The following is a 72,089-nucleotide window of genomic DNA, read 5'->3' as shown; positions in this document are numbered from 1 at the left end:
TACATTCTGCACAGCATCCCAACTTTTTTGGAAATGGGGTTGTATTTTTTTATTCATTAAAGACCTTTATTTAAAGGTCCTGTAAGTAAGATTAAACAAGCAGAGATGATTTTGTCTCTAAAGCCTGTTATTACTGCTATTTTTACAAAATATTTTTTTATGTGTGTATGTCTAGACAATGTGCCTATTTATGTTAAAAAAAAAAATATATATATATATATATATATATATAATCTTTTCATATTCATACTTAACCGTGGATGTAGCAGTAGTTAGTGGAGAAATATTGCAGCTCTGTCACTTCATTGGGAAAACGTCAGAAGGTAATAACTGAGTTTAGACACATCTTGTGGTAATTGCAGTACTTACCCATCACTTAGGTTTAAAACAGGTTAAATAACCTTCACTCTAAACCAATGTTTCAGAGTCCTGGTCCTGCAGGACCACAGAACACGTTTTATTGCTTTCTCTGCTCCTCACCTATCTTATCCACTCATAGCTCATTAACAAGCCCTTTATGAGGCTAAAATGGGCATGTAAGAGCAAGGGGAACAGTAAAACGAGCAGGACAAAGCTATTCCAAGAGAAATGCTACTCTACGCTGAATGGTAAACAACCTAATTTAGCAAACAAGGTAACTTGGGTAAAATAAAGTTACATCATAATAGAGATTGCTATTTATTATTACATTTATGATATTTTATGATATGAGTTTGAGCAGTATAAACTATCAATCTACTCCTAAAAAGATACAGTAACAGCCTATATAGTAATATAATAATATCATGTTACTATTAGCAATGTATTTGTCATGACAGATGCCATAAAGTTTGATATAATGACAGCTTGTCACATTACTTAGAAAACATCATCACAGAAAACATTATCGTATCTGCTGTGACAGTTAACAGTTATGTTGACATCACACTGTTATATTTAGCTCATTATCGCTAAGATACTGGTTAGTACAGAGGCGGTGACATTCACTCAAAACTTACACATACAAAGATGGATTCCTCTACACATTAACTGCCACATGGATGAGTGATGAGTAAAACTAAACTGTAGACCTACAATATTATAAGCAGGGTTGTTTTAAACAGGTGTTCTAGTACAGATTAGAGATCTTATCTAATACTTCAACACAAAGCAAACAGGAAAATGGCAATGTTTTATGAAGTAAAATGATATGTGAACTGTCTATGCCTTATATCAATGTCAAAAGGTCAACCTGATAGATGTCTTATTTTGAGATCCCTCATCAACAGTAATAATAGATACTGGCCATTCTACTCTAACTCTAACTGTCTATCTGCTAAAATGCCTGTACTGGCTCATAAGGCTGTATATTAAAGCAAAAAGCCAGAATAGGCCATGCGTGGCTGTGATTTCATCACAGGGAGGGGTGTTCTTAGGCACGACACGAAGTGGAATCACAGTAATCTACTGCCTCAAGTGGCTTATTGCTTTTGTAAAACGACGGCCAACACAAAATATGATAAAGCACACAATTTTTCAAAACACTATGCAGGAATTTAAATACTGGATCCTTCACCCCAATGTTTTAACATATTATTTTAGCTAAAAAAAATTGAGATTCAGCCACATCCATACTTGACAAATGAGTTAGTGCACTATTTGGCTGTAGAGTCTAGATTTTCTAAACTGCCATAGCTAGCACACTATTTAGGGAGTACAGAGCCGTTTGGGATTCAGTCTGGGTTTGACGTGACTACTGACTGAAACACAGGCATTTGAGCCATTCAGGTGACATTCTTTAGAATTTTACGTTGCAGTTTTACAGTAATTATATCGTAAGTACTTTAATTCAAACCTGTTATATTAATGATGGAATTGTTCCTGCATTGTAATTTGTAGGTGCTCCCTCAGCTCCCAGCAGTTTCAACAGTCCACAGAAATCACTGTCCTACGGGTTTTAAAAGGCATTAACTTCACACATAAGATATGTGAGAACTGACTGTCTTAATTACATATAATAACCATTTATATATACTTAAATTTTGGCACCCATCATTCGAAAACTGCTGAAGAAAGAAATCGTTTAGATGAAACCAGCTTTATTTTGTTATTCTACTGTTCCATGTTATTCGTCTACGGTAATGTTAGCGCACTTCAGCACGTTAATTTAAGTTTAATGTGCAGCTGTTGATATTTTTGCAGATGAGAATACAGGAGCTTACAGCCACATTAGAACAGTCTACTTCTGTAGGATCTGCCGATGTAAAAAAAACAAAAAAAACAGGTCAAACGCCTGATTCAGTTATCTTTGGGAAAACCCTACATATCTTAGTCAATAACAATAAAATACTAACTAGAATGTCTATAGATTGGCCAAATAAGAGATTATGAACTAGTGCTTGTGAGGGGGATTCATCTTCAGATTTCTCTGCTTTGCAGCAGGACCCCCCCCCCCAACTCCCTACCCAAAACTCTTCAAAGCTACATGATTCATGTGACATTTATAATTCAGAGCAGCAAATTTGTGGCGAGTATGTGGTTTTACCCGTTACTTCTTACTTTATTTCCTTTTTTTATTAGTACAGCTTAAATGCAGATCCTCAGTGGGCTGTATGGACAGCCTTTTACATACTTTGTTGGTTGTTTTTCTTTTTCTCTTTCTCATTTCTTTTTTTCTTTTTTAGTGTGAGTGGATTTGAGTCACTGTAAGACCGCTTGCACTGGTCGTACAATAAATGGCACCATCCACTCCAATTACTGCTTCAAATTCCATCTGTTCCTCCAAATGCTGGGCCAACCCAACAAAACTCTCTGTAAAGTTTTATACACTGAAGAATGTTTGAAGTGGAATTTTGACCTAAAATTAGAGCTTGATATGTTTAATACATCTGAAGGGCAGCAGCAGGGAAATGGCCCAGTCACTGATCTGCCACCATGAGATGTGCTGGGGGTAAAGGAGTGAAACATCAGTAACTGGTGGTCCTCTGGCTGAAGATCTTGCAGCACACCCAAAGGTATAAATAAAGGGACAATGGTGGAGCAGCAGCAGGCAGAACGACCCAGCAGGAAGCAACATCCTCATTATGTTATGCAGTATTTTGTAGCGCAGTATCACATCCCATAGCCTTATTGGTTTGACAGAATTTACAGCTACATATCATTTTTATGTTTTCATTTATCAACCCCATATGGAAAAAAATACATGGGCATATATTTTTGTACATTTGAAATACATTGCAATCCATGCTGAAATACAATCCAAACACTAACATTTATTTCCACAAATTTTAGCAAAATTTTTTTCATCAAAAAATGCCATATTAACCAATTATATTTGAAAATAAACTTATTTTAAAATATACACCGATCAGGCATAATATTATGACCACCTCCTTGTTTCTATGCTCACTGTCCATTTTATCAGCTCCACTTACTATATAAGTGCACTTTGCAGTTCTACAGTTACAGACTGTAGTCCATCTGTTTCTCTGCATACTTTGTTAGCCCCCTTTTACCCTGTTCTTCAGTGGTCAGGACCCCCATGGACCCTCACAGAGCAGGTACTATTTGGGTGGTGGGTCCTTCTCAGCACTGCAGTAACACTGACGTGGTGGTGGTGTGTTAGTGTGTGTTGTGCTGGTACGAGTGGATCAGACACAGCAGTGCTGCTGGAGTTCTTAAACACCTCAGTGTCACTGCTGGACTGAGAATAGTCCATCACCAAAAATATCCAGCCAACAGCGTCCTGTGGGCAGCGTCCTGTGACCACTGATGAAGATCACTAGAGGATGATTAGCTCATATTATACAGCAAGAGATGAGCTATCGTCTCTGGCTTTACATCTACAGGGGGGACCAACAAGGCAGGTGCATCTAATAGAGTGGACAGTGGGTGGACACAGTGTTTAAAAACTACAGCAGCACTGCTGTGTCTGATCCACTCGTACCAGCACAACACACACTAACACACCACAAGTGTTACTGCAGTGCTGAGAAGGACCCACCACCCAAATAGTACCTGCTCTGTGAGGGTCTGATCAGTGTATGGGGAAATATTACACCTAGAAATGTACCATACAATAATAAATATATGTAAATGTATTTATTGAATACCTTTTGAAATGATTTTTTTTTCCATTTCAATATGTTTTCTTACTACAATACCCAGCATGCAATATGCAAATACCTCATACAGTCATTGGGAATCCCTGTAGTGTCACCCAATCCTGACTGCTAACTTAGCTGCTGATCTATACACCAATAAATACAACCAAGCTAGCATTAGTGTAACTCTAACCTTCATTACCAGGTTTTCAGCCAAAGAGAAGCCAAACTGAAACATTTCCAACAGCCCAGCCCAAAAATCCAACCCAGGTGTAGTTTTTCAAAAAAGTCCTTCCACCTTCAAGATACATCATCAGAAGGGTTTTTTAGTCATTTAATCAGAAGAATCTCTACCTAGACACTACTGTGACACTGCTCTAACTTGGGAGTATGCATGTTGCATTGGTAAATTTTTGGTTGTGTCCTTTCAACAACCTCACACAACCTGTCAGTTCTGAGTTATACTATTGTAGACCTACAGTTACATCAATTATAACAGCTACATGCTATCAAAATGCAGTTCTGTATACAAAGACAATTATGAGGCTGTGATTTTGAATAAGGAAAGCAATAGGCCTATCTTAAAGGAACAACATTCTTCTTGCACATCTGTAAGAAGAGACATAAACCTATAGTTCTCAGTAACTGAAGCAATAAATCTGACTGCAAACTGCACATGGCAATGTTAGAGCTTCCTCTGTAATAGAATGTTGTTGGGAATGGCTTCCTACACAGATTGCTTTGGATTTGCAGTGCCTGGAGGCCTGGATACAATCGGGTAATTCTGGTCTGATATGACTATTTGGCTTTGATTTGAGAAAAATCTTATTACTGCCTCAAACCCGAGAAGAAATACAGACACAGTAACCTCTCATCAGACAACCCATCATGAGAACTTAGAAATCAAGGATTAAATTTATCTGTTTGTTGCCTCTATCAGAAACTCACACAGCTCAGCTGTAACAAAGAACAAGACAGAAATAAATGTAGAATGAAGAATGCATGAGTTACTGAGCTTTGAGAGTGCAGTTGCACTGCTTTTGCAGATATTTGTTAAAAACTGACTTGTCGTAATTGTATCCACACAGCTGCACACTGTAAAATGGGTTGTCAGTTCAATCTAAAATAATTACTTCATATGGTAACAAGCAATTTAAATGTTTTTTATTCCACGCAAATAAAAGCACTGAATGAAACAATGCATAAAAAATCTAAATGTTACATGAACAAATGCAATATTGTACATTATTTTAAACCTAAAAAAATCAGCTTCAAGTCAATTTTGTAACAAGTTGGAAGCCGAAAGAGACGAGAAAGCAGGATGCAAATATGAATTAGCAGTTCAATTGTTGTCCATGGAGAAAGTAGCAAAGAAAAAAAAACAGAAGGAACAGTAAAGCAAAATGAGGAAAGTACTAAAGAAATGAAAAAAACCACCAAAAGCCAAGAGCAGAGAACAAAACACATAGGAATAATTACTCGAACCAAGAATCAGTAAAACACACCACAAACAGCGCCAAACAAGGAACAGACCAAACCAAAGGGAATAAATAGACAAAGAATGAACAAGAAACACTTGGGGCCAATGAGAGGGCGGCGCTACAGACAACAGACAGGTGGAACAGATGACCAGGGGACAGGACCAGCAAAGGAGACACAGACCGACACAACAACAAAAACACTGCATAAACAAAAGCACATGGAACAAGACACACGAGAGAAGGAAAACAAAGGCAGACACAGACAAAAACAAGGAAATCAAAGCAGGACAAGACAGGATGTTACAGCTTCTGCCTTGTTACACCCTTTACAGTCCACATAGCTTACACTGAATACCCAGTTTATGATGTACACCTACCTTCTATTTACACTGGTTGACCATTTTATTAAGTTCACCTAACAACAGGTGCTCTTTGTGGGCTTATAATTACTGACTGTGGTCCATGTGTTGCTGAACACTTTGTTGACCTCTGTTCCATCAAAGTATTACGTAGGGCCAAATATGAATGGGATGGTTGACCTTTCCGCACCCAGTACTGGTACCAACTTACATAGGAGTATGTGCTGCTATATCAGGTGCAGCAGTATTGCTGGGGTTGTGTAGGAAACATGGGTTCAGTAATGTTATTGATGCTAACTCAGATGTCATCTTGTGGTCTGATACTATGATATATTCGGAAGATACTGTGATATTGAATATTTAATATAGAATATCCAGCCAACAGTGCTGCTGTTGGTCTCGGACTCAAGCTGATCCGAAACGGCTCATTGATAAAAAGCCAGAGAAAGACTACAATAAACTGTACACCTGCAAGGTGCACCAATAAGGTGCAGTAATGTGTAAAAGTAAGAGACCACCCATCATTTATTTAATTTCTAGTCAAACAGCCGTTAAGTTATTTGTTTTCAGCAACAGGAAAACTTTTCACAGGAAATTTCACAGGAAATTGCACAGGACCCTCAACAACTAAAAATAATTCCAATTATTCAGTGTTTAGTGTGTCTGCATTATCCTTTATTACAGCTTGCATTCTTTCCAGGTAACTTGCTTTCAGTTCTTCAAAGAAATCTGCAGGGAACAGTAAGTGTAATTCATAGCAAATTAAGTCCTCCTAACTGAAAGGCCATTAGCATACTTGACTCTACTTACAATCACTGCACATTCAACTACCTTCACTTTTTTTTTAGGGTGGCTCTGAGATGAGCTTGCTTGAACACATTCCTCTTTTTAAGTAGCCCAGCAGAATAGTGTGCACATTCACAAAGGCCTTGACGAGCACCTTGGACAAGGCCCAAAGCCCATGTCCTGAAGGCCTCAGAGGCTTTGCAAACAGGTAAGTGCTTTCTGCATTGCATCCTTGTTTCGCGATCAAAAGCATTCACTATAAGCACGGCCTCATTTTGCATTCAGAACAAGCTGCTGCTTCTGACACTCGGAAAACCTGGTGAAGGTGATTCCAATAACACACTTGCTTCCTGAGAGTAAGCTTAAAAACACTCTATTAAAATTAGAGCTCAACTGGGATGCCTTTTATTTTACACAGATGTAATGACAAAGTACATCATTATTAATTTTGTAGGCAGGTGCTGTTTGCTTCACAGAATGGGGGGTACTACAGTATTAATGCTACATCATACATACAAACAGACCAGAAATAGCAGTGAAGTCTTACTTTTAAATTTGGATTATTGAATTATTTCCTTCATTCTTATCATCATCTTTACCTATAAAACATGTTTTTATGTTAAGCCACATAATGTCTTTGTCCATCATTGTGGAAATATTTACACTGACCATTGGCCTCAATATTCTGTCCATATCCACACTGAGAAGGAAATTTTTCAGTCAATATTTTAAGGCCAGAGGGGTCTTTTATTGCCATGCTCTCTGCATCACTGCCTTGGAGGTTTTACTTTTCCAAATAGGAGACTGTAGGGTGGTGTCCTTAAGGCAACATGACACCTATATAAACATGTCATTACAAATGACATACACTGGCCAAAAATATGTGGACACCCCTCCAAATGACTTCTTAATGCTAAAACATCTATAAAATGATTCATATAGCCATGCAATTTTCTTAGACAAATATTGGCATTAAAATAAGTCATTCTGAACAGCTCAGAGACTTTGAATTTAGCACTGATATAGGACGCCACTTCATCAGTGTATGAAAGTTCTGCCATGTTAGTTCTGCCCCGGTCAACTGTAAGTGCTATTATTGTGAAAAGGAAGCATCTAGGAGCAACAACAGCTCAGCCACGAACTGGTAGACTACACACAAACAGAGTTGCACCACTGAGCGCTTAAGAGAGTGTAGCGCATAAAGAATGCCCATAGTCTGTTGCTTCACTCACTACTGAGTTCGAAATTGCCTCTAGATGCAACACCAAAACAAGAACTGTGTGTCCAGAGCTTCATGAAATGGGTTTCCATGGCCAAGCAGCTGCACACAAGCCTGAGATTACTACATGCAATGCCAAGCATTAGCTGGAGTGGTGTAAAGCATGCTGCCTCTGGATTCTGGTGTGTCCTCTGGAGTGATGAATCACACTTCACTATCTGGCAGGCAGATGGATGAGTCCAGGTTTGGCGAATGCCAGGAGAAAATTACCTGCCTGACTGCATTGTGCCATCTGTAAAGTTTGGTGGAGGAGGGCTAATGCTATGGGGTTGTTTTTCAGGGGTTGGCCTAGACTTCTTAGTTCAGTGAAGGGAAATCTTAATGCTTCAGCATATCAAGACATGTAGGACAACTGTATGCCTCCAACTTTGTGGGAACAGTTTGAGGACGACCCTTTTCTGTTCCAGCATGACTGTGCCTCAGTGCACAAAGCAAGGTCCATAAAGGCATGGCTGGTTGAGTGAGTTTGGTGTGGAAGAGATTGACTGGCCTGCGCAGAGCCCTGACCTCAACCCCATCAAACTCCTTTGGGATAAACTAGAACAGAGATTGCGAGCCAGGCCCTCTCGCCCAACATCAGTGTCTGACCTCTCAAATGCTCTTCTGGATGAATTGGCAAAAATTCCCACAAAAACACTCCAAAATCTTGTAGAAAGTTTCCCAGAAGAGTGGAAGCTGATATAGCTGCAAACGGGGGGACCAACTTAATTATTAATTAATGATTTATGCCTATGGATTTAGAATGGGATGTCATAAATGCTCCTGTAGGAGTAATGTATAGGTGTCCCAATACCTTTGTCCACAAAGCGTATTACAAAGTTGGCAAATGAAACCTTTATGACAAATGACGCTTACTGGACAAAAAAAGTGTTAACAGATGAATATTTTTGCATGTCAAGGTCAGTTGTCATGAAGGGCTTAGGTGTTGTGTGATCTTATGGACACTGGCCTACAGTAAAGTGTTACTGGCATGCTGAAAGATTTGTGTCATAAGGATAGATGTTTGTCAGGAACAAACTTTTTGCAATGGGAAAACCTGCATCACTTCATTAGTATTTGGTCTGGTAATGCTTAAAAGCATGAGCTGCGTTTGAAGTGCTGGTCTTGTCCAACTCTGTTAAGATAATGGTGTATCTGGGACATTAGCTTTAAAAGTGCCTGACTTTAAAAGGCCCCTAATTACAAGAACTCTTCAGCCTGAGCAAACAGCTCAAATGTGTTGTGATCATAGTGCTGTTAGAATAATTAGCAGAAAAAGCCCATAAAGGCTAGACTCTTTAGCTGAAAATGTTCACTGTGAACTGTAAAATGGCATGTCTGCTGGTCACTTTGATGTACTTTAACTCAGCAGAGGAAATGTACAGTAATGCAAATGAATGGGTGGTCCTGCTCGCAGCTTAAAGTTCTCCAGTGAGAATCACAGAGCAGACACTAGCATAACTGTTTATACCTGACGCTGTTATAGAGCTAGCACAAGCTGTGCTAATTTGAGGACTTCAAAGGGACGAAGCAATGTCAAGATTTTTTTGAACTAAAGATGGTGAATACAAATCAGACCATGTTCGACATTATAGATCTAATGCACTGGCACTTTATTCTACCACATTTCTTTACACAAAGGAGTCAGAAAGCCCTGCTATATGACTGCCTCTAGTGATGTGGGCAGTTGGAGTTGTGCCTGTGGGTCAGTGTATTTCAGCTGAAAAAAGACTTGAGTGGGTGTGTTACAGACCAAGACAGTGAGTCGACAGGTCTATGTACAGCAATTTTAAGATAAACAAAGATAAACATGTTTTTTATTGCATTTTCATATCTTACTGTCTCTTCAGGACTGACATAAAGGTCAAAGTGCCAAACTCAAACAGCAACAGCAAAACTGAGACTTTAAGCTTTTTGTGAGTGCTCAAGACAATGCTGCATCTCTTTTGCACATTTCAGAATTATTACAGAATATATTAAATTAAATTAAGAATTATTTGCATATGCTGTATTAAGTGTGTGAATTACACTTGTTTTCAAGGATTTGTATTAATCTATGTTTTTTTTCAAACATTTCAACCAATAGACCCCTGTGGTATTTTTCGAGGTCATTGTTTCTTGATTCTGAGAGGGAATTAAAAGAAGAGAATTCCACTATTTTTTTAAAAAGTTCTGCATTATTTAATTATCGAGATACCAACAAAGTCTTTCAGAGTGGGTTGATGTGAAATGACTTTTTACATGCTGTCACAACGGTAAAACAATCTGAAAAACAAGTTCTTTGGGTATTATATTGCCTTACAACATACTGTATGTAATTATCTGCTGTGAATTGATTTAAAATAGTACATTTTAAGCCAAGGAGTATGTCAAAACTATAATTTCAGACAGCAGCTGGTGTATTTGTAACCATTTTATTAACAAGCTTTCTGTGAGGGAGCTTTTACAGGCATTAAATTCTTCAGATGTCTGGTTCCTATCACCACCACTGTGGCTCAGTAAGTTTCTCTAGAACAGAGCACTTTGAATTGCTTTGTTTTCATCTTAATAAATTAGTTATGCAGAAATCAATGGAATTAACCTTAAAGGGCTGATATGTAAAGTTGTAAAATGTATAATGCATTGTTATAATATAATAACTTGTTATGACTGGAAAACAATGTTTAGTACAAAATAATTTTTGTACATTTTTTGCATGATTATCATTATGATTATTATTATCATTATTATTATTATAGCAAAAAAGTATGTAGAATTTTGTTTTTGATTCTTCAGCTATGTTTGAGTTTAAACAAAGATGTTTTTTCCTTTCTTACAAAGAATATATGTCTGTGCACAGTGTGTTTGTAACATAAGGGACAATGCAGACAAACTACCTTTAAGCCAGGCCTGAATTAGCGCATGTTCAGGTTTTGGGGAATGTCCAAATATTCGTGAATTCTACAACTTTTACAATAAATATTTTATGCAGTCATCAAAGCTCTAAAATAGACAAGGTTATGTTTTGTTCTACCTTGGGGATGGATTTCTCACACACAAAAGCTTTTTGAAAATTTGTTCCTCTACTATTTCCAACTTTTCACTATCCAATAGGATTAACCAGACTGGTTTTGTTACTGTACCATTAGCACTGAAATATGTGATATATGTAAATGATATATGTAAATGACCTGTCCTGACTGGCTGCTCTGTGCTGTGTCTCAAGCAAATGTAGTCCAGGCTGAAACCCTCCTTATGACTTCAGCATAAATGGGAGAGGCTAAACTGCTGTAGGCAGATATATGTAATTATGTTAGTGTTGTGACATCACTACAACCGTTCATTTAAAACCTTTTTTTCAACATTGATTGCATATATGGACTATATGGACTGGGAAGTGGACAGTACGTTTTAAAACTTTAACAATGTGTGAATACTATGTTAAACACTTTTGTTTCAAAAAGGCAAGGTAAATGTGATTTTCCATGATATGCAATCATTAAGCATAAACATTTTAAAAAAAGATTATGGAAAACCCATTCCATCAGAAGTGTCTATACTTTTGACTGGTAAAGTACATTAAAAAGTGTGGCAACCCACTTTTTACCACTGTTAAGAAATCTCAGCTTTCAACATTTGAACCATCAGTTTAAAAAAAAATTCCAATATCAAATTCTCTCTCCTGATTTATTTGCTGTTAATAGTCCCCAATTTTAGACTAGAGTAGCTTAAACTCAGAGATGTGCATCCTGTGCTCTCGTGTCCTAATATTTGCTTAAGCTGATTCAGATGGGTTCCATAAGCACTTCCAAAGCCATAAATCCAGAAAGGCATCCTGTCTTTTCACTTCAATGCATGATTTATTCCTTCTGTTTGAAAGCCTGCTACAACAGAAGTTTCTGAACATCGCTCCTTCTAAAAGGCACATCACCTTCTCCTGGTAAGTTCAGAGCCAGTGCTGTGGTGCTATGATGACTGAATATGTACAGATCTACGAAAAGACAATTCATAAGTTGCTTGATTCCCTTCACTTAACCTGGGCTGGGTTTCCCGAAAGCATCTTAGCACAAAGATAATTCTTATATGGTAGAGTGAGCATCACACTGAACACTCTGTCTACAAGTTAATATGATCTTAACACTAAGACGCTTTTGGGAAACTGGGCCTGATAGCGTAACTTTCTGCTTCCCTGTGGGAGACCCTTTACCGCTGCACCACCTCTGTTGACTATGTGAGTTGAGTGAGTTCTTCAGATGTTATTGTTACCAGTGCTAGATTTTGTGCAGTACCTCCAAAGCATAGCAGAATTATGGCACTGAAGTGCTCAACAATTCAGGTAGTTTGAAAAAAAAGGTCCAGACCAGGCTTGCACTGACCTCACTCTCCTGGATATATTGCACTGTAGTTGAGCAGAAAACATCCACATTTACACTGTAAAAACTGCATGACTATTCCTGTAATCATGCCTCATTCAGATGTATACAGTCGCAAAAATAAAAGTTTAAAGCCCTTTTTCTTTAAAGCCCTCTTCACAGACACTATAAAATGCGTTTATTGTTTTAGAGGTTTCTCAGTGGAAATATGCATTTTTTCTATAAAGTTGATGGAATATTTCAGTGGAATTGTGTATGATTTACAAAACTGGAAGCAAACTGGATTTTCTTCAGTGAGCAAGCAAGTCAACATTTATAAAAGTGTTTTATTGTGTTTAAATGCTATTATTGTATAGTAGCAATTGTGCACAGATGTCGTTGTCAAGAGTTTTGAATTGGTTTCACAGCAGGGGGCTCTCACCCCTCCCCTTTTACCCCATATTGCTCGCTAGCAGCTCAACACAGACTCTAAATATTTTGCACAAAGAAAGGCAAACAGTGTCATAATATTTCACACATTAAGAGTCAACAGTGTCATAGTTAATCTGACAACACAGTTACAGTGGAAAATATTTTGATTAAATTAATGAAAAATATCAAGTCAATTCCCATTTTCCCAATAGACTGACCACAGGAGGTCTGCAGAAGGAGACTACAAAAACATACACTGAGAGGTCGTTTAAGGAACCAAAAGTGGCTCTCTGTGTCAATGCTCTAACCAAAGCTTAACTGAACTAACGCACTGAAATGCTTAAAATCTATAGAAAGATTCTTCAGGGAACTAAAAGTGGTTCCTCTATGGCATTGCACCTAAGAACCATTTTTTGTACCTTTATTTTCAAGAGCATGATGTGATTTTCTGTCAGTTAAACCTAAAGATGGTGCCCTGTTACAGCACATAGCACCAGTGGTACCCTCCTGAGATGGGCCTTTCTGAAATTTGAGGCTAAGTGGCCCTTACGTCCCTGAAGCATATCAGGAGAGATAATGCTAATGGGGTGAGTTTTGCTAGAGCACAGAGGAAAAGAGCAGACCTTTTTCAGGAGCCTCCAGCAACAATCTTCCTTTGAGCCTGTATGATCCATCACCTCACCCATGGGGGCACGCTCTAATCTGCGTCGCTGACACACTCGCAGTGGGAGGACATCCTGTTACGCTCACAGCCTCCCACCTTTGTAGGGTCACCTACAGGGCGACCCACCGTGGATTCTGCCCTGCCCCCCTCCTCCGCTGGGGCCTCCACCCACAGGGGGACCAAGCCAGCAGCAGGACAACGTCAGATGTATATTTAGCCAAACAATGAATATGAATGATGTCAGGCAGCAACAGAGAGGCAGTCACCTGCAAAAGCACTGGATGATAGAGACCTTTGCAGCTTTACAGCTTTTTGAATCAGAATTTGAAAGAAATGCTGTCATAACTTAGACATTTATTTTTCTATTTATTCATGTTGAGTAATTCCCAAAAATATTGACATTGAGGAGTAAATCTCACACACTGAGCATCAGATGTGAAAATGTTGCTCTGCTCCATCTGACAAGGCAGGAACTCTTTGAGGGGTGAATAAACAAAGCTAGCTTAAAGCCATTGCTACAAATAGCTATATTCCTAAACAAAGCAGCATATATATTTCAAAAACAATCAAATTTCTCAGATGAACATTTGATATGCTATCTTTTTACTATTTTCAATTAAAAATAGGGTTTTAATGATTTGCACATCACTGCATTCTGTTTTTATTTACATTTTGCAGTGTCCCAACTTTTTTGGAAACGGGGTTGCACATAAAAACTCAGAAGACACATGTAGGTTCACTTGTTGTTGTGAATTTTAAATAAAATGGTTATATTTCCTTTGTAGACTTGACCACTGTAAAGAAATCTTTGTTAATTTCCCACAATGCACCATTTCATATTAAATCACTCTGACTGACTTTGTTTACTTGTCAACAGAAGACACTGACGTGGTCAGTCACAAATTTGCCTAAATTTGAACAGTGAGAACTGGTGCAGAATCTTGAATGTTTCTTCAAATTTTTAGTTCTAAAAAATTCTTGTTCAGATTTTAAATGTGGTCTCAGACTTTTGGACCCTGACACTGTGGTCATCATTCAGGGTTAGCAGAAAGATCAAATTTCAATCAAATCAAAAGAAATAAAGCTGTAATGTGAGCATAGCCTTTGGTATTTTTAAACTAGGGTGTCCAGCTGTGGCCCTGGAGGGCCTTTGTCCTGTTTGGTAATTTGTCTTTTTAAACTATTTAACAGTTGTTTATTTGTCGGTTAACAGTTAATCACTTAATGATTTACATCCCTAGTCCCATTCATATTTATAAGTCTAGTAGGTGTGTTTGAGCAGGAAACTCACAAAGCAATTCTGGACTTCAGTACAGGAACTGGACACTCCTGCTTTAAAAGCTTTGATAGGTCACCTCTGTTGTAACTGCACATGATTCCTGCTTTCTGCTGACATTTTGTCCCCTCTGTAGGCACTTTCCATGATAGATATGTGCTGTTAGCTTGACTAAAGAGCATAATTGAGACTTCAGGCTTTTCTGGCATGCTTGAAGACAATCAATACTGCATCTCAGACACATTTTCTGTCCATCAATGGATAAAGGCCATCACTTGCAGATGGTACTGACAGAATACAATATAGCCCAGCTGACAATAGAGAGTCCATGCATGACAATGATTACTGAAATAGCTTTTGTCTAATCAAGTGTTTATGTTTATCGATTAAAAAGCATTGAATTAGCTTTGTTCTCAAAAACAATTAACGCTTTTATGGGGTAGTGAGGGAGCGAAAGCGCAGCCCTGACTGCATTGCAGGTTTGCCGGTGGATCAGACAGAGCTTGGCCATAAGTCCGAGAGAAAGAGACAGCTGGGAATGAGAGATATGCAGAAAAACACTTTTTTGGCATGACAGCTTCAAACCACTCTTCCTTAATCCAAGAGGTCCCTTCTTTGCCCTGCCACATACATATAGTGTTTAGCCACTTTAAATAGCCTGACATTGTCTCCTGTTTGAGATTTCCTATTTCTTGCTTATTTATTTATTTATTTTTTAGGGTCATTGAAATGTAGTGTTCCATTAATCAAATAGCATCTACTGAGGAATTTCATTTCCTCATTGTCATCCCTCTGTAAGCTAAGTACAACAACAAATGCCTTTAAACATCAACTGTAATACTTCTTAGTGAACATTCTTGGAACAAGGCTCTTTGAATTACGACAAAAAAGACACTCGTTTGCTGCTGAAATGACCGCAAATGCTGTCCGCCGAGTTCAAACGAAAAAAAGACCTATTTGTTTTTCCAGCACAGAGTGGAGCGACTGAGCTAATGAGACATACAGTATGGTTGACACTTCACAGATTGGCTTGCTCTCTCTTTTTGTTTTTTTCTTTTTTTAATTTGCTTTGCTGCAAAGCTGCCTGGTTTGCATTATGCATACCCATTTGATGCAGACTTTTCTCTTTGTAACATTTGGCTTGCCATTTTTGAACACTCCTCAAAGCCCAAAGCCAACTACTCCATATACATACAGTCAAAAAGTTTAACCATCCTAAGCCTTACCTATTCTGTTGGTTTTCTGAGTTAAATTAAGGTAGCACATCCTCTACAGAGAACACACTTAAATATAAGGTTCTTTCTGCAAATGTTAGTGTCCAATTCTATTAATTTAGTTTAACATGACGTATACAATGTGCTATAAATTTTAGAGCTGTGTTCTCTGTAAAGGATGTGTTTTCACTTAGGAAATCAACAAAACATCATTTGTCCAGGGGCGCCCAAACTTTTTCATACGACTGCATCTATATGTGACAATAAATTAATGTAGAGCTTGAATGCGGATGTAAATCTTTTACAGCCATTTTGAATGTTCACTCTTACAAATAAAGGGGCCAAAAGGGTACTGCTTTCGTTTCCCTAAAGAACCTGGATGGTTCCTTAAAAAAACATTTTTCTAGATGAGATGTGTGAGTATGGAGAACCTTTTAAAAGAACCTCCACATAATGTAAAGGCACTGTCCCAGTTATTTTAAAGGGCCCATATAATACATTTCTTATATTTTATCTTTTTTTTCTAAGATTGACCAAGTCACTGTTGTACCTTTGAGAAAACATTTACATTGTTTGTACCTTGATGAATGAAAAATGTACCTGCACAAAACCTTTACTTCTAACAGTGTAGGCTGAAACACTCCTTGTAACATTAGAGTGGGTGCATGTGGCTAAACAGGCAGATATTTGTAAATGTGATGGTTTTTGTGGCATTACAAAAATACTGAATTCAAAACTATTTTTGCCTTAATTTGTATGTCCAGTATGTCCAAATATGGACTGGGTAATGGATGGCATGTTTTAAAACTTCAAAAAACTTTCCAAAAAAGTGTGGAAAACTCAGTTTTTTAATTATATGGGCCCTTTAATTTTTTAAATTTAGGAACCTTTAGTTTTAAATGTGTTGCTGGGTATTTCCACACACTTCTCCAGCATAAGGCCTTTCCAGCTTTTTCCAGCAGGTTCATGATTGCCAAAGTCATTTTGGACTCCCATGGTAAGGTGAAGGAGCACAAGCAGCTTCACTTCCCTCATGAAATTGCCATTAGGAGCCTGATCGTGTCTCCAGACACACCCGAGAGTAGCATGCCTAGAAGACATTCATTTGCAGCCCTAATGTTCTGTGGCAAAAGGATTGAAGTCATTTCAGCACAAACAAATTGGATCTTGGGCTCATCAGAAGCTGGAGTCAAGCCTGCAGGTATCAGTGCCCTCCCCCACTGCAGAGGTATGGACACAAGCCTGGTGAGAGCAGACAGATGTAAAAATAAAAATGAAAGGAACAACTGAAGGTGAAATGAGGCTTTCCGTTTCAGACAGGACCCTCTGATTGATGGGAGTACAGCAGAGCTTGTTTGTCAAGCCTGAGGATGTAGACACACGGACACGTGCCGCACAAGGTGGCACTCCATCGCATGAAGTGTTCCTCGGCCAGGGCTGACGGACCAGGCGCTGACCACTGAATCAGAACAGGCAGGCTATTATGCGCTCGGCTAGATACACTTCCCCCCATTTTTGCTTTCATCCGTGCTTCCCCCTATCCTCTGGTCATCTTCAAAAATGATCCTGAGAGCTTTGACGTCCCAAGCTGTTTCAGGCTGTACTCTTTTGTGTCAGTTGTTGATCATTTTCCCTCTTTCTCTTCTAGCAGGGAAAGCAGGAACGGTGCACCAACAGACGGCCCACATGAAAAGAGATTTTAAAAGCCCAGTAAATCTGAGGCGCAGACGCTCCAGATCCTTTCTCTCCACCGTCGGCTGATCTGATTATGCCTCTTTTATAGTGCCTCTTCATATTAAAATCATGACCAATATGGGATCCTCCCATATTTTTTTCTCTAATACCAAGCTTTTGAAAGGATGTCCTGCTTAATATGTATACGGCATCATGCAGTTCCCAGTGTTTGGTACAAAACAGCATGGCATGAGTCACTGCACAGACCCAGTGAAGGAGCTGATTACACTACTCAGCGTCTTCTTTTATCAAACTACACAGAAACGCAGGAACATTAACCTACTCACTGATTACGCTGTGTAGGCCTCTGCTTTGCAGCTAAAGCACTCTAAATATACAGTGGAGAAAAGAAGCCACTAATTCAAGAAGCAGCTTGACTACCGTTAACACTGACTGTACGGCACTGCACCAAGTTTAGATCTTTACCCATCTTGTGATCCTGCTTTCGACAAAAAGTCACCACCTGCCTTCCCCTTTCAGCAGCTAAACCTACTGTATACTCCACAAAAATGTACAAAAATCTGCCTGATGTAACAAGGACAGCATCAAAAAAGGCATAACAAAAATTATCTTTAGCAGGGCAAGTAAATTATATAGAATATATGGAATCACCAATGATTTTTTCTCCTTACAATGACAGTAAGTCTAAATTTTGACTTGCTATATAACAACAGTTACTTATTTTCTCAAAACTTTGACTTTATATCTCAAACTCATCTCAATACTGTGCTGAAATAACATGTTTTTCTCAAAATTATGACTTATCTCAAAATAATTAAGAAAATATAATAAAAATTACCATAACTTACTTTCATGAAATTAGAAAAGTAATCATTTCAACATAGTAAGTGATTATTTTAAGTTCATCAATAAAATGAATCAATAAAAGTCTCTTTTTTTTAATGTACTAAGTCAAAATTTTGACATGCTGCTGCCAGAAACGAGCAGGAGAAAAAATAAATTTTAAAAAACTGTAAATCATTATAACTTGATAGGTAGACAGATAGATAGATAGATAGATAGATAGATAGATAGATAGATAGATAGATAGATAGATAGATAGATAGCCTCTCTTTTCAGAAAGGCACGTTTTCTAACCCTTTTGCACCCTCTGGAGCTCCGCCCACTGAGGGGAGTGGCCGTATTATGTTCAACCCACATGTATTAAACGTGGACATTACTTTTTTTATCAGAGTAGCCTAACGTAACATACTTTTAGGTAATAACAAATATTATTCTGTAAGTCTGCGATTTAACCGACATCATGACACACTTGCTGGATGCTGTCAGTGGCGCTAATTTCTTTCCCACCTGTTTTCCGGCACGCTGAACTTACACGCTGCCCCTCTTGCTCGAGGACTGGCTATATGAGGATCCCGCCTCCTGCCCTAGGACTGGCTAGTAGTTCCTACACACATGCATGCAGGCGGACTGTTTGTGAGCATTAGCCAATCCTAATACAGGGGGCGTAGCTTTCCGGAATACAGGTGGGGAAAAACGCGGAGCTCGACTTTCGCCTGAATCGGGAAAGCTGACCAGCAGCGAGAAAGCCAGGCTAAGAAAGTTACTGAAAATGGCTCACATGTGAAGAGGAGGGCAGCTCCACAGCCCGCGGACTGGATCGCTTCAGTTGTGCTACTCTTCAGCTCTTCTGTATTATTATTTTTCTGTACCTGCGCCTTTTCCCTCAGACTGAAAACTAGCCCAAAGTGCGTGGAGAAGGACGAGCTGTCACAGAGCTCCGAGCGCGCAGGTCCAGTTTGGCAGCCTTATCTGACTGTGGGCTTTTAAATCAACTCCTGAATATGGGTGAAATCCGTAACAGACAGCAGAGGCGCCTGTAACTCAGCACTGCAGAAAGCTGCATCCTCATTCATGCATTACGGGACTCGATGTCGTTCCTGACGTTTTACTGGGAAGGAGATGACTGTTTTCCACCAAGCAGCAATGGTCAGTGAATTTGGCGGATTCCTGCATCCCGTCAGTCAGGCACGCTGGGATTATCAGAGTCCAGAGGTAAGGTAAGGCACTCTCACTTCGGGCTTTTCTCTCTCGGCATCTGTTGGTTCAGAGTGGCTCCAGTCTGTAGTGTAATCACTGCTTTGGTTTGCGTGCCGAAATGTATACAGTGAAAGAAGCTGGTGCTTAGTGTGTGTTGGCAAGCGTGGGCTATAAATACACTGAAAACAATGTGGGCAGCAAGATAACGGATATATGAAGACGTTTGGTTTAAATGTCAATTGTGTATTGTATACCCTATATTCTATATCCCTATATGTAGTGCATATAGAGTCTCACTATACTCTTACACTGTATTGGTATATACAATATACAACTAATATATATATATATATATATATATATATATATATATATATATATTTGGTGTATACAGTAAAGTATAGAATCCATATATAGGGTATATTCTGTATGCACAGTACATGTAGAACATGACATGGAGTATACAGTATATAGGGTACAATCTATACAATATATGATATATAGCATACTATATATCTTACTCTGTAAGATATACATGATATTCTGTATATGTAGGGTATTTAGTATACAGCATACAGCCAATATACTGTATGTAACTCCCCTGAACCCTAGACAGTAATCCACACCACACCCACGCTGTAGCCTTTCTAAATTTATTTACAGTGGCAAAACTCTGAAAGCCCACAGGATTATTCACAAAGATCCTCCTTGCAAGCCGGTTTGTGTTGTGAAAGGCTATAGGTCAAGTGAGTGAGGTCTTTCAGGAATTGCAGTAAGGAGTCAAACAGTCTGTCACATTATTTGTGTGGGCTTGCTTGCTGTGCTTGGTGAAAACCTGCTCTTAACATATTCACAAGATATTAATGTTCCTTTATAGGCTGCAGGCACACAATTACAAATATATGTTTTTCAATCCAATGCGAACCGTAGGTGCATTTGAAATGAATTTACAATTTGTTCTGTAGGACATGAAGATCAGGACAGTCTGCTCTGTGTGTGTCAGTCTAGAGAGAGAGAGGAGAGAGAGAGAGAGAAGATATTCTACCTTATTTCCTGTTATCCAGTGATAACATCATCAAAAAGTTGGCAGAAGCAAAACTTTCTCTCAAACATCTCTCTGGTCTTTACCATCAACCTGAGGATTTGAGATGCATCTTAAGGTCAGGCTACATGACCAGAGGTTAGGATTATACCCCTCAGTGAATATATAAGCACCAAGAACCCTGGAGTCCATACTGATCAAAGAACCTAAACATTTTGTTGATGTTTTTGCCTCATATCCCCCACCAACTCCAGCCTGTGGGATTTGCTCTCAGGGTGATAGAAGAACGCTCCATAAAAGATTTCCATTAGCCTTTTTCCTCTAGACATTAAGCCTGTTAGGACAATTCAAGCTTTCTCCCATTAGAATTCTGCAGGGCATTGCCTCGTAAGGCTTAACTGACTAAGACAAAGCCGAGGGAATTTGGTTGCCCCTCAGCGCCGCTAACGAAGTGCCATAATCAATGAGCAATGAAAGCATGTCTTGCCACTCTCCTGCTCGAGCGTCTCTCGCAGTGGAAGAGATAGAGGAGGGCTATCGACAGGCTCTTTCTAAATTATTCAGCAACTGAAGCTGAGATTTCCCACGTAACTGTTTTCAACATCAAAAACGTCTCTAGATGCAATGCTGCCATGATGGGAAGATGCTGTATGATAAGACAGATTGGTTGAAAAGTTTAAAACCTATGGTGGATCTTGCTGAGCTGCTCAGAATCACGCAAAGGTAGAGTAGAAGAGGCAGAATATTACTGTCTTCATATGTCCTCATGTGTTATTGTGTCATCTGTCTTTTTGAAATGCTGCAACAAGAATAAGAATAAAAAAGACAGTCAATGATTATGTCCTATACTTTTGGCTTGAGGACTCAAGAACAGATTAAGAATGTAAGAGTTTGAACATGGACTCATTATATCTGCAAATAATCATTACGCTAAAACCCTTGCCCCTTTCTCTGAAAATCAACAGTGCACTTTCTGGGGGCTCTAAATGCTTAAAATGCCACTGTGCAAAACCTGTGTAAAACGTAAAACTACCCCTGAAGGGCAGGCACAGTTCTGTTGCATTCATAAATCGCATAGTGCTGCTGTTTCTCACACATAGTTTTTTTTTTCTATATCACTTGCAGTTTACATCATAACACAGTGCCAGCCGATCTGTCCTGCTTCCAAATCCAAAGTACTGTAAGCTTAAATTTCACAACTTGTAAGACTCTCTTATTTGTTATTTACTATGCAATAAAGAGGTGTCAAAATGAAACGTCTACATTATAAAAGTAATGTACTTTGATACTAATATCAAGATGACTCACTTTGAGGTCTACTTATCACATTTGTGTGGATTCATGTACCAAAAACAGTCGTAATTCATTTGCTCATGACCATATCCAACCTCTCTTTAGACCTTAGAATTAAAAAAGGCTGTATTTGTTACTGTGCATTTAAGACTGGTGTATGCAAATGATCTCTGTTCTGATTGGCCGGCCTATATTGTGCCTCATTCAAAAAGCAGACTGGACTGAAAAACACCTTGGGTGGTCGGGCCAACCTGCTATAGGTTGAATAGACGGCTATATGACAATCAAAAATGTGAAATCAAATCACATTTATTGTAACATCACATTAACACAGGTGCGAAGGGGAGTGAAAATCCTAGGTGTCTAGCCCCCTAGTAGTACTTAAATACAAAAAATATATATATATATATAAAATATATATTTAATAATATATTATATATATATATATATATATATATAAATTGGTTTTCCATGATGTAGGCCCTTTAAGTTAGTGTTAAGTTAGCTTGGCCAAAGCTTTGCTGGCTAGCTTACTATTTCAACATTAAAAAGAATTAAACAGTAAAATAATGGTTGAAAATAATGAAATTTTTATTTCAGTGATTTTTTGTCATGAGTTCAGAACAGCATGCTAAATGCTACAACATTGTTTTGTGTCAGTGGTGTTACAGCTTTACTGATGTTGCTCAGCATAACAGACACTTTACTCTTGAATTATGTATCAACATACATACATACTCTGTTTGCCTAGAATGACCCATATACATTCATGAGATCCTGCACAGAGCAAGTGAACAGAGTGCGAGAGTGTAGTGTAAGCTTGTGAAAATAGAGCTGCTACGTGTAGCTAAAAATCTCTGGTGACTACAATGCTGTGAGGGTATTTCAAACTCTCTATGATAACAATACCATGTGTGTCGAATATGGTGGAATACCTTATTACTGCATATCAGCACATGCCTACCATGTGATTTACACATGAATAATGGCCTTCAGTGCATCGAAGTCTGTTTACGCCAGCAGTGCTAAAGAAGAGTGGCAGTTAAGACACATTTACATTCTGCTGCATCCTTAGCTGCATGTCTATGATGATGTTTGTATTTGACCTGTTTTTTTCTTTCTTTTTCCTTTTTTTTTGTCCTGGGGTCAAGAGCCAGGGTTTGATTGACAGCATACTGACGCAGTGAAATTGTGCGAGTGACTCAAGGCCAGTACAGTGGTTTATCAAATCAGCCTGGCCTTCAACAGAAATTGCATTATATGAAGCTAACTTTGATATAAATAACTTGATGTGATACATCAGCACACTTATACTGTAGGCATGTACAGTAGCTCTGTATGCAAAAACATGCACAGGCACAAGACAATCATTTAATCAACATTTTTATCGTAGCCTTGATGTAATTTGGCTGCCATTTATTTGATAAGCTTTTCATATTCACCCCCAAACAAACATGTAATCACTGTTCTAAAAGGAAAAAAAAACAATAATGGCTCTAAAATACCACTTTCAAATGTCAGTAATTTGGTATTTCAAAGCAATTTCAAGGACCTACTATTGTGCAATAGTCAGTAGCAGTTGGCTTCAAACCTCTATACACATCAGAGTGAGTATAATATCTCAGCAGGGACAGTTTCCTCATTCAGCAGCTACACCCTTTCTTCATTTCGTACATGCATGGCAATATTTCAAAATATATGCCATTATTCACAAAACATGGCATTATTCAATGTAAGGCAAATAAGCCACTGATCTAACTGCATCAGGCTTTGCGAAAGCACAAAAAGACTGAGTTAATCTCAAAGAGAATTTAGAGAAAGAGTTGGCAACATAGCCAATATATATAACATCACATTACTTAGTTTTCATTGTACATGATATGTATCACGATGTTGACCTTTTCTGAAGTTTGTGAATTAGATGTATAGAAAAAAATGCACCAGCAAAACAGTAGTGCTACATATGACAAAAGGCATGATATCGGCATCATCGCAGTATCACAGACAATTGCTTAAAGCTGCGCTGAGTAAGGTTGTGTATTTGGAGACCTTTCTGGTGGAAATATATAACTGTACAAAATGTGCAGAAGAATATTTTGTAATGGCGGATGAATGAGATATTTGCAAGCATTTTAAGAACTCAAAACTTGGTGAAGGATGTGTCTTCAAAGATGTAAGTGAATTCATCCCCTTGGAATTATAAGGTTCTGTCTGCATTCCGAGCTGTTTTGTGATACTAAGCTTCAAAGATTTTCCATTCCAAATAGCAAAACTGATATGTGGAAACAAGACTGTGTCATACATGAAAATGACAGACACCCTAAATTTATTCTAAATGTACAATAGCAAAATCTTTGCAAATTTGTAAATTCGTTTTTTTGGAAGTGAATAAATGCAGGTAGAACTTTCTAATCTTAAGAACTCACTTTCTGCTTGGAATTATAATGTTCTATCTGGCAAAACATAATAGAAGCAACGTTTTTAAGCAACACAAATAATTTACTCATAATTTATTTTGAAACAAAAACAGAGTGTTTATGTTATCAGAAAGTTGAATTTAATGCTTTCTCTGACATTTTTGTAACATTTTTTTCTTGTTCAAAAAAGCATTGCAGATCAAGTATAAAGGTCAGTGCTAAATATGTTGTCCAGTGCAGAGGTCAGTTTTAGGTAGTAACGATTAGTTTAAGTTCCCTTTAGTTTAGATAGCAACCAGCTACTCTAATGACCTGTCCTAGTAGGACAAGTAAGTGTAGCAGGTCAGTATAAATGCAGTAGGAGGTTTTGTTTTACATCAGAAATGTTGACTCAAATGCACCAAAATGTCTAATTTTGGGAGAAAGAAGAAAAAGAAAAGACGGATGCATGAATGAAATGAATATTTGTGTTGTAATTAAGACCCCATTAATTCAAACATATATTATTTAATTACCTTTAAATCTTAATATTTATAAAATTTAAGACAATAAGACTTTTGTAAAGAAGAAAAGCAGAGTTTCAGCAACATGTTTCCATGTTTAACAAAGTTTTATAAACTTTTTTCCCACAGTCACTCAGCAGTGAGGTGACAAATAGTGTTCACAAATAAAACCGTATAGAAAAAAGTTAGAGTTTGAGTTTGAAGATAGAACCTTATTATCCCAAGGGGATGAACTATCTACTATTGTCATCATATCGTTATCAATCAGTGTGATGTTTATTTCTGTTAAATCAATCAATCAGTCAATCAGTAGTAGAAGGAACAGTCAAATCAAAAAATTGTTAAAACATATATAAAATATAATAAACAATATAATGGGCTGCCATTCAATCAGCTACTTGTTACTATGCAGATGCTATACACAGGTTGTTTTTGTTTATAGGCTCACTATGAATGGCCTGTATTTAAGACAAATTCAGTTGTTCAGATTTTCACTGATAATCATGATACATTTAGAGTAGCATATTATGACATAATCACAATAACAATAACACTATCATATTGCCCACCCCTTGTTCAGAGTGGTCCATGCTTTACCTTCTGGCGATGGTCTGTGTTTGTAATCTTTTTGGAAACCAGGCCATGGTTGGTATGTTGATGGTATGCCTGCTACACTCTCAATCTCCAGATGGTTCCGCCCCTTCAGCTATACCATCTGGATGTAACCAACACCCTTTTTGCATCCGTGCACTTTCAAGTCTTGGAAAAAAGCCTGTTGAGGCTTGACTGCCACTGCTGACTGAGTACCAGCATTCTATATGGGACATGCATTTTTCACTAATATTACAGATTTGTGCGAAATGTCAAACAACACTCTGGGACAACCGCTAGCTATCCTTGACATATTTTCATCATCTGGAGTTAAAGCTTTGCTCAAACCCTACTACAGCATGAAACAGTTGTATAAGAACAAACACAAATGCACCTTTATGTTTGCTTTTCAGTAGATGTAGATGCAGCTGAAGCCCTTACAGTGAGTTAACTCTGGGGGGAAAAATGCACCACAGATATGTTGCTTTTCTTAGTTTCAGTCGTACTCGTGCTCAGGCTCATGTGCGTCTTTGTGACAAGCAAGGTTTTGTTAAAAAGAGCAAGCTTCAAGCTGCCAATGACGCATGGATCTGTGCAGTCTTTATGGTGCAGATTACTAACGGAATGTGTTGAAAATGGAAATGAGGTCTGCTGTGACCTGCATAATACAGGGAATGTTGGCACAACACAAATGTGACGTTTTTTTCCCAATGTGGCTTCATTTCCTAGTGAGATAGTTGCGCAGTATATGAAGTGACAGTGCCAAATGCAAACACGCTCAGCAGCAGCTAAAATATCCTAAAAATAACCGTAAGAGGACTAACAAGGCATATGATTAAATCCGACAATGCCAATTGAACATTTATTTTGCTCTTGTTCGGGCACACAAGGAGGTTAGGCAGCAAATCTTCAGAGAAACAAACAGCTTAGCAGTGCTCTGCAGCAATGCGGTAACAGATTTTGGCTTTGTGTTGACTCTTAAAAACAGGGGTTCTTCATGGGTTCTTTAGGAAAGGCAAGGGTTATATATAGAAGCATAACTGAGAACCATTAGAATGCTTAAAACGTTTTTTTACAGCTCTGAAATGGGTTGTGGCTTTAGGGATGCGCTGATACAGGAATTGTGGACCAAAGCATATATACGTAATATTTTCCATGTACATATCTGCAAAAGCTGATACATATAAAATAAAATAACACTTTATAAATAGCATAAATATAAAGTCTATTTGCCTGAAAACATGATCAAATCTGATCCACCAGGCCTATTTACTCTAAATACCATGCTAATATTACATGTAATGCCTGTAAATTAAATGATAAGTCTATACATGACCACCTAACTATTATAATGTATATACAAATATAAATACAATTTAATATTTATTAGATACATATTTAGTATCAATGAAATATCAGTCAAATCTAAACATCACTCTGGTGATTTTTTTTAACAATAATAAGAGTGAAATTTTCAAATCACAGAAGCTACAGTTTTAATTATAGGCCTGATTATCAACAACATGCTAAACTGTAAACTGCCTGTAGTTGAGTTTGACCAATCAGTTGACTGCAAATGTTTACATTATTACAAATGGAGTATGAATTGCATTTTTGTGCATTTGGCTGAGGCAAATAACTGCAAATGTAAAAAGTAGCAATGACATTTATTGAATGCATCATGGGTCTTACAAAAACAACAAAGAATGGCTGTCGCTAGAACACCATTAGAGGGCAGCAGTGAGTAATAACTGTCCATTTGATGTTTGTCATTAACATCTTTATAGGGCAGGAGTAAGTAATGTTTGTTTATTTGTGCTCCAGCTGTTTCCATCATTATTTGGGAGCTACTATCGACTAGTATCGACAGTTAGAATGTAAGATTTGCTAATCAGCCAGTTTGCCCACTTAGGCTTGTACATTAATAGCTGCATAAAATTAACAAAAAAATTCAGTTGTTAATTGCAATTATATATAAAGCAGTTGATTGTCAGCTGACATTTAATGATCGTGACAGGCCTACTATCAAAATCAAACAAACACACAACACGCCCACAACTAACTGATATTAACTGGTATCATTCCAGCCATAAGCCAGCGAAAGGATAATCTGGTCTTCTTGGCCCAAAAAACAGGTCTAGTGGTATAGAAAATAATCACAATGTCACCACAGCCACAATATGTAAAGAGAAAATATATATGAAGAGAAAAATTGCAATTAGATATTTTCTTCAGATCACTGAGCTCTAATACCAAAATAATTCCAATATCATTGTGCATCCCTATTAACTATACTACAGTTTACTCCACAAGGTTACATTGCTCAGTTATTATATTCACAATTGAATTATTATTATTATTATTATTATTATTATTATTATTATACAAAGACAAGGAAGAACTATTAGACATTTGACATTGTAAGTTTAGCAGAAGGCAACTTTAAAACAACTTAAAACCCTACTCACTCATCTTTATGCTGAGGTTAATGTCTTTTGCCTGCCAAGACAGTAGCAAACAAATGCACTGGGGACCACAAAGAAGATCAGCATTCACCACTAAATGGCAAATGTCCCATCTAAAAAAAAAAAAGCTTTTGTTTTATTCATGGGAAGGTGCTGGAACGACAGCCGGGTTGGAGGAGGGAACAAATGGAAGCGAATGATGGATCTGCAGCAGATGTTAAATAGAGAATTCAGGTCAATACTGTACAGGATTCGGTGCAGTGAAGAGAAAGAGGAGAACCGAGGAGGAGATCGTCAGTTCGATTCACAGAGCTATGAGTCATGTTCAGAGGAAGTCAGGAGGTGAGAGTTCAGCTCAAACCTCATCAATCTGCTTCGCAACTGCCTGTCTGGTGCTAAACCAAGCTTCGCATTATTCAGCTGGAGAGCAGCACGCCAGTATTGTGATATAGTCTGTGGACTGCAGCAATTCAAATACTTTGGATAAAATGCCATTTAAATCAGCATCTTATTACAGAGAAGCTACATTTCACAACCCTGTTATTTCAACCACTTTTGAATAATATAGTGAATCATCAGCTCAAATTACACCAGAGGCCATAAAAATAATCTGCTTTTTGTATGATTGTGCTGCTATTTTAATCACAGATTAATGAGGGCAAGGTAGGAGGGTGCCCACCAGCCACGGCAGATGCGTGCTGGTTTTGGCCTTTCCAATTCAGTAGAGCGACGCGGATTTAGGTTTAAAAATGCAAAAATCAGCGTCCATGAATTCAATTAAAGATCATCAGTAAGGAACGCTACAGCATCCCTAAAATCAGCATCCATGAGTTCAATTAAACATCAGTAAGAAGCTCAACAGCCTACTTAATGAATTTTGAGAATTAAAGGAATGATTCGGTTTTCACCCTTTTACACTTACCCCAGATGTATTTGATCAGCCAAGACATGCTATAGCCCAAATTCTGCATCTTTAGTTTTAGTGGTGGAGTTATTAGACTAATAGTAATAAACACTAGAAGTCAAGTCACTCGAATCATTTCTACAAACACATCCCCAAAACTTCTCTTAACCAGCTCAAACCACATCCAGCTCTTCATTAATGTCACACAGACTCGTGTTTTAGTACGAAATTTGACTTACTTTGAGTCATAAAAATGAAAAAAACTTCACTGTGTAGCTCAGTGGTCACCAACCCTGCTCCTGGAGATCTAATTCCCTGCAGAGTATAGTCCCACCCACAATCTGCCACTCCAACTCCAGTGAGTTAACTTCTTCAGAAGTCCTTGATTGGCTGAATCAGATTCAATAGTGTCAGGTTAAAGGGAGGGGCATCATGTTAGATGTAGGTTGGAACGAAAATAGATCTCCAGGACCAGGGCTGGTGACCAGTGGTGTAGCTGAACACTGGTGGCAGTCACTTTAGATAACAGGTGTTGTGCTGAATTCTGACACCACTGTAGAATCTGCTTCCTTGCAGAAGTCCTTGACTGGCCAAATCAGATGCAGTAGTGTCAGGTTAAAGGGAGGGGTTGAGAGAAGCCATGGAGATGTATTTACAGAAAAGCTTTGGGTGAATATTGACTTCTAGTGTTTGTTAGCAAAGTTAGCCTCAACCAAGCAACGTAGCTCCAGCACTAAACTAAAGAAGCAAAATTTAGACACCAAACATGTCTTGGCTGATCGACTACATCTGGGGTAAGTGGAGAATAGTGAATAAACTGTGCAAAGTTAAACAGGCCTTCAAGGTCCATCCTCAGGCTTCTGTTGGATGAAAATTTGCAAGGCTAACTCTGGAGTTTAATTAAAATGTCTGCATTTCACACAAATACTGATGGGGGTTATCAGGATTTTCTAGGGGCGACAGACCTAAGTTAATTGAAATCTTCAGGATAATCACAGTATACTTGACAGTTGAAGTGTGGTGCAGAGCCACTGGTGGAGGGATGTAGTGCTGCATGAATCAGTGTAGAACTGCAAATTGCTTTTTGTATTACCACCTTAAGGCCCTCACAAATAAATGATGCAATCTTTTTTCTTTGCTCAATATGCAATAATTATTTCTATAAAGTTTCTCATCCTCTAAGCAAAGCAGTGCACTATAGATAGCAGTATGTTAGTTGCATGGCTGCCTCTGCTCCCTCAGCTGTCCTGGCAGCCAAGTCTTATTAAACTTCTCGCTGCATGTGTTCAATAACCCATTTCTCCCTCTCTGCTCTCTCTCATCTCTGTCTTCCCTTTCTCTTCCTTCAGCTCACGGCCTGTTGAACACCATTAGCACTTGTCACATCAGTCCAGCCAAGGTCGTTGCTCCTGCCCTCTTCCCTGGACCTCCCACCCAGCTTTAAACAGCAGAAAGTCACTTCCTTTTTGACACCGTACAATGGAAAGCCTAAGTGAGCTGCAGAATCCTCTCTTGGACAAGAACAGCAAACATGTAGTCAAGGCAGACTACGGCTACAGGAGTGATTTCCCCAGTAACCAGTACCAGGAGAACATCATCAACTACTTTGTGACGAGTGGTGGAGGTGGGAGTGTGGGAGGGGTTGGGGGAGGCGGAGGCGAAGTTGGGGTCACGCCAGGAAACGGCAAGGCCAAAGCCCAGCTTCTGGATGCCACTTCACTGCACCTGGCAGTAGAGGCTTTCTACAAGCCCAACTTCATCCTCTACAAGGACGACGTCACCATCAAGGGCAAGGATTACAAAAGTGAGTGCTGCGAGACCACCTTCACAGAAAAGAAAGATAAAGAAGCAGCTGTGGATACTCCCAGTACTGAAGATCCACAGGCTAAGCTGCTGGATGAAAACGAGGTGAAGATCCAGACGGTGTCCTACGAGGTGGAGGAGGAAGAATATGTGGAGTATGAGGTGAGGCTGCGCTTAGGTGTACATATACATATCAGGTGTACAAATATAATTTGTGTTAGTTTTCTAAAATAAATAAAATCACCTACTCCACTCCAAGAATTAGTCACCAACCCTCCTCCTGGAAATTTACTTTCCTGCAGGTGGCATACATGCATGTATAATTACATACAAAGACAGGCACAGATAATCTATATAGAGGAAATTTATGTTTTAAATACATTTCACTCAATTAATATTGCTCTTTTAAACCCTATTTGACCTGGATTTGTTTTACCTGGGGAGGTACTTAACTTGAGTGATCCAGTATGAATCTGCTATGTTCAATGTTTTTAAAAGTTTGCCAAGTAACAATCATGGAGAGAATTACCTCTGTGAGTCAGAAAATTGGAGGGTAACACTTTATTTGGAGTAGTCCTTTGTAGATGATTGGTAACCTCTTAACAGATTATCAGTAACATATGAAGTAGCAGTAGTGAAGCATCTGAATACACTAAAGTAAATATCTTGTAGATGTTCTGTTGATACATTACTTACATTAAATGGATGTATTGTTAATATGTTACTTCCGTTACCCAATACCTAATCTTACCCAACCTTACCCATAACCTAACCCTAACCCTCGCCCTCATCCTAACCCTAAACTTAACCTTAACCCAAACCCTAACCCTGGCCCTCATCCTAACCCTAGTGTTAACCTCAAACCGAAACCTAATTCCAACTCTCATATGTTTTTGACATGTTACTGAGAGTCTGTTGAGTGTTTGTTTCATGTAAAAAGGACCACTCAAAATAAAGTATCACCAATTGGAGCACCTTCAGTAATAGCAGCGCTGTTTGAATCACCTTTACATTAATGTAATAGCAAATTCTGATCCTTTATCCTGTTAAAGTCAGCCAGTCAAATGGTAATTACATTACTAGACTTTCTCTGGTAAAACTAATCCAGCTCAAATAGGGGCTTTAGAGACATACAAGTAACACAAGTCATTTTTATGAAGTCAGTAACTGTAATGTGATTACAAGCATTTAAAATATAATGCATTACACTACTTTGTTAGTGGGAAAGGTATTCATATTACTGTAATATGTTACTTTGTACCATGTTACCCCCAACAGTGCATTCTGACCAACAGCATACTGACCCTCTTTATCCATCAATGGAAAGTGACCACCAATATTATTTGGGTGATGAACCATTCTGTACATTGCAGTGGGACTGACATGGTAGTGTTGTGCTGTTATGAGCATATTGGGAACAGTAGTGTTTCTGGGGTTTGCTTCAGTGTCACTGCTGGGCTAGTCTGAGTCCTGTGGTCAGAACTTCACCACTGATAAAGGGATATAAACCGAGTAACAGAAATAGTGCATATCTTTTCACCTGGACCTGGATGGGCTTGATTAATAAAAATGGTGAGCAGCTCTTCAGAGTTCCTGACAGCTGGCTTTAAATAGCTCTAGCTGAAGTCTCATGGGTAGCATTAGTTTTGACTTACTAGAGCCTACACTTTAATGAGTCTGCAAGGCTGCTCAAACGAACAGATGCTTTAGATGCAGGTTCATTCGAACACTTCATTTTCCTCGTGGAAATGTAACTGAACTAAAAACATTATGTTCACCAATTTGTGACAGATGTGTAAATTAATATTCAGCCTTTACTGTCTGTATTATTAACGACTCTCAAATTGATATGCAGTGGAATGTTTTAAAGATTGCTGGAGATCAGCTGAATATTTTAAGATGTTAAAACATTTACATACAGAAACAAAGTACAATGCCTTCGGTGAAAATGGAAAAAAGGGTTGCTCGCTAACCTAGTTCTCAGTATGAAATTACATAATTAACTTGATGAGATAACACAATCAACTCTAGTGTATGATCAGGTGATGACATGCTGGATCTCAGTAGATAAGAGGGTCTAATGAGGATGCTGGGTCTTTATTTATAGTTGAAGGTGCGAGACATCACTTGATGTGGTGTCAGCGTCTTTGTTCCAGGCAGACACAGTGTTAGTTCTTGAGGAGCTTTGCTTTTAGGTGGTGCAGCCTAAGCAGCATCTCACTGCATTCATCTCATCATTTTAAAGCCACTCACCCTGCGTGGGCCCTCCTGACCTCACCAGTGTGCACAGTATGCACTTCCCTCAAGATATATGCGAGGTTAGGAATACATGGCATACTGCAGCACTTTGTCTGGTCAAAGTTTTATGAAGCTCTGCCACATGAAATATCATAACCGCATTGCTGTGTAGATAGCAAAGAAAAGTAGAAATTGCTCATAATACAACTAAGCAAATCTGGTATACTCTACCCCAGGGAAATGCTGCTTCTAGGCCTCATGTTAGAGCATCCGGTCATTATGCAGCAGGTAATGGGATTTTCAAGCAGTGAAAAAATCAAATGTACACAATTTTCCCCCTTTCTCCAAATGTAGTCGATAAACCAAGACATATTCGTTTAGAGCTACAAGGCTAACATAGCTAAAAAGTATTAGAACCTAATGTATAACATTCATATCATCACTATTTCCCTCAAAAACAGTGAAGCAATCTCAAACAAACTTACTTATGTAGTTTTTAATATTGCATGACATACTGTTACCTACAGCAGTGGTTCTGAAACCGGTCCTCAGGGACCCCCAGAGAGTCCAGATTTTTGCTTCAACCCAGCTCACAACACATAGGGACAGAGCAAATGCGGACCATCTGGGGGTCCCTGAGGAATGGGTTGAGAACCACTAATACAGAAATTGACCAAAGTGTAGACACAATTCAGGCTGCTGCTACTGTTTTTAGCCACACGCTGCACTTTTGTTCAGTTTTATAGATAAGAGTATGTCATCAAAAATATCTTGAATGCTGCTTGACTGCTGATTGACTACATTTGTGGTAAGAAGAAAATGTGAAAACAGAAAGGTTTTCTTGCCCACACTATCACATTCAGTGATCTATGGGAATACTTTAGTAATATGAAATGATAATGCTCTACATTTTGTTCACTCTACACTTTGTTCATGGTTTAGGTTTGTGTTTATGTGAAGCAAACCATATGTTTAAAGCCAACCATAAAAACGACAAATCGTTTCTCAGCTATATTATCTATCTATCTATCTATCTATCTATCTACCTACCTACATACAGTACTTAATTTCCAGTCAAAATAGCCATTAATTAAGTGCAAGTTAATCATTATTCATTAGATATTTCTGAAAAGATTAGAAATAAAATTATCCTGAAAAACGTTTCCAAACCTGGAGCTTAAACTGTCCCATCAGATAAACAGTACTTAAAGCTCTTATCTTAGAGAGAGAGGCCAAAATTAAGCTCCACTCCTGCTTCATATCTGTAAAAAATCCACAGGTGTTTCTGTCCATCCTTCAGCTATAAGAAAACAACTAGTGCTATGAGTCTGAAATGAGATGTAGCTGTCAAGAAACTGTTACTGACAAAAAGAAATAGACAAAGAAGAAGAAGAAACTTTACAAATCAAACAAAGAAGCCGCTGATGTTCTCAGAATAATAGACTGACCACCCCATAGTCCAGAAGTCAACATTATGGAATTTGTCACTTGGATGGTGAAGCAGAAAATGCAACAACTTCTAAGACTGAACTTTGGAGGTGTGGAAAAATATCTTTGCAACTAATCTCCTGAAAAGAATGGATGCTATAAAAAGAGAAAGCGTGGAAAAATTAAATGCTGAAAGTGATTTAGTTGTTGAGGCCTCTCAACAATTTGCTGTCAAATGTGTTTTCTACTTGTTTTTCTGATAGTGAAAAAATAAATAACTTGCATGTAACTGCTATTTGGCTGGAAATGATGGGGGAAAAAGAAATGGATGGTCCTAGACTATTAGACAGTACTCTGTCTGTCTGTCTAGCTACATGTATTAGGCTTGTTATACATGTTTTTATGTAACGCCAGTGTTTTGATGTATAGCAGTATTGACTCAGAAGCCCACAGCAGGTGCGATTTCCTCTTCAGCTTGCTTTAGCCTTAAGAGCACTGCAGTACTCCTGCTGTGGTGATGATACAGCATGCTCTAAAGCGTTCTCACTGAAGCTTTTCTTCTCGCTCCCCAATGGTAATCCATATCCTCAGCGCAGGAGAAGTTATCCCATCTGTGAAGGTGCCATTTGTGTCTTCCCATTGCTCAGTTCACTGCACCCAGCTTGCACATGTCAGAGCTTGGTGAAAGCTCTTTTCCTGTTTTGTTTCTTTCTTTAGTCCGATAATTCCACTCCCTCTAATGGGAAAAAGACGCTAATGGTCCTTGTGCTTCCGTCCGTGGGGCTTTCGATGTCACCAAAGCCACTGTTTAGCTCTTTAAACCCCAATTTAAAGCTTTCTGCTCACTCCTAAGATCTCACCTTCTCCCAAGGAGAGCTGGCTGAAAAGGAATTATCCAGAAAGGGATGAAAAAGGGATTGGTGCTCTCTCTGATGTTTAAAATGAGTGGGTCTACTGGAGAAAAACCTGATTATGCCCTTTCATCTCCAACAGTTTATTAGCCTAATCTAAATTGTGCTGCTTTGAGAGACTCTCGTCAACGTACAATGGCTTTTACAGTCCTCAACGGGCCTCCTCTGAATGCTAAGAAGATGATAATGGTGATGATGATGGTGGTGATTATTGTTCTCATCACTCTGTCCTTACGTGGGAATGGATATTATTCTGGATGCCGCATTCTGTCTGTAACAATGTGAGAAACAAACAGTTTGGGGTTATTTTCTATAATCACACGGTGCTCAGACCTTCTGCCCGTAGTGGCTTTGATCTCCCAGATAATATGCTTTGAGATCTGAAATGGCAAACATATTCTGACGTGTGAAAGAAACATCGCTATCTCTAAAGGCAAGGAATTGCAATGGTTGTCCGTCACTTAAAAGGGATCATTTGAACTGGTTTTAGAGTGTTTATGATGTTTTTTTTGCTAGTCTTTATACTTTGGAAGTGCATTCAGAATTGTATTGAGAAAACTTGCTACTTTTTATTTAAACCAAACAAAAATCATGTTGAATTATGGATGTAGAAAATTAATATTTTATAATCTCTTTGCTATCACTCCCCTGTGCACTACTGCTGTACTTCTGCATGTGCAGTGCTGCTAGGATGATAGCCGGTGATAGCGGGCTTATTGCTAGGCTGCAGAAACTCAGCATTACATCCCTGGTCATGTTTCGATTTGCATATTTCAATAGTGCAAAATTCCATCTGTGTATTTGTGTAGTTTCTCCTCCTAGAATTCATTTTACATGTAATATTATAACTTATACACAAATAGATGACTAAACAGTTACACTTGCACATAAGAATATCATCATTACACTTGTTTGAAATCCATTTGTCCATATTATATCTAATTCACATTTACAATAGAACACAAATTGACTGGATTTGTAAGTTCTTATATGTGTCATACTTTTATTGCATTTTATTTTTCCTCCTTGAGCTTCATATACAATGTTTGTGTAGGTTTATGTACCCAAAACAGTCATAATCATTTCTACATGACAATTTCTCAACCTGTTTTTGTTACTGTACCTTTAAGATTGAAACTAGTGAGTTGCCATAGGGGAATTGGTTTCTACAACCCATGTTGGGAAATTTAAGGGGCCACTACTGAAAAAAAAACACAAAACCACAATAAATGTGGGAGGGATAATAATAATAATAATATTAATAATAATTGTAAAAGTAAAAGTACACAAATCCCTTGATTATTGTCACATTTGCCATTTAGTTACTATTTCACCCTCTCTAATTTTCTCTCACAACAGATTATTCTCCAGTCTGTTAGTTCTGTATAAGGATTTACTGCACTTCATGTGATCAAATCACAGCTGACATGTTATTCATGATAACATGCTTCAAATAATGTGAGACGTTTGAAGGCTCCCTGTAGCTGATCTACACTCTATATGCTGTGTAACTGAAAATATTCTGCCCTCATTAGAATAGGCTGGACAGCTGAGCAGACAGCTGACAGGCTAACAGGCCCTTTCATTAATATTCAGAGATGGGCCAGGCTTTAATTGATGTAAAACTGTACATACACATTTAAGAGTGTTCCAAGTTTCGAGTTAAAGCTACAGCTCAGAAGAAATACCATAAATATGTAAATATGCACCACTGCTAATTATATGCTGACAGACTAAACTGTAATATTTGTATTACTATAAATTAGCATAATGCTGGTGGTGGTATTCAAAAAAAGAAGGCTACTTGCAAAGGAAATTACAAAATGTCTGCATGAAGCACTGAAATGTAATGGCTTGCAGGCCCTGCCTGTGGACTAAAACTCTTTGTGTTTCGGTATTGACGTGAAACAGTGGGACAGCATTTATTGAATAGAGTTTTTTTCATTTTAAAATGAAAGTCATGCTAAATCAAAATCTTTCATCTTCACTTTAAAAGAAAGCAAAAAGATGCAAGTTTTATTTTCAGAAGAAGATTTGGGGCAGCCACCTCTGAATAGAATGTGCCCTATAAATGTGTGTGTGTGTATATATATATATATATATGCCCACACACACATTTATAGGGCACATTCTATTCAGAGGTGGCTGAGATTGCTCCTCAACACAAAAAAACAAATAATTAAAAAATTAATGCATGTAAATGATCTCATTTCTGATTGGCTTACTGTAGTGCACCTCATTTAAAAACAGTCCTTATAACTTGATGTGAATAGGAAGGTTGAAACTGCTCTATGCTGAACAGGTGGCTCATCACAAAGACACGACAACACAGAACAGTGGATTTAAAATGGCCTGTATTTACAGCTTAGTTTCCATACATGTATCTATAGTCTGGGCTGTAAATAATGTGTTATATAACAGTGTGAACAATGTTTATATATTATGGCAAACTGTTTTATTTCAAAAAGGAAAAAATCAGATGCAAAAGTTTTTCTGTGATGTGGGCCCTTTACACACTGATTACAGAAATAGTATTTTGAAGCCAACATTAATTAAGCCCCACAGTGAGCCGCTGGGTGTGGAAGGGAGAAGATCCCAACTTTCTGATCCTAAACAGGCAAGGCCGTGATGAATCCTGCAGTTCCTGGGTGCCAGTCTTGATGAAACGCGGCTATGCTTCAAAATATCAAGCGCTTAAACTGGATTTATATAAAGCTCTTGAAGGCCTCACGCAAGCAGGCTATCGACAGCAAGCCAGCCTCAGCATGCCAACAAAAACTCTCCTCTGAAAAAACCTTTTAAATATGGAAATACAAACCCATGAATCTAATTTAAGCAAGAGCTGTTCAGCTAATCTGACAAAAACACGCAAATGAGGCCACCATGTCTTCACATCAGCGTCTGTGAGGAAACTAAAGCGCTGGAGGTTGACCATGTTCTCGAAGCTTGCATGAAAATGAGGAAATTGAGTTGTCTTAGTGAAGATGTAAAAAACATCAGTAGTTTATTGATTGTCAATCCCTGAAAAAAAATCATTATCACTACGTGCAGATTTATGCTAATGCTCAAAATAAAGCACCAAGCAATCAGTTCTAAATGTTCACAGCCCTTGGAAATCCATCAACAGTGACCCTTTCTTAATCTCATTACTTGTGTACTGCATGCACAACTCTCAGGTGATCAAAGGCTGTTTACACTCGCTAAACAAATGAGGCTGTTCTGCATTCAGAGGGAAATTAATTTATTGTAATTTGATAGATATGTTAGGAACAATATAAACACTGGCCAAACAAATTAATCTCTGAATAAAAATGTGATCTTTTGTCAGATCACAAATATCAATTAAGGAAGTTCTGTGCATTAATTCAATTTGGCTAAACTTAAGACCGTGAAATAATAAGTCAAATAATTAGTATATTTAATTTGAGTGATGAAAGTATCTTGACTGCATATGCATTTGAGACTAGAGTGTCTATGTGATCTTTTTTCTTTCTTTTCTTCAATCAAATAAACCTTACAAAATAAAAAAAAATATATGAATAATAATAAAATATACAACAGATAAATTCTATTATGAAGAATCTGATGTAGTATGTAAACACTGTTTTGCAGTTTGCAATGTAAAATGTCCATATAGTTCATATACAGAAATTAAGCTTCAAAAACAGTCCATTTTAAATTCTTTGTTTTTGTGATGTCATAAAACCCAGTGGATTTACATATTTACGCCTATTTGGCTTACAGCAGCACACCCACTCATGAAGTTGTATTTCAGCCCAGATTGCTTTTGAATGAGGAACACTACAGAGCAGCCAATTAGAACAGCATTCATTTGCATATGTCAGTTTTAAAGGCACACTAACAAAAATAACCTTTTAAGAGGTTGGAAAATGATCATGTAAAAATGAATTATGACTGTTTTTCTTACATATACCACACACATTTCAGAAGTGGACCTCAGAGAAAAATTACAATACAAGAAAAATGTAGAATATAGGCGCTGGAAGGAAAAAACGGAATCAAATAGTGTGATAACCCCACTAATGGTGATGATTATGAGTAAAGTCATAAGTCTAAAAGCCTGCCTCTCTCTCTGTCTCTCTCTCTCTCTCTCTCTGTCTCTCTCTCTGGCTGCTTTAGTGGATGGGCGGTCCTCTTCCCTCACCAGAGGCTAACAGACTTGCGCTTTCATGCTTGGTGTCCTGATAATGCCCTCAGTGATTGAGACTCCCACCGTGGTCCTTGAGCACAGGTCCTGTCGTATGGGCGTGAGGTCTACAGTATAAATCAGACAGGCTTATTAACAGCTCAGCGAGTCTGTGTTTTTATACCCGTCTGGCATGCGCTGGGCGTTAATCAAGCCTCCTGAGGAATTACACCCTCCTGACCTGCTGCTGAGTGCTTGGTGTGGCATAACTTACCCCCTCCTCCCACACCTCCTCACAGAGAGGTCTCACTAACCAGGAGCCATGCTCATTAAAAATGTATGGGAAATGTTTCTCTACTTCCAGCCCGACGCTGACCTCTCAACGACATCACCGGTGCGGTTACCTGCCCCTTTGTAGGGATATAATTGGCTCTGAGAGCTTTTCACCTGGTGCCTCTTTAGTCACCCCATCCCGCGTCAGTCTCTGCTGACTGCGGTTCAAATCGCCTCATTCGCTTTCTGCCCAAAACATTCATTTCCATTTGTGTGGCCGTCCCCGCGGAATGCTTGCAGCCAGCTTGACGCACAGAGCCACCGCGGTGGCAAATAAATTCACATCGCTGCATTTGTGCAAAGCGGGTACCGCCATGGGAGTAAACTGTAGAGGTGGTGGCGCACCACATGAAAAAGCATCCCAAGACCAATACAAAGTCTGTTTCCGGTTTAGAGAGTTTTTTTTTTAAAGTTTCCACTCTGTCTCAAATACACTAATAACCATTCTGGTATTCAAAGACTGAAATTGATGTGTAGGGTATTGGTAGCGCTGCATTACAGAAAGCCAGGGAGAACATATACAAGTCGACACTGAAATGCTGATGTTTTAACAGGGCTATACAGTGCAACAGTTTTGCCCATGTTTGCATTTAGTCTATGCATTGTATTATAATTTAAATCAATTTAACACAATACTCCATGTTGATAATCAGCCATTAAATGTAGTTCATTAGACATGTTTGGTGTTCAAATGTGGCTTCTTTAGATTAGCACTGGATGCAGTTTGAGCAGGTTTGTAGATGTTTTGGGCACGTATTTACAGAAAAAATTTGGGTGACTACTGACTTCTAGTGTTTAACAATATTAGCCTCACAGCTCCTGCACTGGTAGTTTACCAAATTAAAGAAGCAAAATTTGCACACCAAACTTGGCTGGTTGGCTACATCTTACGCAAGTGGAAAATTGTGTAAATTAAAATGTTCACCAAACCATTCCTTTAATAGTGTAATTAGGAGAAGGCAGAGATAATGCTAGTGTGGCTAGCTGGTGTTAGCTAGAGCCAAAAGCTATAAAATATATTTCTGTTCCCAGTGTCATCTTGACAAACTTACATGTTGGCACAAAAATCTCTAGAAGCCCACAAGTCATCACCATCTACCACTGCACTGATTAGCTCTAGTGTTAATGTTAGTTCGTTAGCTCATCTGAAGACGCAGTTTCTGTTAGTCAAGCCAACAAATAACCTACTGGTGTAACCCTGCAGTGAGCAAAATATTTTCTTCAGCTATTTTTAAACAATTAAACATTATCACATACACCTGCTTCCAAATTTTTCATTGTGCTAGTGATTTTTTAGCCTGCTAACACCAGTACACCAGTTTACTCTGTTGCGTATATAAGCCAAAGCCCTTTTATACTTTTTCACTCTTTCAGTCAATCAAATATCTGTTTATTAACTCTTATGGATACTTATATATCAAAATATACATACAAGTTATGGACAACAATATCAAAATTTGTCTGAATGCACATCCCTACTTTAAAAGCTACCACTCTTATGGCTAAAAAAAAATGGTTCAGATTGAAGCAGTTTGATTAAGCAGCTAATTACAAGGATATATAGATTCGATTTTCTCAGCTAAGGAGGGCGCTGAGGAAAAACCCTCATACATGACACATACATAATAAGTGCAAAAGCACCAGAATCTATCACCTTGAAATGAAGTGAAGTACTATTAGCTGAGAAATGAACTGGAAGAAGAGAAGGAGAGAGAAAGGGCAAAAAATGGGAATGAATTTGCTCGTTGTGTATGCTGGGGAGGCAATTTGGCAACATAAATTACATACTCCCTCTCCTGTGGCTCCTGCCACCCTGATAGGATAAAACTATCTATTAATCTGTCATGACCTGTCAGGAGGCTCCGGGGTGGTGACGGGTCACTCTTAAAAAAAAGCACCATACAGGAGCTGACTAGACCAGGCTGTGAATCCAGGCTGTGAGGTTTAACCAGAGACATATTAATAAGATACAGTGAAAAGGACACAAGAGATTAATATGAGTTAGAAGGTCCTATTAATAAATAATTAATAAATCAGAAAATGTGCATGCGTATAGCTGTCTTGGGTCCATGGTAACCGGCCAGACAGTCGGCGCACTTAGCTTACAGCACATGTGTGCTGTGAACTCCTACAACATAAAGTTGCTTTTGTTAAGCACTTCAGTTGAACCATGCTGGGTCTTTTGCGTGATTGTATGAAAAGAAAGCATAGAGACATTTATTAGCTTGACCATGAAGGCTACTCAGAGATGCTGAGGTATGAGGTCTGCTTTGGGGTTAATGTTTAGCACTGCAGGAAGTAAAATCATAATTTCTTGTATAAATCTCAGCTGTGACTTGTAAAGGTTTTTGCATCACAGTTCTGCAATGCAACTTCTCCTTGATTGACATTAGTAAGAAATAACAACATAAATACATACATTTTAAAAATGAAGCTCAATTAAAGGCACATAAGTAAGAAGACAGAAGAATGAAATGTATGAACATTAGCATTTGAATTATAGGAAAGCCAGAGGAGTTTTTTGATCATTGTTTTATTTTTTTTAGCCCTTTTTTTCAAATGAAACTTGAGCTCATCCCTTAAAAACAATACAACGTTTTAAAGTGTGTGTGTGTGTGTGTGGAGGGGAGGGGGTGTGGATACTGATTCAATATATATACAGTGAGTTTAAACACTCCAGCAACACTGCTGTGTCTGCTGTGTTCACTCACACCAGCACAACACATTAACATCTTACTACCATGTCACTGTCACTGCAGTGCTAAGAATGATCCACCCCCCCAATAATACCTGCTCTGTGGTGGTCCTGTAGTGGTCCTGACCACTGAAGAACAGGGTAAAAGGGGTCTAACAAAGTGTGCAGAGAAACAGATGGACTTCAGTTTGTAATTATGCACAACAAAGTGCATCTATACGAATCTGATAAAATTGACAAAGAGTGTAGAAACTAGTTAGGTGTACTTAATGAAGTGGTCAGTCTTTGTTTATTTATATTTGAAATGCTGAAAGACAGTTATTCACTTGTTATTCATACAATTTACTGTACAACGCTGGTGATTTGGGTTTGCATTGCCATGACAGTAAGTCAGAGACCCATGAGCTCACATAAACAGCTTCACGTTCTTCTGTCTCTTCATCTATTTTTGGATGGACACAACATTTAAAAACAAAACAAAAAACAAATATAGTGGTTATCCCTGAGAAATGAATTGTTTACAACCACTTTTTTAAAATCTTGACATCAGTGACAGCCCTCTTGTTTATAAACATTTCTGTTTCTGTTAATAGCCTACTTAGCTGCTAAAACACTAGTTTCACAGAAAACTAGTTTGACTTCAGCAAACTTAACCCAAGGTTAGTAAACATGTCCTGCTACATTTACATTTACTGCTTTTGGAAGATGCTCTTATCCACAGCGACTTACAATTTGAATTTACAGTGGTAGATGATGGTTGTGTTAGAAGTCTTGCCCATGGACTCTTATTAGTTTAGCACAGGGTACTTGCCTGGGCCAAGGAATTGAACCTCAGTCTCCAGCATGGAGGGCAGAGGTGTCACCCATTACACTATGGACTCAAACATGGTGGTAGCTGTAGAAATGGATGGAAATGAACCAGTCAAAATTATTTAATTAATCATGGAATTGACTAATCACATTGTGCTCTGTGAAACTCGCATGAGATGTTTTTCTTCTCTCTGACTTGTAAGGCGTCTTGGAATAAAAAAATATAAGTGGGTATACACTAAAATTCATCTTTAGATATGGAAACAGCCTGATAATAGACTAAGTATACAGATCACATACATGCAAATAACTACACCACTGGTTTTATTATGTTTTTTGATGTTAAATTCCTGACATGTTAGGCATCCACATTTTCTATGGTTCTCAATGACCAATTCTAATATCCACCTCTCTTGAAATTGCCAGTTCTCACTGTCAACTTTGTGCTTTTTTAAAAAGAGAAGCTGTGTGCCAATTCAAATTTGTCCATGGGCCACATTCAGCCTGAGGACTGGACACCCTGGCCTAATTTATGAATCATTACATTATTTATAACAATGTATTTGTAGTTAATGTGAAATATCAAATCAAGTCAAAGTCCATCTCTCCTGTCTCTTGCTGCTCTGGCTCTTCTTTAACACAAGTGCCGCTATTAAGTTGAATGTAAAAGTGAAGCCACATCTGATTTGAAGTTCTCCTGTGAGAGCTCATTTGTTTCGGGTTTTCTTTGCATAAAATTAGGTATATGTTAGCTATTCTAACGCCTGGGTTTGTATAGGTTGGTACATTATATTGTATTGTTTTTAGCTTTGCTTTTGAACTGAATTTTGGAACACATGTGAGCAGTATGGACTCTTTGTTAAAAAATACTCAGTCTGTTTTCCCAGAGATAAAGCTTGAAAGCAGTGCCAAAGACTGAGCCATCCCACTTTCAAATGTACTGTAAATTTCAACTGTACTGTACAACACAAAATAGAACATTATAATGTGAGACTGCGTATGAGTGTTTATATGCGTACATTATAACAGACTATTATAATCTGGGCACGTTTTGAAGAGAGCCCTCTGAAAGCCAGAGTATAACTGAAACGCTGCTGAATATCTACTGTAAACGGTACAGTTTCAGTAGGGTATCCAGTAAAACTGGTTCAAAATTGCAAGGGAGTTCTAAAAACAAGGAATTTTATGTTTTAAAAAGTTCTGTAACAGGCGGCAGCGATGAAACGCGTCCATCCTTTGAAGGAAATGTTTTTACATGCCGCCGCTCGTATTACATCAGTTCTGAGTCCGGAAAACAGCTAAACTTCCAGTGCGCTGTAGACAGAACAATGACTAACACATTTCCACTGAAATATTTATATCCTCTTACACAACAGCAGGTGTAGATAAGAGCAGAGAGAGAGGAGAGTGGGAGAGAAAGAAAAAAAAACACAGTGGAGGTAATAGGAGGAGGAACTCATAGACATTTGTTTAACATTAATCATGGAGACCAATAAAAGGCTAGAAAAAAAGTTTGACATGCAAATGCAAAAGACAACTGTTCCCCACCCTCCCTCCCACCAGCTGAGGAGTAAAGGCAATGACAAAATCCAACAAGACATGAGCACATAAGCCATTCCCCCTCCTCACCATGTGAAATCCAATCTAATATCCCACGTTATTTTAGACAGAGAGCTTGTTTTTGCAGATAAAGCCCCAATGACAGCGCTGTTCTTCAGCAGGGATGATTGCAGCTTATTGCTGTGAGCCACAGCTCTACGAGCAAAAACAGTTTCATCACTGCTTTCAAATCTGCACCTTCTCTAACAGGCATTGTTATTTTTAGGTCCTCTTAAGAATCAATGGAAATCTACGATAAAGAAAAACAGAAGCTGTTGTTGCTGCTGTTGTTGTGGCCTAGAAATACTCAAGCTTTATATTTGCATATAAACATGTGCTATTTGATGTATTTTAAATATAGTACATGCTTATATTTACATGTCTTAACGTAATGTGAAATTACATTTACATACTGCGCAACATGCCTGTTTACACAGTACATACTATGAATATGTATATGCATAAATGAATGTAAATAGTGCATGTGTGAATACGAGGGCGCAATATTTTTGCATTTTGCTCTTTTTCTAAATGTGCTCTCTCCTCCACAGACGGACTGCTCCAGCGACAGCGAAAGTGAGGATAACTTCATCGTCATCCCTCCTCGCGATCACCTGGGACTGGCTATCTTCTCCATGCTCTGCTGCTTCTGGCCTCTGGGCATCGCTGCCTTCTATTTCTCTCAGGGGGTGCGTACACAACTCAGGCCTTTAAATAATGCTAAATCATAACACAAAGTTGCTGATGAATGATGTGCATATGTCTCGGTTTCCATCTTGAACTCTGCTGAATGAATAAAATAGAATAAAAAGCACTGTAATAGTGAAATTGAATTGATTTGATAGCCCCATCTAATTATAGCTAGGACCAGTCATGTGACCACAGCTTTTGCTCAGATATAGTTGACCTAGCCATGCTCCACCTGCAAATCACAAATATGTTGCTTTATAGTTACTGTTGAGACATCACACAAGCTTACAGAACATTGAAAAACATTCCATTTAACTTTATTAGACATTGTAGCGCATAATTCAGCTTTTGCCAAAATAAATAAACTGCATTTCATTTTCAGCTTATATTATTTTGGATGCATGTAGGCCTGTGCCCATTTATGGTTAACTGATTTATCACTGGTTAATGCAAACCATAGGAGGACACTAGTATTCCCACATATAAAGATAACTGAACTTTACACATGTGATCTGTGCTTTCTACCACATTCATTGTACCTACAGTAGTTGAAACGGATGTAGAAATGAAGCTGTTGAGCTGCAGTGGGTGAATGCACTTGGTGCTGTAGGCAGATATCATGCCTAGAGAGCTACAAAACACCATCTGTGGTACAGTGTACATTTCAGCACATCCTCAGAGTGCTCCTGGGATTAAACACTGTCATGTCTCAGTTCTCTAAGCGGCTACATGCACAACTGGAAGGCAAAGTTTGTACGACATTCACAATTCCATCCTTTATTACTAGGTTAACTAGTTTTGTCTAAAGATGACAATATACTACAACTGCAACTTTTACTGGACAGCGTGTTTACTGTGTTCTTTTATTTGACAAAGATCTTCAACTCACATGCTATTACTGTGCTTGCTTCACATCCACATCAGAGTAAGAGAAGGTCAAAAAAAATTGCCAGAAGAAAAAATGTTGCTTTTATTACTTTTATTAGTTGTAATATCTCTGCAAGCACAGCTGCTATTGCTTCTTGACACATCATCAGTAATGTTCCTGGAAGCATTAGCAGATGTACTTACAGAGATAATAAAAATAACATTGTTTTCTTTTCATTTTTAAGTCTGAAGCAGATGTCGGAGCACAGAGTAACAGTGTGAGTTGAGGCTCTTTGCCAAATAAAAGGTAAACCAAATGAAAAATGTCTACCACGTTTGTTTTCCACATGGTTGTCCAAATAAGAAGATTCTGTTACCGGCACAGGCCTATATGCATGAGAAAGACTACACTGTTAAGAGGTTTTCAGAGATAAAAAGTGAATTGATAGTCTAAGCAAAAGGTTCATAGATGTTCTAACATACCAAAGTGGCTAATGTCAAAGCCAACACATAGCAGCTCCTACAACCAACAGTTAGTCATAGTCACTCACTACACCTTGCATTAACATATGTTCGGACATATGGACAGCCTTGCGTATCTTGCCTTTTCTTGTTTGTTCTCTTACCTGCTAGAAATCCCTGGTCAATAAATAAATGGAATGCATGTTCATGTAATTGTATACAGATAATGAACATGCATTCCATTTACACTTGCATTAAATGTGGTGAAGATCCATCTTTGAATGTGGTTTGAGTGATCCAATCGTCCAAAGATGGGCGGTCAAGTGAAAGCTGAACGTGAGCCGATCACTGAAAACACATGTTGATGCAAGGTGTAAACAGGCTCATAGAGTGGAAGACTACTGTTGTTCTTTTTAGATATAAGGTGCCTCATGGACTCACATGTAACTCCCTCACATTTAGCAGTCTGAAGATTCTCCACAAGGGGGAGCAGTTCGCTCAAATAGCTTGTGGTGCTTCATATCAATGACACTGGGTGTGCTTATTATATTAAGTTGGTATTGTGGTCTTCTGCAGAGTTTCATCTACAACACGTCCTCCAACTGTACCTTTTCACCATTTTGCATTAGAGCCACATCAATATAACACCCAAAACTAACGACCTGTGGTTTTAGTGGTATTGCTGATAGTTCTGGATTTTTTGATAATGGCATTGCTGGGATTTAAACCTGTGATCTTTTGGTGATAGAGCAAAACATTTGACTTTGACAGCTCTGTTTAACTATATGACAGTAATACATGATGAACTGATGAATCTGAACACCATCATGGTGTCACAAAAACTATATCTAAACCTAATGTTTAGCACATAAATAGCATAACACACAGAACATTCTTTGTGAAGAGAACTAAAGGGGAAAAAAATAATAACAGAAACCAGGACCGCAACAAATACTAGAGAGCTCCAACTTCAGTGCTACGATCTTTACATTCTTTAAGACTGTGAATTTCTGATTTGTATTTGATTTTGTAGCAATTGAGTATGAAAATTTCTGTTACTTAAACTACTTGGGCATAAATGAAAAAAAATGTAATATTAATGTAATATTGATAACTGATATGATCAGTTATCAGAGTTTTTAGCCTTTGTGGCATCAGCTATAAAATAATATTAATATCGATTGAGTCCATTTTGCAAAAGCTACATTCAGCTTGATTATACAACATAATCAATCAATCTTAACATCTTTCACAGATATATAAAATCAATATCTGAAATTAATAATGCGCTCTCAATATAAGTATTTTGACAGAAGCTGAGTTTATTTCTTGCTCCATTTGATGGGATTTTACCAGAGTTTTGTAAAATTTGTCCATCAACAGTCTTCATGTTTGCTTCATTTGCATTTGTGAGTGGACTAAGTATTTGTGGGTGGAACATGAATAGACCAATGATGACCTTTACATTTTCCTGTCAATATAGGAGGAATTTTTATATATTGCCATTATTGCCTGCTGTCAATCTGTTTTTCCATTCCGATGTTTCAGAGTCTTTGCTCTGCTGTTTTTTATAATCTCTCCAAAGCTTTAATCAGGTCCTCTATCAAAAGAAGCAGGTCCCCCTGATAACATCATATTCCATTTCTCCTAAAGCAAACAGCTTTCAAAAACATGACGAGCATTATCTCTGTTCGCATTCAACAAACAGTGCAAACAAATTCAATGCACACTGTGTTTATTTATTTATTTATTTTGTGAAAAGCATTATTTGAACTTCCATTTTATACAAGATGCTGTATGCTCTCCAGACAGGCCCTTTTCTTTCCTCTTTTTTTAAAATCCAGAACTAAACATTTTGCTCTTATCTGCAGTTTAGGCCGTGGCAAGCGGAGGCACCGAGTGAATTATCTTGTCAGGGGCTAATTTAATTCTCCTGCAGTAATTATGATAATGATGGTGGTGTTTAGAGAGAGCGGCTGACGCCTTCACCCGTCTCTCCGTGGAATCTGGCGTTAGAGACAGGCTGGTGGAGATAGGGTTGTTTTTACCCTGCCTCTGCTCACACCAAGCACCTTCCTTAGAGAACGTTCTGAATAGACTCTCTTTCCTTAGCGGCGGAGCACAGCAGAATAGTAATGAGGGGGCCCGCCCACTCCTTGCTCCTTGCCCCTCCCTCTGTGTACCTTTTTCAGTGTACATCTGGCTATAGTGTCTGGGGAAAGAAGATGACTTTCAGAAGACAGCTCTCTATGCGCTCTGTGTATGTCTTTCACGTCAGTCTGAAATCTGCAGCAACAATCGGGACATTCATTACGGCAGCCTTAAAGGAACGCTCGTGTTTTTCAGCCTAATGTCTGACAGTCTTACTTCATTTGAGACATCCCAAATGATCATGTGTGTGTGTATGTATATATACATACATATATATCGCTGTTGTCGGAAGAAAACCTCATATCTCCAAAATGATAACTTTACAGGAAAAGGAAAAAACATACTTTACTTTTATGTAAGTCAATGGAACCAGACTTTTTTCCAAGTCATTTTGGGCCATTTCTTTTGGTCCATTCAAGTATTTACACACAATGAAAAGGGTAGCAGGCATTTTCAAATTGTGTCAAAAACTGAAAAATGATAAGTGGAGATACAAGGTTTTCTTCTGACAGCAGCTATATATATATATATATATATATATATTATGACATTTTATATTCCTGTAACACTACATGTTTTCTCACCAAAATAACATTATATTCATAAATTTGAAATAATTTTAAGCTTTCTTAAATGCAAATTTTAACAATTTGCACAAGAAGTTATTTTTAGTAGCAAAAAAGTGATTTGTGGAATATTATATTTATTAGAGGTGGGTGAATAGAAATAATCTATTCTTAGATGCACTGCAATTCTCTCTCGAAAGATACTGTATTAAAGCATAAAACATCAACATACCCTGCTCTTTTCTCTCAGCTAAAGCTAGTAAAACCAGGACTAGAAAGCATAACATTTCTGCAGTTTCATTTTCAACTCACTCGCGAGTGAAAAGTATGGCAGGAGTGTATTTTGTAAATGCTTCTGGTAGCATGCAAAGCATTAATGTAGCCTTTACCCAGTGCATTAAAACATACCTAAACTGGCTCTAAAACTGATCTATTGGATGGGATCGGGACATCTCAGACATAACTTTCAAATCACATGTTTTATTGATTTTCTAAGTGAAAATGTTAACATGTCCTCTACACACACTTTATTGGCTGATTTTTTTGTTTTTTTATTTTATATTCTTGTAACACTACTGATAAAAATCTTGGAATAAATTTTAATAACACTATTGAAATAATTTTAACACGGGGCAGACAATGATTTTAATGATTTTTTACAATTTAAACTGAAAACTGAAACTGCAAGCACAACATGACTAAAAATTGCTAAAATAAAAACGTATAGTTTTTATAACTTATAATTATAATTTTTTGTTTTCATTTAGGAATAGAATCACAGTAAAAATTGTGTCTTAACTAAAAAGCAAATTAAATAAATGAATAAACTCAATTTTTAAAAAATAAGCTGAAAAGCTGAAACAACTGCCTATTGGCTTCTGTTATAAATGTTTTGAATCAACATTTTTACTGTTCTTTTATGTACAAGGAAACATTATTGCACATGGTAATCGTGTGTCTGTAGACAGAACAGAAAGAGATTAGGTTGAAAAACACTAGAACATTCTTTAATGTCATTCTTTTTCTATGTAGAGTGATGCAATTAGGTGTGTGTGTATGTGTGAGTGAGCAGACGAGTTACTTACCTTGACAAGAATATCTCTCTGAGTAAACGTGAATGTACAAGCGAACAAAAGTGACAAAAGCGTGTTTACATGATAATTCGGAGTTCAGCGTCTCAGAACTGGTGGCCAAACAGCGCATTATTGACCGTCGCCAAGCAAAGGAGTAGAAATCGATAGTGTTTTCCTGGGATTAGGGGGTCAGGCGCAGTGACAGAGAGCGGTGAGCCTCCCACGCCTGCAGCCATGTGTGAACCAGCAGCTCACACTCGTGCTGTGGTGTGAAACGTCTGCTGAAACAGACACAGGAGTACAAAAGGCCATGACAAATGAACACGCAGTAGTGCACTCGCATAAACACAGCAAACATTACTTTTCCCACATCCATTTGTAGAAACAGAGGATGCAGGGCAAGTTTAAAAATGCAAAGCTGTGCTGAGAGAAAGCCTTGAGCTTTGTTTAGATTCACCGAGCCATCTGCTATATGTAATTTTGGATTTATTTAAGTCTCAGCAAAGCAGCAAGCACATGAGCAGGGCGATGGAAATGTGAAACATAGACATTATCTGAGGTAATGAAAGCAATTACAGTAGATTGAGAACTGTTTTCTGTATTTCATTTTGATTTTGCCCCCAGGGGACCATGATAAAGAAGTGAGGTATTTTTTTAGCTTAGATAAACACAAATTTTAATAATTTGCAAAAGAAATGATTTCTTAATAGCAAAAAAGTTATTTCTAGAATACTATATTCATTAGAGGCGGGTGAATAGAAATAATCTATTTTTAGATACTGTATCAAAGCATAAAACATCAACATACCCTGCTCTTTTCTCTTAGCTAAAGCTAGTTTAAAACCAGAACTAGAAAGCATAATATATCAATCCACTAAAATATGCCTAAATAGGCTCTAATCCAGCTCTACTGGATGGGATCGGGACATCTCAGACATAAGTTAACTTTCACATCACATGTGTTATTAATTTTCTAAGTGGAATGGTTGACACGTCCTCTACAGAGAACACACTTTATTAGCTGAATTTGGGTTATTTGCTGAATTTACAAGTAAGGCAAAAAGAAAACCATAAAATGTGTGGAAGTTATGGCATATTTTATGTTTTGTTGTTTTTTTCATATGCTAAACTCAATATAATTAGCAATAAATAGAAATTGTGCAGTGGAATTTGCAGAAAAAAAACATATTTTCATTTGTTCCCTATAGAGGACGTGTTGACTTATTTTTATGTATAAAGTCAACAAAGAACGTCATTTCATTGGGGGTGTTCAAACTGTTGCATTTGACTGTAGGCCTGTAGGCACAACAAATGTGCCACGTTTAGGCTACACTCAAATTTGACTAGCTAATGCTCCTTGTGAAGATGCACAATTATGAGAAAAAAACCTATATAGGAGAATTGTACATTTTCATCTTGGCATTTGGAGATGAAGTCAAATTGTGAGGAGCTCAGAGATTCCCATGCCTAGTACTGACTTGTTGCACTGATGCCATACAGACACTATTTGCAGTATCACATGCAGTCTGTTCACCGAGCCACACTCCATCAGCCCCTTAAACCCTGTCCTTGGGGAGACGAGCATCATACCACCACTTAATTATTCATCCAAACTGGAGGAATGGATTGATTAAACAATTACAGGCTGCTTAATAGATGATGTTATAAAAGAAATTAAATTTGAGCGAGTGAGGCTTCCCCTTTGAGCTGCAGCCTTCGGTGCAGATTCCTTCTGCGTTCAGGGAATGAAATTATTAGATAAAGCTGTTCACGGCCACATTAAGATGCTTTCTTCTCTTAAAACCTCCTTCAGGGGAGAGTATACAAGTCAAAAGAGATGTTTTTTCACTCTAAATAGTGGCCCTACTGTGAATTCCCCAGAATTGTCGAAAACAATGGCATCCAACGCTGCTTTCGCATGCTTCATGTTGGCATGGAAACTAATAGTTACATCTTGCATTTTCAGTTCGTTTGATTCTGCATTCTCGCTTTCACTAACAGTTTTTCCTCCTCATAAAGGCTCTCTTCGTGACATGAAACGGACGTGTGACAAACAAGGTGCGTGCAAATGAAAAGCCTTTATGGCACAGGCTGTGTGGCTCCCCCGTGGCTGCAGCACACCACTGAGTGTGGCTCAGGCCTGCAAGCTTTTTCTCGGAGAAAGCTGAGGTGGGGAAGCCAGCCGGGACTGAGCGCAGCCACAGACAAGAGCACCGGAACAAAGAAAATTACAATTACAGCCAGAGAATCAAAAAGCATCTCACCGGGGGGCACTTTGGCTCAAGACAATAATGTGCTCCATCAACTGCTGAAGTAAGGTTTGTGTCACCTCAAAGAAGGTCAAAATGGGAAAAAAAAGATTGCTGGACCCAAACATAGGCTTAGTCAGGTAATTAAAATATTGTAAAATGCCTTAATATAACTGCATGTATACATACACTATTTGGACAAAAGTATTGGGACACTCATCGTAATTATTGAATTCAAATGTTTCATTCAGTCTCATTGCCACAAACATTTGTGTTACAGAACAGGATCGCCGAGTGCTGAGGCACATAGTGCATAACAGTCACTTTGCTGTCTCAATAACTGCAGAGTTTCAAACTTTCACTGGCATTAACATCAACACAAAAACTGTGCTCTGGTAGCTTCATGGCATGGGTTTCCATGGCCAAGCAGCTGCATGCAAGCCTTACATCACCATGTACAATGCCAAGTGTCGGATGGAGTGGTGTAAAGCACAACACCACTGGACTCTGGAGCAGTAGAAATGCATTCTGTGGAGTGACGAATCACGCTTCTCTATCTGACTGTCTGATGGATAAATCTGTTTGGCGAATGCCAGGAGAATATTACCTGCCTGACTGCATTGTGCCAAGTGTTTGGTAGAGGAGAGATAATGCTATGGGGTTGTTTTTCAGGGTTGGCCTAGGACCCTTAGTTCCAGTGAAACTCCATATTATTGCCTGTGGATTTAGAATGAGATGTCATAAAAGCTTCTGTGGGAGTAATATGTAGGTGTCCCGATACTTTTGTCTATATAGTGTATAAGAATAATGCAGATATGTTCCTGCATCAAACGAACTCAGTTTGAGTAAAACCTATTTTTATGGAATTTAAATAAAATGGCTACATAGCAATAATATGACATATAACAAGATTATGCAGAAGTCAGAGACCAGTCTTCATTTGTTTCTAGTTAAAACAGCCCTTAAGCACAAGATTTTAATTTTCATCATCAGGAAAAAGCAGAAAACACATTTAATGGACAAACGCCACATCGCCTCAATATAATATCCTTTTTTCAATGTTTAATGTGTCCACTCTTTGCCTTTATCACAACTTCTAGTTTTTGCCTTTAGTTTTTTTAAAGAATCTGCAGGGATATTTTCCACACCTCCGAAGTTCAGTCTTAGAAGTTTGCATTTTATGCTTGTGCAACTAATCACAAACACATTCAGTGATGTTCAGGTCTGGACTCTGGGGTGGTCAGTCTATTGTTTTGCACCAGAAACTTTTTTGTTTGATTTGAAAATTCTTTTTGGTTTATTTCCTGACTTTCTTTTGATTCCCTCTTCCTTATGCAAGTGGATGATCTTATATCTAATCTCAGAAATAGATCCTGAAAATACATAGAAAACTTTTACTTAATGGCCGTTACGAGTGGAAATTAAGTTAACGACTTTTGCACAGTATTGCTAACAGTATTGATAAGCAACAACTAAAAAAGAATTTTCACAGCCCTGGACATGAGAGATGGCACAGAGCCAATACCAGCTGGATCGGATATAAGAGGGAAAAATGAATCTGATTGAATCCTATAACAAATCTGTTCTGAAATAGCACACTCTCACATTGCATGATGTCATATTGTTATTTGTTCCTGTGGTGTGGTAGAGTATTTGAGGAGCATGATAGCTTACTCTTAAACAAATCACTTCAATTAAAAATAGCTCCTTTTAAAATTTAGTAGTTTTTAAAGAAAAAGTATTGTACCAGTTAATACTTAAGGTGTCAATATCAGTATTGGAAAATAAGAAAATGACATTGTGCCATTTCTAAAGGAAATGGATTTCAGCACCATCTTTAATGGAAATGGATTTCAAAGCTAAAAGCAGTCCTATCCCCTCAACGAGACGCTATTCTCACTGAAACATGGTTCAAAAGTATAATTCACTGATAATACGACAGCTCCATCTGATGCTGATATTACAGAGCATCTTGCTTTTCAACTGTCTAGATCTCTTGTTCTATTCAGGGAAAGATGTTAATTTGTATAAAATGTGAGTTGCCATATTGTTTTACAGACCTATTAACCTTCTTGCATTGCTTGTGAGAGTTGTCATAATCATTGTGTCCTTTGCTTTCATTCTTTTTGTAATGGAACAGTTTTCACATTTCAAAGTGACTTGTTTGAAAGTGTTGCCAGATATCAAAGCTCTCTGTTCAAGAAATTCTTTTTTAATTTTCTTTTTCATACCATTTGGGAATTTTTCCCTTCGCTGGGAGAGAGACATATGTGAACGCGCGGCTTTCTCCCATTTGAATATGCTCCTCGCTCAAGCGCGTCATCAGTGGAGCAATAAATAGCTCTGGCAAATTACCCTCGTGCAGAGAAAAGGGGATCACTATAGCCTTTGATCCTGGCTCTCTTTCACCATCCTTTTCCCTCTCTTCCTCTCTCCTAGACTAGCAAAGCCGTGACAAAGGGAGACTTCCCCATGGCCAGCATCGCCTCCAGACGGGCCCTGTTCCTGGCCGCTCTCTCCATCACCATCGGGACAGGGGTTTATGTGGGCGTCGTGGTGGCCCTCATCGCCTATCTCTCCAAACCGGGTCACATATAGCATGAAGAACTGGATAAGGAAATAGAAAACCCTCTCAAATCGCAGCAACGCCTCTGAACTTTTGGCAAATTTCCCTCTCACACATATCCCTCCCCCTCCTACGACTGCCTGTCGTCCCAAATTAGAAAGAGAGGGATGGAGCCAGAGAGGACGTTTGGGAAAGCTGGGGCACTTTTCATCAAAGCAGCACCTGAGTGAATGGAAAGCTTGCACAGATGTGGCTTGGCCTCATGTCACACCACAGCAGTCACAGCTCCTTTGGGAATCTGAACTTTGTGTGGTTGCTGAAGAATGAGAGCATTTCAGGCGAACAGAAAATAAACTTGAGGGAGAAACAAGGCATCCAATTAAGAAAATCCAGAGGGAGACCATTCCAAAGGACACCACGTAAGGATCAAAAGAGAACCCCAGTGCCCTCGGATTTGTTTTCTCCCTCTTCAGTTGAGCTCCATTATGAACCCGAAGAGATGTAAAGCAACGGTCTACTTCCCTCTCTTTACTTACTCAGTCAGTTAAAAGCATTATCAGCGTCCAGGGCTCAAAATAGCCGTGTTGGGTACTTCAAGACCACCAATCTGCAAACCATTCACTACAGTCCTGTGTATACTGAGATGCCATATCTCACCATCTGCTTGGAAAGGCAATTCTGAACAATATTGACCAAGGATTGAAAAGCAAATCCTCTTATATGTTTACTTTCCTCACTGACAGTGGTGGCATGAATACTGAAATCTGATCCACTATGGTTTTGAACTGAGGAAGGACTGATGTTGTGCTTGGTTGTGCGCCCACAATGGGGGTTGAACTACATCAGTATTCCTGTCCGAGAGAAACGCCGCTCCATATGAAAACGGCCTCTGCTGGTCTCTGTGCTGTTCCCACTCATTTAGGGCTCACGCTTCATGTTTTGTGTTCTTTGTTTTCCTCATTCTGTCCGAGCTCAAAGCTGTGGTGTTTTTCACTTCTCTGGCCTTAGGACGCCTGCTGTGGATAGAGGAAGGCTAGGAAAAACAAAGCATTCACCCTCTGAATCCTGACCAAAAAAACAACATCAGAAAACAAAAACATCCCCCACATATCCAAAAAGGTTTCAGTTTCTTTGAGTGTGGTTTCAGCTCCGGGTCTGCTTAGCAGCCAAACACAGATGGAGTAAGAATGAAAAGAAGAAATGGGTTTATGAGTGTTGCAGTGATACATCCAAACAGGATCGAACAAGATCATTTAACAGATTGGTATTTGAGTTGGCAAAGCAGATCTCTTGTGGGAAGAAAATTTAATTGCTTAATAATGTATGGCAAGCCTCCATGCAAGGCTATAGTGGAGCATGAGAATCAACATATGGTGGGCACAGTGGTCGGTTATTGGCTACCTCACTGCAAGACCAACTTAGCTTGAATTTGGTCTCATACATGCAAAAATAGTATTGCGTGCTAAACCCAAACACACGCACACTCACCTTTTGAACTTGGATTTCTCTTTTTTTCAGAGCGGTGAAAATGTAATAACAACATTAAATGGTTGCTTCATCTCTTTGCTAAAACAAGCAAAGTGATAACAGTAGCCATAAAGCTTGACAAGCTGTAGCTGTAATGAGTAAGAATGAGTCAGAGTTTTCGAATATTCAATGAAAGTAAGAATAATAAATTAGGATGCAAATTAGCTTCTCTCTAACAGTTATACATTCTCATATTGAAGAACCAGGAGATGTGTATACTTTAAAACTGAACATGCTGGCTTACGTTTTGGTCAGAGTTTCTTAGCTGTTTAGTCTGAAGAGTGAAACATAGAAAGACTACTGCAGCCAGCTAAGGCTACTTAACACCAGATGAGAAGCTCTGCATCAGAGGGTCAGCCAGAGGGCCTCTGCTGCTGGGTAGCAAATGGTACAAAGTGCAGCTGTAGCACATAAAATGCATTTCAGAAATGTGCCAATAAATAAGAAGGTCAGGCTCATTTTACACTCGTATGGGTTTAATGAAATTAACTTCAGTATCGTGTGGGTCATTCTCCATTTGGAGTGGGAATTCAGGTGGATACATTTTTAAAAAATCAGTTTCTTTCATCCCAAAACTAAATAATCTTAATATGTCCATTAACATCTCCTATTATCATGTATGCAAAAAGGAGAGCTTAATTCCAAACATTTTACAGTCACTGGTTTTATATGAATATGGTGCAACACAAGTGACTGTGACACCAGGTTGACCTTGTGCAACTATTTCAAATCAGTAATAAAAATGATGTATGGCATTACTTTGACAAAAAATTAAATACCCAGCCATTAAAGCACATAACACCAGTGACACATAGAAGTAATGTGCTGCCTGATGAACAAAATTACGAATAAATTAATGAAATATATTGAGCAAGTGTGGACGCCTTCTCATGCCTTAAGAAGCTTCCTCTCTGATGAGCTTTGACCCCAGGAAGCATTTTAATAGAGCTTAAAATACTATGTTAAAATGTAACATAAGAGTCCTGATAACACCAGTGACCAAAATCTCTGTGATTAATGAATTTTTAAATAAAATACATATTTTTAAATGTAGTATAACATTAATGATATAAAAAGTAAACATGAATCTATTTTATACAAATTCCTAAGTGAAACTTATTAAAAATATTGTATTATATTAAAAATGGTTTCTCAAATTGTTGAAAATTGGTTTTGTGATGAGCTGTTTTACATACGCAGAGCGACTATGATACAGAATGAAAAAAGGGAAAAATCTGAGAAATCATAAGGGAAAAGTATTATTTCATCTTAACTGTGTAAATTTACTTACTGTGTAAATAAACTTTTGGAGCTGTGCCTAATATTTTAAGCATCTTTTTAAGCCCTGCAACATTTGCAACATGGTTTCCCACTCCAAATGGAGAATGACTCATAAAGTGAGTTCATCAGGTTTGTTAGGAGCTCTCTAACTATTCACAAACTCCCTGTTTCTGAGCAAAAAGATAAGAGGTCAAATACAATGTGGCCAGTAATGTTAGCTGAGGTGAAAACAGACAATTTGTTTATCTTAAAGACTTCAGATTGACATCTTTCTCAGTGTTAATTTTGAAGCTTCTATGAATTTCTTGCCTGGGTCTGAGTTTAATATACTGCAGTAATAGAGAAATGCTAAGTAGCGCTTAGCTCTTTACTGTGTTTGTCTACATGATGCATCTGATGTATGGTACCCTGTTCGAATATCAAATGTGACTGAATGCCCATCTCTAGTAACAAGCTCCACAGTGACATCTGGATCTGGAAGTTTCACTGTGGAATTGAAAGTGAGGAAAAAGGTATAAAATCTCACCTTGTCAAGTCTCTGTGGTTATTCGATTCACTAGAAGAAAGTGTCTTGTTTTTCAAAAGGAAGGGCTGATCTCATATCCATGGTTTCAGTTTCAGGGCTGCTCTACAACTAACCCTGAGCTGGTATATTCACCTAAAGAACGATATGTTGTATTATGTATAAAGCACTGCTATTCTGACCATACCCATCGGTCATATATAACACATCATACGTGACTCGAGTAAGTATTTCTAAAGACCCTGTGAAAGATATAAACATCACATCACTGTGAAAGATGTAAACATCACATATGATTTGGCTAGGATGCTCTGCTGTGCTCTCAGCTATGCAGGTTTAAAAGAGGCATTCCAAGAGGCTTTTCAAATAAGTGGACAACGGTCTATTCTTGTCCTGCCATTTTCCAGTTTTGGAGGGCTGTGACTACAAAAGATACCAAAAAGGCATAGCACTGCATGGTGCAGGAAACAGCAGAATGTACTGAACTACAGACTAACTACAGTCAGTAAGTTAGGAAATTAAGGTGCTAAAGATGAGACTCCATAGGTTTGGTATGAAAACAGCACCATCCAACCAGGACAAATGTATGATTTTGATATTTCTCAAAAATTGCATAACTTGATTTGGGAAGTGCATTGGCTCTCTGAAGTGATGTTTGATTTGTGAAAGACACATAAAGCTGACATCTTTTGCTCTCATAGGCTTTGGACATGCATGCCAGCTGGCACTGTTCTGTTGTATTGTAGCCTTATAGACTCAACCATCAAAACATCTCTGCTTGATGTAGACTTGAAAAAATAAGCTTTTAGGTATTTTGCTCAGAAGTACAGAGTATGGCCTGGTGAATGATAGCATTTAGAAATACCCGTGTGCACTCCTAAAACTAAAGGTTCTTACATAGTTCTTGGCATGGACATATGACATATGACTGAAAAACCTTCTTGGTATTGACCGTTAACATCAAGGATGCACAACTTCAGTCCTAGAGGGCCGGTGTCCAAGACAGTTTGGTGACTTACCTGCTCAAACACACCTGATTACATTTATGTGTTAATTGCCAGGTTTAGCAGGTGCATTTGAGTAGGGCAACTGGCCCTCCAGGACTGGAGTTGTGCGCCCCTGCTTAATATTATATTCTTACACTTAGACACAAAACACTTATACAAAGTAATGCAAAAAATGGAGTTACGAAATAAGCAAACTTTGGGGGGAGGACCTTACCAGCAGTTCCTCTTCCTTCCAATTAAACCTCCAATTAATTTACATCTTTCTACTTCATCTCCTCACATCTCCTCTCCTCACTCCTCAGCCCCATTTCAATTCACCAACAGGGGTACCAAATCGTGAACATCTGTGATGTGATCTCACGACATGACATCCTACATGTTGTTGCTGTCCTAACAAAAGCATGTATCTCTAATTGGTAACCTTACAGGAGGAGCTAAAATGTTTTTAACTTTTAATGGAAGTTAAAGTAATAAGATTTTATAACAGTTAATTTTGGACCATGTCTTTTGGTCCACTCATCATGAAATGTTCACTCAAAGTAAAGGTCAGTTTCTGTCATCAAATTCTGTAGATGTAGGTAGAAATAGAACATTATGAAGATGCACGGTTTTGATAGAATAGCACCGAGATGCAAACAGCAGTTCCTCATTCCACAACACACTAAATGTCACCATTTTATGAGATGCAGTGTGAATAGAAAAAGGCCCAGCTTGATAATGTTTGCTAAAGCCCTACAAAGAATTAGTCCTTTCAAAGAAGAATGCATGATTCAAAGGTTTGTGCCTCTTCAGATCTCTAAGGGCCTGTGATTCACATCTGAGCTCTGCTGATGTTGTTGCAAAAGTGGGCTTCAGCAAATGTGTTTCCATTGCGTCCACCGAAGCGTTGAAAGCCAACATTAGGCACTTACAGTTTCTCTGCACAGGCCATGCATTAGTCATACCTGACATTTACGCTTTACAATTAGCTTCCCATAATGGCGTTTTCTAAGAGAGTCTGTGCTCTCCGGAGCATAACCAGAAATAGCACAACAGAATCATTTTTACAAATATGGCCTTGTGCTTTGGTGGAGCTACTGAAGCCTGACCGAGCAAATACACAGCAATTGTATGTCTTTTGCATTATGAACAAAAACCAATAATAATGTTAAAAAAATAAGAATGACAATAATGAGAGTTCTGAGAAAATAAATAGGTTCACAAATGCATAGAGAAAAGATCCCTCTGAAAACCATTGGGTGGAAAATGTATCAGTAAGCACAAGGTGATATCTATACCAGAGACCTAATTTAGGCCTATTAAATCTTATGTGTTCATTTCATTTTGTTTTCCAATAAGTGCTCCTGTTTCTTTCCTTCCATGACTGTCTTTTGGCCTGAACACATTTTACATTGTCAAATGACTGCTCCCACCGGTGGCAGTGGCCAGAAATCCATTTTCATGTCTGTGCTTAGAGTTCTTGATATGACCAACACTGTATTTAAAAGTAATCTACTGTATGTTTGGAAATTCTCATGGCAAGTAGCTATCTGCATTGTGTTTGATTAGATGTCATTCAAATTATGTGTTTTTTGAGGCTGTTAAGGTAACCTGGTATGGTACAGTGTTCGAACAACCAACGGAAGTGCTTTGAGATAATGTCCTTCGATTAAAACAGATGACATATTGACAGAAGTGAAGCATATAAAAGAACATGATGATACCAGGGTGACTGTGTTATCTAAGTATTGTGCTTTTATCTCTTTCATGGCCAGAATGTGCTTGTCATGATGTGAGTCAAGGACATGTAAATACTGCAAATAAAAGATAAAATGATGCTGTATAAAATAAAAGAAGTTTGAGACAAAACGGATCTGTTGTTAAAGGCGTGGAGGATATGGTTTAATGTGTCTGTGCTCTATATGTGAGAAACACTGCAATGCAGGAGCGTCATTATTACACTATTAGAGTTAATTATGAAAATTAAAAATGGAATTAAGATTAACTCAGTGTTGCAGCATTGATACTACAAGTGAGGCAACAAGTGAGACTCAACACATATAAAACCATTTAAAACAATTATGTAAGGAGCGAGGCTTAAACCAGCTCAAGGAACGAAAACAAAAACTAGGAATTAACGCTATTGTGATGTAAAATGGGTCATTTAATTTAACAACTCTGATTTTGTGTACAATGGTGATGACAGGAATCATGTCTACAATCCAAATATGGGCATTTTATTTACTATGTAAAACAACCATGCTCCATTTGAGCTTTCATATGTGATGTTGATGATGGTAAAAAGTGGTAAATCTGAAAAAATTAGTTTTCTTTGGGACCAATTTAAACTCACAATGCCTGGCATGTACCTTTCCACCATGAATGGATTTTTAAAAATATGTTTTAGGCCAAAACCTAAAGTGCTAATGGTGCCCCCTTGTGGAGAACTGTCCACTTATTAAACATAAGCGAGTGAGTGAATGAATGAGTAAGTGAGTGAATGAGTGAATGTGTCAGCTGCATGCCAGGTCCATCAAGTGCTTCTCATCTAACAACCTTTGTTAAGTTATAATTTAGCACTACATAACAATATGTTGCAATCTTCTAATTCACAAACAGCCTGTGAGTTTGTCCTTATCAATACAAACACAACTGCTTTCCAAACCTGCTGTTTACTATATTGGGCCTCAATACAGCCTAAAAAAAAAACAGAATTAAACATTTTTCCATTTTGTTCTAACCGGTTTAGGAACACTATGTTGGTGTTGGAGTGAAGGAACAGAAACATTAAAATACTGGTTATGCTCTGAGCAAACATCATTTTTTATTCTGTTTCTGAGGAACTTTATAATCAATTGCATAGACAGTGATAAAAACCCACAGACTTTACAGTTCAACTCTTCTCTCCTTCCTTCTGTTTTTGAGTTATGAATGGAATCCACATGCACTTGGTTTTGGTGAAGTGTCTAACTGCATAAATCCAACAGCCAGAGAAAAGTAAAATCACAGTGTTTGACAATATAGACCAAACAGATTTTAATACTAAGGCTGTTTCAAACTTAGAAGAGAATAATGGATTCACATGGCCATCTAAAACATTGTTCCTTAATACCCAATAATTGACAGTCAACTTTCTTGTTTATTGTCATCCTGGAGCCACAGACATTCCTCAACACATTTGTGATCGTAAATTTCTGATTTAAACAATTCTGCTGATTGGACTGATGGGGATACCGTTAACATTTCAGATTAGCAGCACTGGAGTATAGAAATGCTGCATGATGCTTTCACATATGCATCTCAGTATACTTTATTTTTTACTGAAGCATATTAGTTTTGCTGGGAGGTCATTTTGAGATTATAATGCAAGTTTTAAGACAGGGATGCCCAATATGTCAATCGCGATCAACCAGTTAATTGCACAGTGCACGTTAGTAGATCGCACCTCATTTAAACAGGCTATCAAATTTTAAAACTTTCTTACTGCTTCTGGCGGTGCCTAGGTCAACATGATTGACTGACGTGAAATGTAGCCAAAAAGGTGTCCAGACTACACAAACATGGCTGACACTGTGCAGTGCAAATCATCAGAATTAGGTTAGTGTGATTTTTCAGTCGTTGGCCCTGTAATGCTGAATATCAGTATAGGCCACTGAAATGCATTTAAAAAGTTCCAAAGCTTTTAAAAAAGGATGAGGCCAAACTTTTTTTAAAGGTAGATCATGATGACCTGTCCATTGGAAGAAGTAGATTTTAAGCCACAAAAGTATGAGCACCCCTGTTTTAAGATGAAGGTAGAATCACCTACAATGTGTGATAATTGCACATTTTCACAAAAAAAGCAGAAAATGTGTGTAAAAATACACAGAAGTCTTAACAACTACAAATCAAAGTTACAGTATTAGTCCACCGTTTAGCCTTTATTACATACATCTGCAGAGATACTTTTCCTCACCTCCAAAGTTCAGTCTTAGAAGTTGGTTGCACTTTCTGCTTTTAATGATTCAAGTAATCACAATTACAAATTTAGACTCATCAGTCCATAAACCCTCTAAATCTAACCATATCTAAGATGTTCAATTTTGGTGTTCTATTACAATTTTTTTCATCTATTTCATTTTCTCAGTAACTGCTTCTTGACAGCCACACATTCAGACCACTGACCTTCTTTTCACAGCAGAAGACTGGAAAGATCCACCCACTGTTTTTTCAGATCTTAAGTAAGAGTGGAGCTTGACCTTCTCCTCTCTCTCACAAATAAAAGCTTTAAATACTGTTTATGTGATAGTGACAGTTTTGGTTGTCTACCAGGTCTTGCACTGTTGTTAGGAGTGCAATTTTCTCTGTATGTTTTGATCATTTTTTGAACTCTATTTTTGATAACTCCTATTTTTATCTCTTATTTTCTTTGATTTCCTTATGCAAGTGGATGATAATCTCCTCAGAAACATCTCCTGCAAAATGAATAACTTGTACTTACTGGCCGTTTTGACTGGAGATTAAAAAAAATGAAGGATGGTCTTTTACTTTGCATAGTACTGTATATAATGATGGAAGCTGTTTTCTGTTTACTTGTATCTCATTTTAAATTGTGTTTCTTTTCGCCAGTATGTTGTGTAATGTACTTTCATTCTGGTGCCAAGAAGATTTTGGGGGAAAAAAACAAGCAGACGGATTTGAAACTAGGTTCCCTCCAAAGCCATTTGCATATTTGCTCAGATACCTCACAGTGTCCACCTAAAAATGTCTCAGAGCTTCAAAAATTGATGAGAATGTGAAAAACAAGCATGATGGAGGCTGCGGAGAACCTCTTGGTCACCCACTCAGGTCAATCAGCTCTGCACAATTCATATATTCTCCACATGTAACAGCATGAACTGCTGTGAAAATTTCCCTAAAGCGCTGGTTTCAGCTTGATATGCCTTCTCATTAAGAATGTAATGTTGGAGTTTCTCATTTCTTGTACTAACATTTGCTTTGCGACTTTCTTTTTAAAAGTTATGAGTTTGAATAATCACTGAGAGTGAGATTGTATTATGCTTCAGGCAAGAGCTCTGTGCTTTATGAAAAAAGACATACTTCTCGATGATTTTGGAAGTTTACACAAATGGCATTAAGAGGAGACTGGCGCAGCAAGCCCCTGTGAAATTCTAATCATAGGTAGAATATGAAAATTAGCCAATGCGATTTCCATGGTTGGATACATTAGCAGATCCGCCTGACACTCAGCTCCTTAGGGAGGATGGAGTGAAGTAGAGCTCTATGAACTCTCAGAGTGGAGGTGCACGTGGCTGGGTGACTCCTCAGGGGCGCAGGTGTCTGGCAATGACAGTTCTGCCTGGCTAACCGCCCTCAGTGGCTGGACGTGCATAGTCTGGTGCCTCCTGCCCCGGAGACTGGCCCTGCCATCCGCTCCTCCAGCTCTCTGATGATGAGACTGACCCACAGGCTCTGAGCTTCCAGCACAGCCTCATCTCCCACATGGCAACCAACACCAACTAGACTGCTTGGCTGATGCAGGAAAATGCCTTTTGGGGATTCCAACAAAGAAAACCCTCAAATAAATCTTCTACAGTGAGGCTGTAGCACAGCTTTACTTTAAGGCTGCACCCGAGGTTAGATTCAGCTCTTCAAATGGGAAACAAGATTTGAGGCCTACTACAATTTGAGGCCTTCTATTATTTGTCCCCTGCAGGCAGGCTATGTGAATAACCACAGTACTGATGCCACTCCCAGTTTTAACCCTTGTGTTCTGTTTACTATTATGGATGTACTGTTCAGAGCCATTTACTTTACCAGAACACTTATGAATTTTTATTTTTAAAATACCTAATATACTCTTTCAATATCTGAATCTACTATGATTAATAATGAAGATGGGGAGTTATTATTTTATCATACTTGATGGAATAAAGAACATCCACATTATATAAAGGTCCCAAACCATTTATAACTCAAAAATGCTAGCCAGTACATGACCAGGAAACACAGCTATGAACAGTTGTACACACATAAAATCAGAATGTTTTTCATTAAAACACAAAAAAGTTTACTTTAGCATTTTTAAAGTTCAATTGTAGAAAAAATTGAGTTTTGGTAGTGACAGTTCTTAAGCACACATTTTCAGACTTTGGGTCACCCTGGACAGGGATGCAGTCTCACTTCCTGCTCTAAAATACTGGAGCGTGGCTAAAATAAGACTCTGCCTATGGAGTAACACTCTTTGTGTTCTTGAAGTGACTTAAAACAGGGGACAGAACCCAAAATTACAAAATACAATGGACAGACTTGATATTTTGGCTTTAGAATTTTATTTTAGACTAAGAATGCATCAAAAAATAGAAGAAGGGCCAAACAAACGTCAGTTCTTTTACTGATAGAGGAGTGCAGTAAGATGTTCCACTGCAGTTCTGTAAGTTTCTCAGTACTTGAGTTGAGATGAGTTTAGGCTACTTTCACCAACACATACCTTATAACTTAATAAGACTTGGTGATAGTTTAAGAGACGAATAATTAATTAGAAAGTAACAGGAACGCCTGAATACAGAATAGTATCTGGCATCTGAATATTACACTCAGGCACAGTACTCTGCTTGCACAACAACTAACAGAGTACAGTGAGAAACAGGACTAGGTAGATAGTGTGAGAAAACATGGCGTTTTTCAGCTTGCAGTGAGCGGCAGAGAGGCTGAGGAGCCGTCCAGAGCTCACAGCAGTGAGAGCCCAAATTAAATAGAGGCACTAGAGACTTTCACTCTCATACCTTTTCTTCTCTGCCTTTTCCTCACTCTGCTATGCACATTCCCAGGGAGAGATAGTGTTGAAAGAGGCAATTTTAAAGCTCCTAAAGCTTCGACAGAAGCTCTGCCACCTCTGTGAGGATTTATTTATCAACTCTAAACCTCGTGAAAGGGGAGAGGAAGAAAAGAGAGAGGGAAAGTTATACTAAGTTCTGCTAGACAAGGACATTTATGCGTTCAGCAGGCCATATTTGACAGTTTTAAAAAAAATACAACAGCGATAATAATGCCACTGCTACTACCCTGCTACTGTTACTATTACTACTGCTTCTACTACTACTACTACTATCACCACTACTACTATTTCTACCATCACTACTATTACTACTACCACTACTACTATCATCATTACTACTATCACTACTATCACTACTATACTGTGATTACTTCAGATGTTAGAATACTGTATGTATACTATTTATACATATACTATTGCCTGCCTATTAGTGACAGCTTTTATATAATATGATTACTGCTACTGCTATTAGTACCACTGCCACTACCACTACTTCTTCTACTACTACTACCACTACCACTGCTACTACTGCCACTACTGCTAGCACTACTACTATGCCTATTACTACTACAACTATACTACCACTACTGGTACCACTACTGCTTCTACCACTGCTTCCATTACTGTTACTACTACCACCATTACTACTGCCATTACTATTACTGGTACCACTACTACTACCACTACTGTTTCTACCACTACTACCACTACTGCTTCTCAACTAATACTACTATGCTACTACTACTACTACTATTACCACAACTACTACTACTACTACTACAAATATGATTACTACTGCTATTAGTACTACTGCTTCTACCACTACAACCACTACCACTGCTACTACCGCCACTACTGCTAGCATTACCACTACTATTACTATTACTATCACTACTGCTTCTACCACTACTACTACTACTGCTATTAATCTATGACTACTATTGTAGTAGTAGTAATAATAATAATAATAATAATAATAATAATAAAAATGTTTTACTCAAAATTGTATGAAAAAGTTAGGGTATTTAGGTAAGTTACATGTTTTGCTACAGTTACATGTTAAGGGAAACGTTTATTTGCTGAATTTAACACGTTGGACAAAAAAATTTAAACATAAAATGTGGCCTGTACAAAAGCTCAGATGAAGTTATTACACATTTAATATTTTATGCTTTTTTTCCCAATATGTTAAACTCAGCAAATAGAAACTATGCACTTTCAGTTGCTGGAAAATGGCATATTTAAGGATGTGTTAACTTATTTCCATAAAATAAATTCAACAAAATATGTAATTTGAGCATTTGGGTATTCAAGATCTTGCATTTGGCAGCTTATATCACTTTTTTCAAACATTAGTACTTGCATTTTCTAGTGCTTAAGTATTTATGGTACATTAAAACATTTATCCATAAGCTTAAGGACAAACAACCTACCATAACACTTCTTCCCTGTTAGCTAGACTGCTGAGTCAGTGCAAGTGTGTCTGCTTGTTGTTTTCTAGCTACAATAGCTGACGTAATACTTCAACTGTGTGAGAGACTGAATAAGATCCATTCCAATCTGTTTGCTCACTAATTTGAATGGATGATTTTAGAGCTTAACACGTAGAGTTCACCACATTGAGTCGATTGTTCAAAAGCATATTAGCTTTGGGGATTTGAGGCTGTAAACAAGAGAGCAATGGTATGCAGCAATTTGACATAGCTCTGCTTTCCCTGCTTTTTTTTCTCTTCAGCAAATGGCTTTATGAGTGCTGATGCTGTTTAAGCATACAGGCAGTGAGCAATTCTTTTAATCCCCTTATGGGACTGTTTGCCTTCAGACAACCCCCAGAACAAAACAAAATCATCATCTCATTTTTGAAAACTGTATTGTAACTCATGTCGCCGGAAATCAGGCATTGAACATCAGCGTTTGCACACAGTGAACAGCAAAGGAAATCACTCCAAATGATTTGAATAATTGTGCGTTATCAGGGGCGAGATCTCTGCCAATTAGCATGCATGGCAGATTTGCGCAAGTAAACACTTGTATTTACATTGCAGCACCAGACATTTGTTTTGGTCTGTTGCCTGTGGACAAAACAGCAGCTAATGGTACCAGCAGGGGTAATATATAGTTCTCCATTTTCTCCCTTTCTGCCCTTTTTATGAGAATATTTGTCTCGTTAATAAACATTCGGCTAGTGGATAAAGCTTTTTCATGTCTGTTCATGAAATTCAAACCTGCCTCCTGAAAGATAAGGAAGGAGAGAGGGAGAATAGATGAAGGGGAAGAAGAAGAAAGTAAGCAGACAACCTGTTTGGGACAGATGCCAGTCTTCCTTTCTGCAATATTGGCTTCAAAAAGCCTGCAGCGACAGTAGAGCATCTACTATATCTAACTCTGTCTGAGTCTGCAGAGGAATTCAGAGCAAAACTGCCATTATTTTCAGAGATTGCTGCACAGCATAAAGAGCCTAGATAGATGTGACTGCCTCCTCAGCAACAATGTAATTCATTATGATTCATGATCAATAATACATATGACTTCGAAGTGGAGAGGAAATGTCCATAATTTCTTTGACAATATTGATTTGCTAATCTGTCACAAACAGAATAACTTGAAGCTTTAAGGGTCTTTTGGTTAAGAATAAAACTCACCTACCTACAATATTCTGTGTTAGAATACTGTGAAGCTTTTCTATTGCTAAAGCATGAATGATGCTCCTGAATTAAACATTTTATTGCATTTTCATAAACTTGCTTTCAAAATTGTATTTCATATGGATATAGCTATTTAAAGTTGAAATTCATATGTGATATATCAGGGCGGCCTAATATAAAGTTTCCTCTAAAAACTTAAAAAAAAGAAATCTATAAGCATTCACACCACACAATTGTCATTGACTGCATCATAGACATATCAACATTGATTTATGTCAGTGGGGACCCTCATTACCTTCTAGTTTGGCTCTTTTACTGCCCTGTTTTGGCTCCATGCAGAATTAGATTTTTAGATAAAACTAAAATAATCCTCCTTTGAAGTAAAATAAAGCTCTGCAGATCATTCTAACAAAGTTTTAGCAATAAATGGTTTTAACACTGGAGTTAAAGTAGCCTATAACTGCTTATTCACCAACGTTTAACCCTGAAGGTTGGTGCGCAAACTGCTGGTCACCATAGCAACACAGACAAGACTCGCCAAGCTAGTAATGAAAGGATTAAAAAAAAGATTTAAGATGAACATCGATAATTTGGAGACAAATGGACTTATTTGCATCTCCAGCTTGTTTCCTGATATGTTTAATCCACCAGCTTCTTGTTTGAATTCTCCTGCTCCACCTTAAAAGGTGCAGCAGTGACATTCTGGTGCCTCAGGCACTATTTAAGGTGGAACAGGAAATTGAAGCTGGCGAATGACAACCTGACTGGCTTCTTAAAAAGTTGAACTTTGGGAGACATTTTACAAGTAACTGTTCTACTTTGGTAGAAAAGTTTCCTGCCGGAGATGCGAGAGAAGTGGCTATAGCTGAGCTAAAGCTTACAACAGAGCAAAGTAAGTCTGCATTTTCGTTTATATTTTTTAGCCTATGCTAATAGCACATACCAAGACATATTTACATATTTTTCCAAGAGGGTAAAATGGACATACAATGTTGTGACTTCCAAGGTGGTTTGACTTTTGTTGAAAGGACAAAATGGCTCTTCTTAACATTTGGGTTGGCAATTCCTGTTCTAGGCCTTCAGAGAGAGACTAATGATGGCAACTAAAAATGTCTGTTATTTTTATACAACAGAATCATGTATGTTACCTCTGCATGTATTACAGTATGAGTCTTGTTTCATTGTTAAGTTCTGGATGGAAACAATAGGATTAAATTCTTGAAACACCAAGCAGAAAATAAACCAATCAGGAGCTGTTTTTCTCTATGGTATCTAGGTAGATATAGCTAATCAAGCTCTCCTATTGATTAGGATTGATTGATTAAGAGCTGAAGAGAAGGTCCATTGCCTTAGATTAACCATCAGCAAGTGACAGAGAAATCAACCAATCAGGTTTTGATTTCTGATAGGCAGGACCGATAACGTGAAACAAAATGTCACTAAGTCTTGTGGAAGTAGTTTATATGTCACTGACTGTAAACACAAGAGGCAGCCTAATAAGTGGGTTGTTAGAACAGAAGTGTCTGCAGATCTATACCAGAGATCTATAAACTGCTACATGGTAAAATATATGCTAACATGTCTATCACAAGTAAAACATGGAACATCTTATAGAAGCTTCAAATGTCTGTTTAATCTAGAGCCACCAAAAAATGTTCATGTGAATCGCCATTGTAGCTTAGCACTAACAAACTACAAGATCTCATAGGGATGCTACCACGAGTTAGCATAATTGAAGGTGAGCATAATTGAGGTGTTTTTTCTTCATGTTTCGATCATGTTTTGAGATTCATGACTCAAGCTGAAGGCATAGCTCTAATAGTCATGGTTCACCACTGATCTATATGTGTCTATATGTTGGGGCACCAATAGTAATTTTGGGCCCCTGGCCTTACCTAATCTGCCTTAGCAGCACCTGTCACTACATTAAACATGCTGATTTTTCAAAATAACCCTATTTTGTTATGGCTCCATAATTCCAACTCTTACCTTAATCATGCTGTTGTCTGTAGAATGCAGCAAGCTTTGAATATTAACATAAATTCCATGACTTATATCAAAACACTGTGTGCAAGTTGCCTATTGCATGTAAACATGTTTGCTGCGTCTTCAAAACATCTTGGCTCGAAGCTAAATTCTATGATCAACTGTTTTTGACTAGTATAGGACAGATGTATTATTCAACGCCCACTAACTTCTCCACAAACACACTCCCTTATCCAGCTATAGATCCAGAAATTCAGTCATGAAATAATATAGATATTCTGGTTTTAATCTGTGCTTTACTTAGGCTGAAAGATAGAAGGGAAGGCTAGAGAGTGTCCTTACATACACATACACAGCACACCCCTTCCTACTTTGCTTTCATCTTCAAGTTATAAACTTTTACACATTTCATTTGTTGTGAGAACATGACAACTTCAAACAGCATTCATACTATCACAGCAAATGCTTGTTGTGTGCCACCTTTGCAACAAGAATACTCCAGTGCTTAATGCGGCAAACCAACATCAGAGGAACTCAAACAGGTTTTTAATGGATTATTATGATTGTTAACAACAGCAAAACCTTTCTGCAGTGATAGTGAACACTGCTATAGTGTGAAGGCTGCTTGGGAGGTATGTTGCACTATTGAAAACGTGAAAATGTTACATATTTGCAGGAGAACTTGAGGCTTTGTTTAGACAGCTCTGTCACATCATTTCCATTTGACAGCTGCAGTTCCTACAACCTAAGCTTCCTTTCTATTAACAACTCCAGTGTATCATAATAACCCAGCTTTACCTCCAAAAACTGGGTGACACACTGTCTTCCCTGTTTTTGCTGCTCTTCTTATTTTTCCTAGTGTTTTTGAAAGACTGATTTATGTTTTTGGCAGCATCATCGTTT

General features: G+C 38.1%; 1 protein-coding gene across 1 annotated transcript; it reads left to right on the top strand.

Annotated features, from left to right (window-relative positions):
- The first annotated feature begins 19,160 nt into the window (after positions 1 to 19,160).
- On the top strand, positions 19,161 to 55,937 carry syndig1l (synapse differentiation inducing 1-like). Its single transcript, XM_036582691.1, has 4 exons — positions 19,161 to 19,638; positions 30,183 to 30,798; positions 45,349 to 45,486; positions 55,295 to 55,937. Exons 2-4 carry the CDS (start codon positions 30,313 to 30,315, stop codon positions 55,451 to 55,453), a joined length of 783 nt encoding a protein of 260 aa, XP_036438584.1. The 5' UTR covers positions 19,161 to 19,638; positions 30,183 to 30,312; the 3' UTR covers positions 55,454 to 55,937.
- The last annotated feature ends 16,152 nt before the right edge of the window (positions 55,938 to 72,089 follow it).

The sequence above is a fragment of the Colossoma macropomum genome, unplaced genomic scaffold, assembly GCF_904425465.1.
Source record: "Colossoma macropomum unplaced genomic scaffold, Colossoma_macropomum, whole genome shotgun sequence".
In the NCBI taxonomy this organism is placed as follows: domain Eukaryota; kingdom Metazoa; phylum Chordata; class Actinopteri; order Characiformes; family Serrasalmidae; genus Colossoma; species Colossoma macropomum.
Note: the sequence above shows the minus strand (reverse complement) of the source record. Positions and strands in the feature narration are given on the sequence as shown.

Coding starts and splice junctions, on each gene's coding strand:
- syndig1l (XM_036582691.1), top strand. CDS start 30,313: ATGGAAAGCCTAAGTGAGCTGCAGAATCCTCTCTTGGACAAGAACAGC. Junction 30,799..45,348: donor AAGAATATGTGGAGTATGAG/GTGAGGCTGCGC, acceptor TCTCCTCCACAG/ACGGACTGCTCCAGCGACAG. Junction 45,487..55,294: donor CCTTCTATTTCTCTCAGGGG/GTGCGTACACAA, acceptor CCTCTCTCCTAG/ACTAGCAAAGCCGTGACAAA.